The following is a 70,742-nucleotide window of genomic DNA, read 5'->3' as shown; positions in this document are numbered from 1 at the left end:
ATTCCTCTCTCTCTCCCCTCTCTCTGTCTCCCTCTCTCCCCCTCTCTCACCCCTCTCCATCCCCCTTCCCTCCCCTTTATCTCTCCCCGCTCTCTCTCCCGCCTCTCTCTCACTCCCTTTCTCTCCCACTTTCTCTCCCCCTCTCTCCCCCCTCTCTCTCCCTCTCTCTCTCATACCCCACTCTCCCCCTCTCTCATTCCCTTCCCCACCCCTCTCTTCCCACTCTCTCTGGCCTCTCTCACCCCTTTCTCTCCCCCTTTCTCTCCCCCTCTCTCTCCCCCTCTCTCCCCCCTCTTTCTCATCCCTCTCTCACCCCCCTCTCTCTCCCTCTCACTCCCCCTCTCCACTCTCTCCCCCTCTCCCCACTCTCTGCCCCACTCTCTCACCCAATCTCACTGCCCCACTCTCTCTCACCCCCTCTCTTCTTTCTCACCCGTGCTCTCTCCCACCCTGATCTCTCTCATCCCCCCTCTCGCTATCACCCTCTCACCCCTCACTCTCTTTCTACTCACTCTCTCTTACCTCCTCTCTGACGCCTCTCTCACCTTCTCTCTCACCCTGTCTCTCTCAGCCTGTCTCTCTCACACCCCTCTCTCTCTCTCACCTCTCTCTCTGTCATCATACTCTCTCTCTTTCCCCTCTCTCTCACGCCTTCTCTCAGACCCCTCTCACTCACCTCTTCTCTCTCAGTCCTCTCTCTCTCTCAGCCCCCCTCTCCTCAGTCTCTCCCACCCTGATCTCTCTCACCCTCTCTATCTCACCCCTCTCTCTCAGCGCTCTTTCACACCGCTTCTCTCTCTCTCACCCCTCTCTCACTCTCACCCCTCTCTCACTCACCCTCTCTCTCTCACCCCTCTCTCTCACATACCCCCCTCTCTCTCACCCCCCTCTCTCTCACCTCTCTCTCTCACACTTTCTCTCTCACCCCATCTCTCTCGCACCCTCACTCACCCCCTCTCTCAGGCCCTTGCTTTCAGTCCCTCTCTCTCTTACACTCTCTCTCACCCTTTCTCTCTCACCTACTCTCTCTCACACCCTCTCTCTCAGGCCCTCTCTCACTCACTCTCTCTCTCTCTCTCACACACACACCCTTCTCTCTCTCTCTCTCACCCTCTCTCTCTCCTATCCCATCTCTCTCGCACCCTCACTCACCCCGTCTCTCAGTCCCTCGCTTTCAGATCCTCTCTCTCTTTCACTCCTCTATCTGTCACCCCTTTCTCTCTCAACCTTCTCTCTCTCTAACCCGTCTCTTCTTCTCTCACAACTCTCTCTCTCTCAGCCTCTCTCTCTCACCCTCTCTTTGGCAGCCTTTCTCTCTATCAGCCCGTCTCTCTCCCCAGTCTCTCCCACCCTGATCTCTCTCACAGCCCCCCTCTCTCTCACCCCTCGCGCTCTCTCTCATCCCTCTCTCTCTGATCCCTCTCTCTCTCACCCCTCTCTCTCGCACACCTCTCTCTGATCCCTCTCTCTCACCACCCTCTCTCTCTCACCCCTCTCTCTCTCTCACCCCCTCTCTCTCACCGCTTCTCTCTCAACCCCTCTCTCTCTCTCAGCCCCCCTAGTAACTCCACAGTCTTTCCCACCCTGATCTCTCACACACACTCTCTCTCACCCTCCCTCTCTCACCCTTTCACTCTCTCAGCCTGTGTCTCTGTCACCCCTGTCTCTTTCTCACCCCTCTCTCTCCCACCACACTCTTTCCCTCATCCCCTCTCTCTCACCACTCTCTCTCTCAACCCTCTCTCTCTTACCTCTCTCTCTCTCACACCTGTCTCTCTCTCTCACCCTCTCTCTCTCTCACCCCTACTCTGTCATCCCCTCTCTCGCACCCCCTCTCTCTCAGGCCCTCTCTCTTTCACCCCCTCTTTCTGTTTCACCCCTCTCTCTCTCACCCCCTCTCTCTAAGCCTGTCTCTCTGTCACCCCCTGTCTCTTTCTCACCCGTTCTCTCTTCCACCCCTCTCTCTCTTTCACCCCTTTCTCTTTCACCCCTGTCTCTCGCACCCTCTCGCTCTTACCCGTCTCTTTCTCACACACACCTCTCTCTCTCTCACCCATTCTCTCTCACCCTCTATTTCGCTGCCCCCTTCTCTCTCTCAGCTCCTCTCTCTCATCCCTTTCTCTCTCATCCCGCTCTCTCTCACACCTCTCTCGCACCCTCTCTCTCTCATGCATTCTCTCTCTCACCAACCTCTCTCTCTCTTATCCCTCTCTTTCACACACCGCTTCTCTCTCTCTCTCACCCGTCTCTCACTCTCACCCCTTTGTCTGTCTTTCATCCCTCTCTCTCTCACCCTCTCTCTCTCACCCTCTCTCTCTCACCCGTTCTCTCTCACTCCCTCTCTCACCCCCTTGCTCTCTCAGACACCCCTCACTCTCACACACCTCTCTCTCAACCCCTGTCTCTCTCACACTTCTCTCTCTCTCACCCTCTCTCTGAACCCTCTATCTCAACCCCCCCGATCTCTCACACCCTTCTCTCTCTCTCACCTCTCTCTCACCCTCTCTCTCTCTCACCCATTCTCTCTCACCCCTCTCTCTCGTACGCCTATCTCTCTCACACACCTCTCTCTCACACCCTCTCTCTCACCCCCTCTCTCTCACACCCTTTCTCTCACAACCTCTCTCTCATACCTCTCTCTCTCACCACTTCTCTCTCACCCCTCTCTCTCACCCCTCTCTTTCAGCCCCTCTCACTCTCTCACCCCTCTCTCTCTCTCTCTCTCACCCCCCCTCTCTCTCTCTCACCCCCTCTCTCTCACCCATTCTCTCTTACCCTCTCTCTCAGGCCCTCCCTCTCTCACACATCTCTCTCACCCCCTCTCTCTCTTACACCCCCTCTCTCTCTCTTACAGCCCCTCTCTCCCTCACACCCTCTCTCTCTCACCCCGCTTTCTCTCATCCCTCTCTCTCTCACATCGCTCTCTCTCATCCCCTCTCTCACCGCCCCCTCTCTCACCCCTCTCTCTCTCACCCCCTCTCTGTCACACACTCCTCTCTTTCACCCATCTTTCTCACACCCCTCTCTCTTACCCCCTCACTCTCAACCCCCCTCTCTCTCACCCCTCTCTCACTCACCCCCTCTCTCCCTCACCCTGCTCTCTCTGTCATGCCCTCGCTAAGTCGTCTCTCTCACACCTTCTCTTTCTTAGCCCTGTCACTCTCTTACCCCCTCTCTCTCATCCCCTCTCTGTCACACCCCCCCCCTCTTTCACCCCTCTTTCTCACACATCCTCTCTCTCACCCCCCTCACTCTCACACCCCTCTCTCTCCCTCACCCCGCTCTATCTGTCATCCCCTCCCTCTCTCCCCTCTGTCTCACCCTCTCACTCTCTCACAGCCGCTCTTTCTTAGCCCTCTCACTCTCTTATCCACTCCCACTCTCACCACTCTCATTCTCTCCCACCCCTCTCTCTCTCGGCCCCCGTCTCTCATTCACCCTCACACCCTCTCTCTAACACCGCCTCTCTCTCACCCCCTTTCTCTCTTATTCCTCTCTCTCTTACCCCTCTCTCTCTTACCCCTCTCTCTCTTACCCCTCTCTCTTTCACCCGCTGTCTCTCTTACCCCTCTCTCTCTTACCCCTCTCTCTCCCCCCTCTCACACCCTCTCTCTCCCCCACTCTCTCCTCCTCTCTCTCCCCCACTCTCACTTACCCCCTTTCTCTTTCACACCCCAATCTTTCTCATCCTCGCTCTCTCTCTCACCCACTCACCCTTCTCTCTCATTCCCCTCTCTCTCTCTCTCACCCTCTCTCTCAACTTGTCTCTCACCCTCTCTTTCTCTGCCTGTCTCCCTCTCTCACCCCCTCTCTCTTTCTCACCCACTCTCTCTTCCACCCCGATCTCTCTCACACTCCCTTTCTCTCTCACCCCTCTCTCTCTCACCCCTTTCTCTCTCAACCCTCTCTCATTACCCTCTCTATCTCACACCTCTCTCTCACACCCTTATCTCTCTCTCACCCTCTCTATTTCTCCTACCCCTCTCTCTTACCCCTCCCTCTGTCTCGCACCTCTCTTTCACACACCTCTCTCTCTCTCACCCCTTCTCTCTCACCCTCTCTTTCACAGCTCCTCTCTATCTCTCAGCTCCTCTTTCTCTCATCCCTTTCTCTATCATCGCACTCTCTCTCACACCTCTCTCTCACCCCCTCTCTCGCAACCTCTCTCTCTCATGCATTCTCTCTTTCACCCCCCCCTCTCTTACCCCTCTCTTTCACACACCGCTTCTCTCTCTCGCCCGTCTCTCACTCTCACCCCTTTCTCTGTCTCTCATCTCCCCCTCTCTCACCCCCTCTCTCTCACCCTCTCTCTCTCTCACCCCTTCTCTCTCACCCGCTCTCTTACCCTCTTGCTCTCTCACACCCCCCTCTCTCACCCTCTCTCTCTCTCTCCCCACTCTCTCTCACACACTTCTCTCTCTCTCACCTCTCTCTCACCCTCTCTCTCTCTCACCCTTTCTCTCTCACCCCTCTCTCTCTTACCCCTATCTCTCACACACCTCTCTCTCACACACTCTCTCACCCCCTTCTCTCTCACACCCTGTCTCTCTCATACCTCTCTCTCTCTCTCACCCCTTCTCTCTCACCCCTCTCTTTCAGCCCCTCTCACTCTCTCACCCCACTCTCTCTCACCCATTTTCTCTCACCCTCTCTCTCAGGGCCTCTCTCTCTCTCACACCTCTCTCTCTTACACCCCCTCTCTCTTACACCCCCTCTCTCTCTTACACCTCCTCTCTCTCTCACACCCCCTCTCTCTCACCCCGCTCTCTGTCACCCCTCTCTCCTACATCTCTCTCTCTCATCCCTCTCTCTCTCATCCCTCTCTCTCTCATCCCCTCTCTCACTGCCCCCTCTCTCAACCCTCTCTCTCTCTCAACCCCTCTCTATCACACACCCCTCTCTTTCACCCCCTCACTCTCACACCCGTCTCTCTCTCACCCCTCTCTCTCTCTTACCCCTCTCTCTATCTCACCTCCTCTCTCTCAGGCCCTCTCTCTCTCACCCCCTCTCTCTCTTTCACCCCCTCTCTCTCTTACCTTTCAATCTCACCCCTACTCTCTCACCCCTCTCTCTCTTACCCATCTCTCTCTTTCAGCCCCTCTCTCTCTCACACACCCTCCAAAGGCCTCTCTCTCAACCCTCTTTCTCTCTCACACCCGTCTCTCTCTCACCCTCTTTCTCTCTCATCCCCCTCTCTTACCCTCTCTCTCTCACACACACCTCTCTCTCTCACCCCCCTCTCTCTCACATATTCTCTCTCTCATACCTCTCTCTCTCACCCCTTCTCTATCACTGCCTCTCTCATCCCCCCCTCTCTCAGGCCCTCTCTTCCAGCCCCTCTCACTCTCTCACCCCTCTCTTTCACTCACCCTCGCTCTCACCCATTCTCTATCACATAGTCTCTCTCAGGCCCTCTCTCTCTCTCACCCCTCTCTCTCTCACCTTCTCTCTATCACCCCCTCTCTCTCACCCCTCTTTCACCCCCTCTCTCTCATCCCCTCTCTGTCACAATCCCCCTCTCTTTCACCCCTCTTTCTCACACATCCTCTCTCTCACCCCCTCACTCTCAAACCCCTCTCTTTCTCACCCCTCTATCTCTCACCCCCTCTCTCCCTCACCCGCTCTATCTGTCATCCCCTTCCTCTCTCCCACTCTCTCACCCCCTCACTCTCTCTCACTCTCTCACACCCTCTCTTTCTTAGCCCTCTCACTCTCTTATCACCTCCCACTCTCACCACTCTCATTCTCTCTCACCCCTCTCTCTCTCAGTCCCCTGTCTCATTCACCTCACCCCCTCTCTCTAACACCCCTCTCTCTAACACCCCCTCTCTCGAACACCTCCTCTCTCTCACACCCCCTCTCTCTCTTACCCCTCTCTCTCTCACCCCTCTCGCTCTTACCCCTCTCTCTTTCACCCCCTTTCTCTCTTACCCCTCTCTCTCTTCCCCCTCTCTCTCACCCCCCTCTCACACCCTCTCTCTCCCCCACTCTCTCCTCCCTCTCTCTCCCCCACTCTCACTTACCCCCTTTCTCTTTCTCACCCGATCTTCTCATCCTCCCTCTCTCTCTCACCCTCTCACCCTTCTCTCTCTTTCCCCTCTCTCTTATCTCTCTCTCTCAATCCTCTCTCTCACCTTTCTCTCTCACCCACTCTTTCTCTGCCTGTCTCTCTTTCTCACCCGCTCTCTCTTCCACCCCGATCTTTCTCACACTTCCCTCTCTCTCACCCCACTCTCTCTCTCCCTCTCATCTTTTCTCTCTCACCCTCTCTCATTACCCTCTCTCTCTCACATACACACCTCTCTCTATCACCCTTACCTCTCTCTCACACTCTCTCTCTCTCCTACACTTCTCTCTTACCCCTATCTCTGTCTCGCACCTCACTCTCTCTCACCCCTTTTCTCTCACCCTCTCTCTCTGCCCTCTCTTTCAGCCACTTTCTCTCTCACACCCCCTCTCTCTCACACACCTCTCTCTCAACCCACTGTCTCTCTCACACCCCTCTCTCTCTCTCATCCCTCTCTCTCTCACCCCTCTCTCCCTTACCCTCTCTCTCGCACAACTCTCTCTCTCTAACCCTGTCTCTCACCTCCCTCTCTCTCACACCCTTCTCTCTCTCTCACCCTTTCTCTCTCAAACCCTCTCTCTCATTACCCTCTCTCTCACACAAACCTCTCTCTCTCTCACACCCTTCTCTCTCCTCTCACCCCCTTCTCTCACGCCTCTCTCTCACCTTCTCTCAATCTCCCTCTCTTTCTCAGCCTGTCTCTCTCTCACCCCTGTCTATTTCTCACCCGCTCTCTCTTCCACTCCGATCTCTCTCTCACACCCCCTCGCTCTCTAACCCCTCTCTCACCTCTCTCTCTCTCTCTCACCCCTCTCTCTCAGCCCTCTCTCTCTCAGCCGCCTCTCGCTCTCTCCTCAGTCTCTCCACCCTGATCTCTCACAGCCCCTCTCTCTCTTACCCCTCGTTCACATCTCTCATCCTCTCTCTTTTACCCTCTCTCTCACACCTCTCTCTCTCACCTCTCTCTCTCTCTCGCCCCGTCTCTCTCATCCTCTCTCTCTCACCCTCTCTCTCAGGCCCTCTCTCTCTCACCCCTCCTCCCTCACCCTCTCTATTCTGACACCCCTCTCTCTCTCACTTCGCCCTCTCTCTCTCGCCCTCTCTCTCTCCTACACCTCTCTCTATCTCTCACCTCTCTCTGTCACCCTCTCTCTCACCCCCTCTCTCTCAGGCCCTCTCTTTCAGCCCCTCGCTCTCTCACACCCGTCTCTCTCTCACCGTCTCTCTCTCACTCAACCCTCTCTCTCTCTCTCAACCACCTCTATCTTACCCTTCTCTCTTCTTACCCCTCTCTCTCTCACACACCTGTCCTCTCACTCTCTCTCTCTAACCCCCTCTCTCACACCGTCTCTCACCCTCTCTCTCCTACCCTCCATTTTTTTCCCCCTCTCTCTCACCTCTCTTTCTTTAACCCTCTGTCTCTCACCCTCTCTCTCTCTCCCTCTCTCTCTCACCCCTTCTCTCTCACCCCCTCTCTCACCCCCTCTCTCTCAGCTTCTCTCTCTCTCAGCCCGCCTCTCTCCCTCCCCAGTCTCTCCACCCTGATCTCTCTCCCACACCTTCTCTATCACGCCTCTCTCCCTCATCCTCTCTCTCACTTTCCCCTCTCTCACACACCTCTCCCTCTCACCGTTTCCCTCACCCTCTCTCTCCCTCACCCCTCTCTCTCCCTCACCCCCTCTATCTCACGCCTCTCTGTCTCTCACCCCCTCTCTCTCTCTCTCTTGCCCATCTCTCTCTCTCACCCCCTCTCTCTCAAGCCTGTCTCTCTGTCACGCCCTGTCTCTTCTCACCAGCTCTCTCTTCCACCCTGATCTCTCTCACACCCTCTCTCTCCCTCACCCCTCGCTATCTCTTACCCATCTCTCTCTCTCATGCTCTCTCTCTCACCCCCTCTCTCTCACCCCCTCTCTCTCACACCCTCTCTCTCACCCCAGTCTCTCTCTCAGCATGTCTCTCTCTCACCCCTGTCTCTTTACACCCACTCTCTCTTCCACCCCGATCTCTCTCACACCGCTCTCTAACTCACCCCGTCTCTCTCTCTCAACCCTCTCTCTCTTACCCATCTCTCTCTCTCACCCACCCTTCTCTCTCAACTACTCTCTCTCTCCCCCTTCTCTCTCACCTTCTCTTTCGCAGCCTCTCTCTCTCTCACCCCTCCCTCACTCTCTCATCCCGCTCTCTCTCATCCCTCCTCTCTCACTCCTCTCTCTCTTACCCCTCTCTTCTCTACACCGCTTCTCTCACTATCACGCCTCTCTCACTCTCACCCCCTCTCTCTCTCCCTCCCTCTCTCTCACCTCTCTTTCTCTTACCCCTCTTTCTCACCCCTTCTCTGTCACCCCCCTCTCTCACCCCCTCTCTCTGAGTCCCTCTCTTTCAGCCCCTCTCTCTCACACACCCCCCTCTCTCACACACCTCTCTCTCTCAACCCCGTCTCTTTCACACCCTTCTCTCCCTCATCCTCTCTTTCACTTTCCCCTCTCGCACACACCTCTCCCTCTCACCCTTTTTCACCCCCTCTCTCTCTCTCATCCCTCTCTCTCTTACCCTCTCTCTCACACCGCTTCTCCCTCTCACCCTCTCTCTCTCATCCCTCTCTCTCTTACCCCTCTCTCTCTCACACCGCTTCTCTCTCTCACCCTCTCTCTCTCTCGCCCATCTCTCTCTTACCCCTCTCTCTCACACACCTCTTTCTCACCCACCTCTATCTCACCCTCTCTCTCTCTCCCTCGCTCTCTCACCCCTTCTCTCTCACCCCCTCTCTCACCCCCTCTCTCTCAGCCCTCTCTCTCTCAGCCCCCTCTCTCTCACCCTGTCCTCTCACCCCCCTCTCTCTCACACCCTTCTCTCTCTCACACCCTCTCTAACCCTCTCTCTCTCATTACCCCCTCTCTCTCTCTCACAGACTTCTCTCTCTCTCACACCCTTCTCTCGCTCTCACCCCCTCTTTCACGCCTCTCTCTCACCTTCTCTCACTCTTCCTCTCTTTCTCAGCCTGTCTCTCTCTCACCTCCTCTCTATTTCTCACCCGCTCTCTCTTCACTCAGATCTCTCTCTGAGACCAACTCTCGCTCTCTCCTCAGTCTCTCCCACCCTGATCTCTCTCTCGCACACCTCTCTCACGCCTTTCTCTCACCCTCTCTCTCTTACCTCTCTCTCAACCCCTCTCTCTCACCCCCTCTCTCACCCCCCCTCTCTCAGCCTGTCTCTCTTCACCCCCTGTCTCTTTCTCACCCACTCTCTCTCCCTCACCCTTCTCACTCTTACCCGTCTATCTCTCTCACACCTATTTCTCTCAACTTCTCTCTCTCGCCCCTTCTCTCTCACCCTCTCTTTCGCAGCCCCCTCTCTCTCTCATATCCCCTGCTCTCCCAGTGTCTCCCACCCTGATCTCTCACAGCCCTCTCTCTCTCACCCCTCGCTCACTCTCTCATCCTCTCTCTTTTACCCTCTCTCTCACACCTCTCTCTCTCACACCTCTCTCTCCTCGCCCCATCTCTCTCATCCCTCTCTCTCACCCTCTCTCTCAGGCTCTCTCTCTCTCTCACCCCTCTCTCCCTCACCCTCTCTCTCTCTTACACCGCTTCTCTCTCTCTCACCCCTCTCTCTCACCCTCTCTCACCCTCTCTATTCTGACACCCCTCTCTCTCACTTCACTCTCTCTCTCTCGCCTTCTCTCTCTCCTACCCCTCTCTCTATCTCTCACCTCTCTCTGTCACCCTCTCCCACCCCCCCTCTCTCAGGCCTCTCTTTCAGCACTCACTCTCTCACACCCGTCTCTCTCTCACCCTCTCTCTCAACCCTCTCTCTGAACCCTCTCTATCTTACCCCCTCTCTCTCTTACCCCTCTCTCTCTCACACCTCTCTCTCACTCTCTCTCTCACACCCACTGTCCACACCCTCTCTCACCCTCTCTCTCTCCTAGCCCTCCATTTCTTACCCCCCCCCCTCACCTCTCTTTCTCTCACCGGCTCTCTCTCACCCCTTCTCTCTCATCCCCTCCCTCACCCCCTCTCTCTCTACCCTCTCTCTCTCAGCTCCCCTCTCTCTCCCCAGTCTCTCCCACCCTGATCTCTCTCACACACCTTCTCTATAACGCCTCTCTCCCTCATCCTCTCTCTCACTTTCCCCTCTCTCACACACCTCTCCCTCTCACCCTCTCCCTCACCCCTCTCTCTCCTCACCCCTCGCTCTCTCTTACCCGTCTCTCTCTCTCTCATCCTCTCTCTCTCCACCCTCTCTCTCTCTCACCGCCTCTCTCTCACCCCTTCTCTCTCACCCCCTCTCTTTCACCCTCTCTCCTCTCAGCCTGTCTCTCTCTCTCACCCCCTGTCTCTTTCACACCCACTCTCTCTTCCACCCCGATCTCTCTCACACACCTCTCTCCCTCATCCTCTCTCTCACTTTCCCCTCTCCGACACACCTCTCCCTCTCACCCTTTCTCTCACCTCCATCTCTCTCTCTCTCACCCCTTTCTCTCTTACCCTCTCTCACACCGCTTCTGTCTCTCACCCTCTCTCTCTCTCGCCCATCTCTCTTACCCTATCTCTCTCACACACCACTTTCTCACCCACCTCTCTCTCACCCTCTCTCTCTCTCCCTCTCTCTCTCACCCTTCTCCCTTACCACCTCTCTTTCACCCTCTCTCTCAGCCTGTCTCTCTCTCACCCCTGTCTCTTTCACACCCGCTCTCTCTTCCACCCCGATCTCTCTCACACGCGCTCTCTAACTCACCCCCCCTCTCTCTCTCAACCCTCTCTCCCACCTCTCTCTCTGTCTCACCCCTCTCTCTTTCCCATCTCTCTCTCACACACCCTTCTCTCTCAACCTCTCTCTCTCACCCCTTCTCTTTCACCTTCTCTTTCGCCAGCCCCTCTCTCTCTCTCTCAGATCCCTCCCTCACCCAAAGTCTCTCCACCCTAATCTCTCTCAGAGCCCCTCTCTCTCTCACCCCTCCCTCACTCTCTCATCCCTCTCTCTCTCATCCCTCTCTCTCTCACTCTTCTCTCTCTCTTACACCTCTCTTCTCTACACCGCTTCTCTCACTATCACGCCTCTCACACTCTCACCCCTCTCTCACTCTCTCACCCTCTCTTTCTCACCTCCTCTTCTCTCATCCTCTCTCTCATCACCCCTTCTCTGTCACCCCCTCTCTCACCTCCTCTCTCTGAGTCCCTCTCTTTCAGCCCCTCTCTCTGTCACACACCCCTCTCTCTCACACACCTCTCTCTCAACCCCGTCTCTCTCACACCCCTCTCCTCCCTCATCGTCTCTCTCACTTTCCCCTCTCACAACCTCTTCCTATCACCCTTTCTCTCAACCCATCTCTCTCACCCTTCTCTCACTTACCCCTCTCTCTCACCACAACCGCTTCTCTCTCTCACCCTCTCTCTCGCCCGTCTCCTCTTACCCCTCTCTCTCTCACACACCTCTTTCTCACCCACCACTCTCTCACCCTCTCTCTCTCCCTCTCTCTCACCCCTTCTCTCTCACCCTCTCTCTCTCACCCCCTCTCTCTCAGTCCTCTCTCTCTCTCTCACTCCTCTCTCTCTTACCCCTCTCTTTCTCTGACACCGCTTCTCTCACTATCACGCCTCTCTCACTCTCACCCCCCTCTCCTCTCACCCTCTCTCTCTCACCTCTCTTTCTCTCACCCTGATCTCTCTCACCCCTTCTCTGTCGCCCCCTCTCTCACCCTTCTCTCTCAGTCCTCTCCTCAGCCCCTCTCTCTGTCACACACCCCTCTCTCTCATACACCTCTCTCTCACCCCGTCTCTCTCATACCCCTCTCTCCCTCATCCTCTACTCACTTTCCCCTCTCTCACACACCTCTCCCTCTCACCCTTTCTCACACCCCCCCTCTCTACCCCTCTCTCTCATACTCTCTCTCTCACACCACTTCTCTCTCTCACCCTCTCTCTCTCGCCATCTCTCTTACCCCTCTCTCTCTCACACACCTCTTCTCACCCACCTCTCTCTCACCCTCTCTCTCCCTCTCTCTCTCACCCCTCTCTCTCTTAACCCTCTCTCTCTCACACCGCTTCTCTCTTTCACCCTCTCTCTCTCACCTCTCTCTCTTACCGCTCTCTCTCTCACACACACACCTCTCTCTCACCCACCTCTCTCTCACCCTCTCTCTCACCCCCCCTCTCTCTCACACCCTCTCTCTCTCACAGCTCTCTCTCTCAACCCCTTCTCTCTCACTGCCTCTCTCACACCCCCTCTCAGGCCCTATCTTTCCACACCTCGCACTCTCTCCCCCTCTCTCTCTCACAATCCTCTCTCTCTCACCCCCCCTCTCTCTCACCCCCTCTCGCTCACACCTCTCTCGCTCACCCTCTCTCTCTCAACCCTCTCTCTCACTTGCCCGTCTCTCTCTCTCTCTCACCCTCTCTCTTACCCCTCTCTCACCCCCCCTCTCTCAGCCTGTCTCTCTGTTACCCGCTGTCTCTTTCTCACCCTCTCTCTCTTCCACCTCCATCTCGCTCACACCCCTCTCTCCCTCACCCCTCTCTCTCCCTCACCCCTCGCGCTCTCTTACCCCGCCTCTATTTCTCACCCTCTCTCTCTTACCCCTCTCTCTCCTCCCCTCTCTTTCAACATCTCTTTCTCAGCCTGTCTCTCTCTCACCCAGAGGGATCACATTCTGATGTATTGAGAGAACAGTTTCTGAGCTACTGAGAGAGCTCTTTCTGAGGTACTGAGGGAGCACTTTCTGAGGTATAGAGGGAGCACTTTCTGAGGTATAGAGGGAGCACTTTCTGAGGTATTGAGGGAGCATTATCTGATGTACTGAGGAAGCACGATCTGAGGTACTGAGGGAGTACTTTCTGAGGTATTGAGCAAGCACTATCTGAGGTATTGAGCAAGCACTATCTGAGGATGAGAAATAGAGGTGGGTAAGAGAGCGCGAGGGGTTGAGGGAGAGAGAGGGGTGAGGGAGAGAGGGGTGTGAGCGAGATGGAGGTGGAAGAGAGAGAGGGTGAGAAAGAGACAGCAATATCTGAGGTAATGAGGACGGACTATCTGAGGTACTGAGGGAGCACTTTCTGAGGTATTGTGTGTGCACCATCTGAGAGACTGAGGAAGCACTCTGTGAGATATTGAGGGAGCACTTTCTGAAGTATTGAGGAAGCACTATCTGAGGTACTGAGGGAGTACTTTCTGAGGTATTGAGCAAGCACTATCGGAGGTATTGAGGGTGCACTATCGGAGGTATTGAAGGTGCACTATCGGAGGTATTGAGGGTGAACTATCTGAGGTATTGAGCAAGCACTATCTGAGGTACTGAGGGAGCACTATCTGAGGTATTGAGTGTGCACTATCTGAGGTATTGAAGGAGGACATTCTGAGGTAGTGAGGGAGAACTTTCTGAGGTACTGAGGGTGCACTATCTGAGGTATTGAGGGAGCATTTTCTGAGGTACAGAAGGTGCACAACCTGAGATATTGAGTGAGTAATTTCGGAGGTAATAAGGGAGCACTTTCTGAGGTATTGAGGAACACTGTCTGAGGTATTGAGGAAGCACTTTCTGAGGTATTGGGGAAGCACTTTCTAAGGTAGTGAGGCAGCACTTCCTGAGGTATTGGGAAAGCACTATGTGATGTATTGAGGGAGCAGTTTCTGAGGTACTGAAAGAGAACTTTCTGAGTTATTGAGGGAACACTTTCTGAGGTATAGAGGGAGCTCCTTATCAGGTATTGAGAGAGTACTTTCGGAGGTATTGAGGGTGCACTATCTGTAGTACTGAGGAAGCACTATCTGAGGTACTGAGGGAGCACTATCTGAGGTATTGAGGAAGCACTAACTGAGGTATTGAGGGAGCATTTTCTAAGGTAGTGAGAGACCGCTATCTGTGGCATTGAGTGACCACTTTCTGAGGTATTGAGGGAGTACTATCTGTGGAATTGAGGTACCACTTCATGTGGTATTGAGCGAGGTCTTTGTGTGGCATTGAGGAAGCACTTTCTGAGGTACTGAGGGAGCACTATCTGAGGTATTGAGGAAGCACTTCGTGAAGTATTGGGGAAGCACTATGTGAGGTATTGAGGGAGCACTGACTGACGTAGTGAGGCAGCACTTCCTGAGGTATCGGGGAAGTCCAATGTGAGGTATTGAGGGAGCAGTTTCTGAGGTACTGAGAGAGAACTTTCTGAGTTATTGAGGGAATACTTTCTGAGGTATTGAGGGAGCTCCTTATCAGGTGTTGAGAGAGTACTTTCTGAGGTATTGAGGGTGCACTATCTGTGGTACTGAGGAAGCACTATCTGAGGTACTGAGGGAGCACTATCTGAGGTACTGAGGAAGCACTATCTGAGGTACTGAGGAAGCACATTCAGAGGTTTTGAGCAAGCACTATCTGAGGCATTGAGGGAGTACTATCTCAGGCACAGAGGGAGCACTTTCTGACGTATTCAGGGCGCACTTTCTGAGGTATTGAGGATACACTATCTGAGGTATTGAGGAGCAGTTTCTGAGGTACTGAGAGAGCACCTTCTGAGATACTGAGGGAGCACTTTCTGAGGCATTGAGGTAGCAAATCTGAGGTACTGTGGAAGCACTATCTGAGGTATTGAGGAAACACTATCTGATGTACTGACGAAGCACTATCTGAGGTACTGAGGGAGCATTATCTGAGGTATTGAGGAAGCAATTTTCGAGTGTTGAGGAAGCATTATCTGAGGTATTGAAAGAGCACTTTCTGAGGAATTGAGGGTGCACTATCTGAGATTTTGAGGGAGCACTTTCTGAGTTACTGAGGGTGCACTATCTGAGGTATTGAGGGAGCTCTTTCTGAGGTATTGGGCAAGTAGTTTCTGAGGTACTGAGGGAGAACTTTCTGAGGTATTGAAGAAGCACTTCCTGAGGTATTGAGGAAGCACTATCTGAGGTATTGAGAAGCACTGTCTGAGGTACTGAGGAAGCACTATCTGGGGTATTGAGGGATTATGTCTGAGGTATTGAGGAAGCACTATCTGAGGTACCGAGGAAACACTATCTGATGTACTTAGGGAGCACTATGTGAGGTATGGGGGAGATCTATCTGCGGTATTGAAGAAGCACTACCTGAGGTCCTGAGGAAGCACTACCTGATGTATTGAGGGAGCACTTTCTGAGTTACTGAGGGACACTTTCTGAGGTATTGTGGTAGCATATGTGAGGTATTGAGGAAGCACTATTTGTGTTATTGTGGGTGCATTTTATGAGGTACTGAGAGCAATTTCTGAGGAATTCAGAGAGCACTTTCTGAGGTATTGAGGGAGCACATTCTCAGGTATTGAGGAAGCACTATCTGATGTACTGAGGAAGCACTTTCTGAGTTACTGAGGCAGCACATTCTGAAGTATTGAGGGAACACTTTTTGAGGTATTGAGGGAAGGATTATCTGAGGTATTGAGGGAGTAATTTCTGATTTATAGAGTGTGCACTTTCTAAGGTATTGAGGGAGCACTATCTGAGATATTGTGCGAGCATTATCTAAAGTATTGAGGGAGCCCTTTCTGAGGTATTGAGGGAGCACTTTTTGAGGTATTGAGGGAAGGACTATCTGAGGTATTGAGGGAGCACTTTCTGAGGTATAGAGGGTGCACAATCTGAGGTATTGAGGGAGCATTTTCTGAGGTCTCTCTTGTCGTCCCCGGTGTCTGTCGCCCCTGGTCTCTCCTCAAACCCGGTCTCTCTCACTTCCAGTTTCTCTTGCTCCCGGTCTCTCTCATCACCCCCAGTCTCTCGTCATCCCCAGTCTTTCTCGCCCCTAGTCTCTCAGGTGCCCCCAGTCTCTCTCGTCCCCTGGTCTCTCTCGCCCCCCCCACTGGGTCCCTCGTCACCCCTCAGTCTCTCTCGCCCCCAGTCTCTCACGTCACTCCCTCTCTCTCACCCCACAGTCTCTCTTGCGCCTGGTCTCTCTCGTCGCCCCCAGTTGCTCTCGCCCCCGGTCTCTCGCTCCCCCCCACCCCCAGTCTCTCTCACCCCCGGTCTCTCTTGTCATCCCCTCTCTCTTGACCCCGGTCTCTCTCGTCACCCCCGGTCTCTCTTGCCCCCGATCTCTCTCGCACCCGGTCTCTCTCTCTCCCGTGCTCTCTAGTCCCCGGTCTCTCGCCCCCCGGTCTCTCTCACCCGCAGTCTCTCTCTCGCAACCGGTCTCTCTCTCTCCCGTGCTCTATAGTGCCCGGTCTCTCGCCCCCCGGTCTCTCTTGCCCGCAGTCTCTCTCTCGCCCCCGTTCTCTCTCGCACCCAATCTCTCTCGTCACCCCCCTCTCTCTCACCCCCGGTCTCTATCACGCCCCGGTCTCTCTCTCTCTCTCTCTTGCCCTGGTCTCTCTCTCTCGTCCCCTGGCCTGTCTCTCGACCCCAGTCTCTATCACCCCGGTCTCTCTCTCTCACCACAGTCTCTCTCTTGCCCTCAGTCTGTCTCGACTCCCTAGTCTCTCTTGTCAACCCCTCTCTCTCACCCCCCCGGTCTCTCTCGCCCCCAGTCTCTCTCACCCACACCCCCCACCCCGTCTCTCTCGCCCCCAGTCTCTCGCACACCCCCCGTCTCTCACACCCAGTCTCTCTCGTCATCCCCTCTCTCTCGACCCCGGTCTCTCTCTCGCCCCCTTTCCCTCTCGCCCGCGGGCTCTCTTGACCCCGGTCTCTCTCGTCACCCCCGGTCTCTCTCGCCCACAGTCTCTCTCATTGCCCCCGGTCTCTCTCGCCCCCATTCTATCTCTCGCCCCCGGACTCTCTCTCGCCCCCAGTCTCTCTCTCGCCCCCAGACTCTCTCTCGCCCCCAGTCTCTCTCTCGCCCCCAGTTTCTCTCTCGCCCCCAGTCTCTCTCTCGCTCCCGTTCTCTCTCGCTCCAGTTCTCTCTCTCGCCCCCAGTTTCTCTCTTGACCCCAGTTTCTCTCTCGCTCCCGTTCTCTCTCTCTCGCCCCCCAGTCTCTCTCTCGCTCCCGTTCGCTCTCTTGCCCTCGGTTTCTCTCTCTCCCCCGGACTCTCTCTCGCCCCCGGTTTATCTCTCGCCCCCAGTTTCTCTCTCGCTCCCGGTCTCTCTCTCATCCCCTGGTTTCTCTCTCGCCCCCAGTCTCTCTCTCGCCCCCGTTCTCTCTCTTGCCCCTGGTTTCTCTCTCACCCCCGTTCTCTCTCTTGCCCCTGGTTTCTCTCTCGCCCCCAGTCTGTCTCTTGCCCCCAGTTTCTCTCTTGCCCCAGGTTTCTCTCTTTTCCCCAGTCTCTCTCTCTCTCTCTCTCTCTCGCCCCCGGTCTGTTTCATCACCCCGGTCTCTCTCTCTCTCGGCCCCAGTCTGTCTCATCACCCCAGTCTCTCTCTCTCTTGCCCCTGGTTTCTCTCTCACCCCCAGTCTCTCTCTCTCTCTCGCCCCCGGTCTGTTTCGTCACTCCTGGTCTATCATCACCCCCGGTCTCTCATCAACCCCGGTCTCCCTCGCTCCCGGTCTCCCTCGGCCTCAGTCTCTATCGTCCCTCGGTCTCTCTCTTCACCATTGGTAACACTCACCCCCGGTCTCTCTTATCGCCCCCGGTCTCTCTCGCCCCTGGTCACTCGTCAAACCCGGTCTCTCTTGCTCCCAGTTTCTCTTGCCCCTGGTCTCTTTCGCACCTGGTCTATCTCGACCCTGGTCTCTCTCTCGCTCCCGTTCTCCTTCTTGCCCCCGGTTTCTCTCTCGTCCCCCGTCTCTCTCTTGTCCCCGGTCTCCCTCGCTCCCATTCTCTCTCTCACCCCCGATCTCTCTCTCACTCCCGTTCTCTCTCTTGCCCCCGGTTTCTCTCTTGCCCCCGGTTTCTCTCTCGCACCCAGTCTCTCTCTCGCCCCTGGTTTCTCTCTCGCCCCAAGTCTCTGTCTCGCCCCCAGTCTCTCTCTCGCCCCCAGTCTCTCTCTCGCCCCGAGTCTCTCTCTCGCCCCCAGTTTCTCTCTCACCCCCAGTCTCTCTCTCGCCCCCACTCTCTCTCTCGCCCCCGGTCTCTCTCTCACTCCCGTACTCTGTCTTGCCCCCAGTCTCCCTCTCGCACTGGTTTCTTTCTCGCCCCTGGTTTCTCTCTCGCCCCCAGTCTCTCTCTTGCCCCCGGTTTCTCTCTCGCCCCCAGTCTCTCTCTCACCACTAGTCTCTCTCTCACCCCCGGTTTCTCTCTCGCCCCCAGTCTCTCTCTGTCATCCCCTGTCTCTCTCTCGCTCCCATTCTCTCTCTCGCTCCCATTCTCTCTCTTGCCCCCGGTCTCTCCCTCGCTCCCGTTCTCTCTCTTGCCCCCGGTTTCTCTCTCGCCCCCATTCTCTCTCTCGCTCCCGTTCTCTCTCTTGCCCCCAGTTTCTCTCTTGCCCCCGTTCTCTCTCTCACCCCCAGTCTCTCTCTCGCTCCCGTTCTCTCTCGCCCCCAGTTTCTCTCTCGCCCCCAGTCTCTCTCTCGTCCCCGTTCTCTCTCTCACCCCCAGTTTCTCTCTCGCCCCCAGTCTCTCTCTCACCCCCGTTCTCTCTCTCGCCCCCGGTTTCTCTCTCGCCCCCGGTTACCCTCTCTTGCCCCGTTCTCTCTCTCACCCCCAGTCTCTCTCTCGCCCCCAGTCTCTCTCTCGCCCCCAGTTTCTCTCTCACTCCCGTTCTCTCTCTAGTCCCCGGTTTCCCTCTCACTCCCGTTCTCTCTCTTGCCCCCAGTCTCTCTCTCGCCCCTGGTTTCTCTCCTGGCCCCAGTCTCTCTCTCGCCACTAGTCTCTCTCTCACCCCCGGTTTCTCTCTCGCCCCCAGTCTCTCTCTCGCCCCTGGTTTCTCTCTCGCCCCCAGTCTCTCTCTCACCCCCAGTTTCTCTCTCGCCCCCAGTCTCTCTCTCACCCCTGTTCTCTCTCTCGCCCGGAGTCTCTCTCTGTCATCCCCTGACTCTCTCTCTCGCTCCCGATCTCTCTCTCGCCCCCAGTCTCTCTCTCGCCCCCAGTCTCTCTCTCGTCCCTTGTCTCCCTCGCTCCCATTCTCTCTCTTGCCCCCGGTCTCTCCCTTGCTCCCGTTTCCTCTCTTGCCCCCGGTTTCTCTCTCGCCCCCGGTTTCCCTCTCTTGCCCCGTTCTCTCTCTCACCCCCAGTCTCTCTCTCGCCACTAGTCTCTCTCTCACCCCCGGTTTCTCTCTCACCCCCAGTCTCTCTCTCACCCCCGGTCTCTCTCTCACCCCCAGTTTCTCTCTCGCCCCCAGTCTATCTCTCACCCCCGTTCTCTCTCTCGCCCCCGGTTTCTCTCTCGCCCCCGGTTTTCCTCTCTTGCCCCCGTCCTCTCTCTCGCCCCCAGTCTCTCTCTCGCCCCTAGTCTCTTTCTCGCCCCCAGTTTCTCTCTCACTCCCGTTCTCTCGCTCGTCCCCGGTTTCCCTCTCACTCCCGTTCTCTCTCTCGCCCCCGTTCTCTCTCTCGCCCCCGGTCTCTCTCTCGCCCCCGGTTTCCCTCTCTTGGCCCAGTTCTCTCTCTCGCCCCCAGTCTCTCTCTCGCTCCCAGTTTCTCTCTCACTCCCGTTCTCTCTCTAGTCCCCGGTTTCCCTCTCACTCCCGTTCTCTCTCTCGCCCCCAGTCTCTCTCTCACCCCCGTTCTCTCTCTCGCCCCCGGTTTCTCTCTTGCCCCCGGTCTCTCTCTCGCCCCCGTTCCCTCTCTTGCCCCCAGTTTCTCTCTCGCCCCCAGTCTCTCTCACCCCCAGTCTCTCTCTCGCTCCCGTTCTCTCTCGCCCCCAGTTTCTCTCTCGCCCCCAGTCTCTCTCTCGTCCCCGTTCTCTCTCTCACCCCCAGTTTCTCTCTCGCCCCCAGTCTCTCTCTCACCCCCGTTCTCTCTCTCGCCCCCGGTTTCTCTCTCGCCCCCGGTTACCCTCTCTTGCCCCGTTCTCTCTCTCACCCCCAGTCTCTCTCTCGCCCCCAGTCTCTCTCTCGCCCCCAGTTTCTCTCTCACTCCCGTTCTCTCTCTAGTCCCCGGTTTCCCTCTCACTCCCGTTCTCTCTCTTGCCCCCAGTCTCTCTCTCGCCCCTGGTTTCTCTCCTGGCCCCAGTCTCTCTCTCGCCACTAGTCTCTCTCTCACCCCCGGTTTCTCTCTCGCCCCCAGTCTCTCTCTCGCCCCTGGTTTCTCTCTCGCCCCCAGTCTCTCTCTCACCCCCAGTTTCTCTCTCGCCCCCAGTCTCTCTCTCACCCCTGTTCTCTCTCTCGCCCGGAGTCTCTCTCTGTCATCCCCTGACTCTCTCTCTCGCTCCCGATCTCTCTCTCGCCCCCAGTCTCTCTCTCGCCCCCAGTCTCTCTCTCGTCCCTTGTCTCCCTCGCTCCCATTCTCTCTCTTGCCCCCGATCTCTCCCTTGCTCCCGTTTCCTCTCTTGCCCCCGGTTTCTCTCTCGCCCCCGGTTTCCCTCTCTTGCCCCGTTCTCTCTCTCACCCCCAGTCTCTCTCTCGCCACTAGTCTCTCTCTCACCCCCGGTTTCTCTCTCACCCCCAGTCTCTCTCTCACCCCCGGTCTCTCTCTCACCCCCAGTTTCTCTCTCGCCCCCAGTCTATCTCTCACCCCCGTTCTCTCTCTCGCCCCCGGTTTCTCTCTCGCCCCCGGTTTTCCTCTCTTGCCCCCGTCCTCTCTCTCGCCCCCAGTCTCTCTCTCGCCCCTAGTCTCTTTCTCGCCCCCAGTTTCTCTCTCACTCCCGTTCTCTCGCTCGTCCCCGGTTTCCCTCTCACTCCCGTTCTCTCTCTCGCCCCCGTTCTCTCTCTCGCCCCCGGTCTCTCTCTCGCCCCCGGTTTCCCTCTCTTGGCCCAGTTCTCTCTCTCGCCCCCAGTCTCTCTCTCGCTCCCAGTTTCTCTCTCACTCCCGTTCTCTCTCTAGTCCCCGGTTTCCCTCTCACTCCCGTTCTCTCTCTCGCCCCCAGTCTCTCTCTCACCCCCGTTCTCTCTCTCGCCCCCGGTTTCTCTCTTGCCCCCGGTCTCTCTCTCGCCCCCGTTCCCTCTCTTGCCCCCAGTTTCTCTCTCGCCCCCAGTCTCTCTCGCCCCCAGTTTCTCTCTCGCCCCCGGTCTCTCTCGCCCCTGGTTTCTCTCTCACTCCCATTCTCTCTCTCGCCCCCGTTCCCTCTCTTGCCCCCGGTCTCTATCTCGCCCCCGGTCTCTCTCTCGCCCCTGGTTTCTCTCTCGTCCCCAGTCTCTCTCTCGCCCCCAGTCTCTCTCTCACACCTGGTTTCTCTCTCACCCCCCGTTCTCTCTGTCGCCACCGCTCTCTCTCACCCCCAGTCTCTCTCTCGCCCCCAGTCTCTCTCTCACCCCCAGTCTCTCTCTCGTCCCCGGTCTCCCTCGCTCCCGTTCTCTCTCTCGCCCCCGTTCTCTCTCTCACTCCCGTTCTCTCTCTCGCTCCCGTTCTCGCTCTTGCCCCCGGTCTCTCTCTCGCCCCTGGTGTCTCTCTCGCCCCCATTCTCTCTCTCGCTCCCGTTCTCTCTCTTGCCCGCGGTTTCTCTCTTGCCCCCGTTCTCTCTCTCGGCCCCAGTCTCTCTCTCGCTCCCGTTCTCTCTCGCCCCTGGTTTCTCTCTTGCCCCCAGTCTCTCTCTCGCCACTAGTCTCTCTCTCACCCCCGGTTTCTCTCTCGCCCGGAGTCTCTCTCTGTCATCCCCTGACTCTCTCTCGCCCCCGATCTCTCTCTCGCCCCCAGTCTCTCTCTCGCCCCCAGTCTCTCTCTCGTCCCCGGTCTCCCTCGCTCCCATTCTCTCTCTTGCCCCCCGTCTCTCCCTTGCTCCCGTTTCCTCTCTTGCCCCCGGTTTCTCTCTCCCCCCCATTCTCTCTCTCTCACTCCCGTTCTCTCTATTGCCCCCGGTTTCTCTCTTGCCCCCGTTTTCTCTCTCGCCCCCAGTCTCTCTCTCGCCCCCAGTTTCTCTCTCGCCCCCGGTCACTCCCTCGCTCCCGTTCCCTCTCTTGCCCCCGGTTCTCTCTTGCCCCCATTCTCTCTCTCACTCCCGTTCTCTCTCTTGTCCCCGGTTTCTCTCTTGCCCCCGTTCTCTCTCTCGCCCCCAGTCTCTCTCTCACTCCCGTTCTCTCTCGCCCCCAGTTTCTCTCTCACCCCCAGTCTCGCTCTCACCCCCGGTCTCTCTCTCACCCCCAGTTTCTCTCTCGCCCCCAGTCTATCTCTCACCCTCGTTCTCTCTCTCGCCCCCGGTTTCTCTCTCGCCCCCGGTTTTCCTCTCTTGCCCCCGTCCTCTCTCTCGCCCCCAGTTTCTCTCTCGCCCCCGGTCTCTCTCTCACCCCCAGTTTCTCTCTCGCCCCCAGTCTCTCTCTTGCCCCTAGTCTCTCTCTCGCCCCCAGTTTCTCTCTCACTCCCGTTCTCTCTCTCGTCCCCGGTTTCCCTCTCACTCCCGTTCTCTCTCTCGCCCCCGTTCTCTCTCTCGCCCCCGGTCTCTCTCTCGCCCCCGGTTTCCCTCTCTTGCCCCCGTTCTCTCTCTCGCCCCCAGTCTCTCTCTCGCCCCCAGTCTCTCTCTCGCTCCCAGTTTCTCTCTCACTCCCGTTCTCTCTCTAGTCCCCGGTTTCCCTCTCACTCCCGTTCTCTCTCTCGCCCCCAGTCTCTGTCTCACCCCCGTTCTCTCTCTCGCCCCTGGTTTCTCTCTGGCCCCCGGTCTCTCTCTCGCTCCCGTTCCCTCTCTTGCCCCCGGTTTCTCTCTCGCCCCCAGTCTCTCTCACCCCCGGTTTCTCTCTCGCCCCCGGTCTCTCTCGCCCCTGGTTTCTCTCTCACCCCCATTCTCTCTCTCGCCCCCGTTCCCTCTCTTGCCCCCGGTCTCTCTCTAGCCCCCGGTCTCTCTCTCGCCCCTGGTTTCTATCTCACCCCCAGTCTCTCTCTCGCCCCCATTCTCTCTCTCGCTCCCGTTCTCTCTCTTGCCCCCGGTTTCTCTCTTGCCCCCGTTCTCTCTCTCGGCCCCAGTCTCTCTCTCGCTCCCGTTCTCTCTCGCCCCTGGTTTCTCTCTTGCCCCCGTTCTCTCTCTCGCCCGCAGTCTCTCTCTCGCTCCCGTTCTCTCTCGCCCCCAGTCTGTCTCTCGCCCCCAGTCTCTCTCTTGCCCCCAGTTTCTCTTTCGCCCCCGTTCTCTCTCTCGTCCCCGGTTTCTCTCTCACTCCCGTCCTCTCTCTCGCCCCCAGTTTCTCTCTCCCCCCAGTCTGTCTCTCGCCCCCAGTCTCTCTCTCTCGCCCCCGTTCTCTCTCTTGCCCCTGGTTTCTCTCTCGCCCCCAGTCTCTCTCTCGCCCCCGGTCTCTCTCTCACCTCCAGTCTCTCTCTCGCCCCCAATTTCTCTCTCGCCCCCAGTCTCTCTCTCACCCCCGCTCTCTCTCGCCCCCGGTTTCTCTCTCGCCCCCAGTCTCTCTCTCTCACCCCCAGTCTCTCTCTCGCCCCCGGTTTCTCTCTCGCCCCCAGTCTCTCTCTCACCCCTGGTTTCTCTCTCGCCCCCAGTCTCTCTCTCGCCCCCGGTCTCTCTCTCACCTCCAGTCTCTCTCTCGCCCCCAGTCTCTCTCTCTCACCCCCAGTCTCTCTCTCGCCCCCGGTTTCTCTCTCGCCCCCAGTCTCTCTCTCACCCCTGGTTTCTCTCTCGCCCCCAGTCTCTCTCTCGCCCCCAGTCTCTCTCTCTCTCTTGCCCCTGGTTTCTCTCTCGCCCCCAGTCTCTCTCTCTCTCTCGCCCCCGGTCTGTCTCATCACCCCGGTCTCTCTCTCTCTCGCCCCCAGTTTGTCTCATCACCCCGGTCTCTCTCTCTCTCTCGCCCCCGGTCTGTTTCGTCACTCCTGGTCTATCGTCACCCCCGATCTCTCATCAACCCCGGTCTCCCTTGCTCCCGATCTCCCTCGGCCTCAGTCTCTCTCGTCCTTCGGTCTCTCTCTTCACCATTGGTCTCAGTCACCCCCAGTCTCTCTCGCCCCCGGTCTCTCTCGCCCCTGGTCATTCGTCAAACCCGGTATCTCTCGCTTCCAGTTTCTCTCGCCTCCGGTCTCTCTCGTCACCCACAGTCTCTCGTCACCCCCTGTCTCTCTCGCCTCCGGTCTCTCTCGTTCCCGATCACTCAGGTACCCCCAGTCTCTCTCACCCCCCGGTCTCTCTCACCCCTGGTCCCTTGTCACCCCCCGGTCTCTCGCGTGACTTCCTCTCTCTCTCACCCCCAGTCTCCCTCATCTCTCCCGGTCTCTCTCACACCGTCCCTGGTCTCTCTCACCCCACCAGGTCCCTCTCAATCCCCGACTCTCTCGTCCCCAGCCTCTCTCACAGTCCCCGGTCTCTCTTGCCTCCAGTCTCTCTCGTCGCCCCCGGTCTTGCGTCCCTCCCCGGTCTCTCTCGCCCACCCCGGTCTCTCATCGCCCCGGTCTCTCGTCGCCCCCTGGTCTCTCTCGCCTCCTGTCTCTCTCATCGCCCCTGGTCTCTTCCCCCTTCCCACACCCCCGGTCTCTCTCTCACGCCCGGGCTCTCTCGCCCCCGGTCTCTCTCGCCCCCAGTCTCTCATCACCCCTGGTGTCTCGCGCCCGGTCTCTCTCGCCCACAGTCTCTCTCGCCCCCGGTCTGTCTCATTGCTCCCTGCCTCTCTCGCACCCAGCCTCTCTTGCTCCCGGTCTCTCTCGCTCCCAGTTTCTCTCTCTCGTCCCCAGTCACTCTCGGCACCGGTCTCTCTTGACCCCACTTTCTCTCTCGCCCCAATCTCTCTCGTCGCCCCTGGTGTGTCTCGTCTCCCCCTGTCACTCACCCCTGGTCTCTCTCACTGCAGGTCTCTTTTGCGTCCCGGTCACTCTCGCCCCTGGTCTCTCTTGCCCCACCGGTCTATCTCGCCGCGCCCCACCCCGGTCTCTCTCGTCCCCGGACTCTCTCTCTCACCCCCGGTCTCTCTCGTCCCCGGTCTCTCTCGCCCCTGGTCACTCTCACCCCCGGTCTCTCTCGTCACCCCGTCTCTCTTGCCCCCAGACTCTCTCTCGCCCCCAATCTCTATTGTCGCAATCGGTCTCTTGTCACCCCCGGTTGTCTCTCGTCCCCAGTCTCTCTCGCCCCCGGTCTCTCTCCTTTTCCCTGGTCTCTCGTCACCCCTGGGTCTCTCTCCATCCCAATCTCTCTTGCCCCCGGTGTCTTTAGCCCCCCCCGGTCTCTCTTGTTGCCCCCAGTCTCTCGTCACACCCAGTGTCTTGCCCCCGGTTTCTCGCCCACAGTCTCTCTTGTCCCTGGTCTGTCTTGTCGCTCACTGTCTCTCTCACACCCAGCCTGTCTCACTTCCCGGCCTCTCTCGTTCGCAGTCTCTCTCTCGCCCCCGGTCACTCTCACCCCCAGTCTCTCTCAACCCCACTTTCTCTCTCCCCCGGTCTCTCTCGTCACCCCGGTCTCTCTCGTCTCCTCCTGTCTCTCACCCCCGGTCTCTCTCACCCCAGGTCTCTTTTGCACCCCGGTCTCTCTTGCCCCACCTGTCTCTCTCACTCCCCACCCCGGTCTCTCTCGCACCCCGGTCTCTCTTCACCCCCTGTCTCTCTCTGTCTCTTGCCCCCGGTCTCTCTCATCACCCCCTCTATCTCTCACCCCCGGGCTCTTTCTTGCCCTCCGTCTTTCTCACCCCCGGTCTCTCTCCCCCCCTGTCTTTCTCACCCCCGGTCTCTCTCACTCCCGGTCTGTCTCGTTGCCCCCCGTCCCTCTAGCCCCCGGTCTCTCTCGCAAACCCCTCTCTCTCGCCCCCGGGCTCTCTTGCCCACAGTCTCTCTCACTCCCGGTCTGTCTCGTTGCCCCCCATCCCTCTAGCCCCCCCCGGTCTCTCTCGCAAACCCCTCTCTCTCACACCCCAGTCTCACTTCACCCCCGGGCTCTCTCTGTCTCGCCTCCGGTCTCTCTCATCCCCGGTCTCTCTTGTCACTCTGTCTCTCTTGCCCCCGGGCTCTCTCTCGCCCTCGGTCTTTCTCAACCCCGGTCTCTCTCGCCCCCGGTCTCTCTCGCCATCCATCTCTCTCTCGTCGTCCCCGGTCTCTCGTCACCCCTGGGTCTCTCTCCGCCTCGATCTCTCTTGCCCCCACTGTCTTTTGACCCCCCCCGGTGTCTCTCGCCTCCCCTGGTCTCTCTTGTCTCCCCCGGTCTCTCTTCGCCCCTGGTCTCTCTCTCTCACCCCCGGTTTCGCTCACCCCTGGTCTCTTGTCATCCCCGGGCCTCTCTTGCCCCCAGTCTCTCTCTCCCCCGGTCTCTCTTGCTTCCCCCGGTCTCGCTCGGCCCCCCAGTCTCTCTCACTCCCCGGTCTCTCGTCACCCACAGTGTCTTGCCCCCGGTCTCTCTCGCCTCCCCTGGTCTCTCTTGCCTGCCCCGGTCTCTCTCACCCCCAGTCTCTCTCGCCACCCGTCTCTCTCGTCGTCCGTGGTCTCTTGTCACCCCTGGGTCTCCCTCCACCCCAATCTCTCTTGCCCCCAGTGTCTTTCACCCCCCCCCGTTCCCTCTCGCCCCCGGTCTCTCTCGCCTCCCCTGGTCTCTCTTACCTGCCCCGGTCTCTCGCCCCTGGTCTCTCTCTCTCTCGCCTCCGGTCTTTCACCCCCGGTCTCTTGTCACCCCCGGGTCTCTCTCGCCCCCAGTCTCTCTCGCTTCCCCGGTCTCGCTCGGTCCCCTAGTCTCTCTCACCCCCTCGGTCGCTCTTGTCACCCCTGGTCTCTCGTCACCCACAGTGTCTTGCCCCCGGTCTCTCTCGCCCACAGTCTCTCTCGCCCCCAGTCTGTCTTGTCTCTCACTGTCTCTCTCACACCTGGCCTCTCTCCCTCCCCGGCCTCTCTCGCTCCCAGTCTCTCTCTAGCTCCTGGTCTCTCTCGACCCCACTTTCTCTTGCCCCCAGTCTCTCTTGACGCCCCCAATCTCTCTCACCCCAGGTCTCTTTTGCACGCCAGTCTCTCTCGCCCCGGTCTCTCTTGCCCCACGTGTCTTCTAGCTCCCCCCCTCCCTGGTCTCTCTCGCCCCCAACCCCCCCCAGTCTCTCTTCACCCCTGGTCTCTCTCTCTCTCTCGCCCCCGTTCTCTCTTCCCACCTCTCTTTCTCGCCCCCGGTCTCTCTTGCCCACAGTCTCTCTTGCCCCCGGTCTCTGCCCCCCTCACTCCCTTGCCCCCGGTCTCTAGTGTCGCCCCCAGTCTCTCGTCGCCCCTGATCGCTCGTCATCCCCGGTCTCTCACCCCGGTCACCATCTCGCCACGGTCTCACTCACGCTCCCAGTCTGTCACATCGCCCCAGTCTCTCTTGTCAACCCGTCTCTCTCACTCCCGGTCTCTCATCACCCCCGTTCTCTTGCGCCCCGGTTGCTCTCAGCCACCCCCTTGTCTCTCGTCACTCCTGGTCTTTCTCGCCTCCGGTCTCTCTCGCCCCCAGTCTCTCTCACCCCCGCTCTCTCGCCCCCCGGTCTCTCTCGCCCCAAGTCTCTCTCCTCCCCTCCCCCCCGTCTCTCGTCACCTCCGGTGTCTCATCACGCTTAGTCTCTCGCCGCTGGTCTCTCTCGCGTCAGGTATCTCTTGCCCCTGTTCTCTCTCGTTGCCCCTGATCTCTTGTCAACCCCGGTCTCTCACTCCTGAACTTTCTCGCGTCCAGTCTCTCTCGCCGCCCCCGGTCTCTCTCTCGACCCCTGTCTCTCTTTTGCGACGGTCTCTCTCTCGCCCCCGGTCTGTCTCATCGCCCCCCCGTCTCTCTCTTCACCCCCCCATGTCTCTCTCTTCACCCCATGTCTCTCTTGACCCCGGTCTCTCTTGCCCCCGGTATCTCTCTTGCCCCCAATCTCTCTTGCCCCCGGTCTCTCTCTCACCCCCGGTCTCTTGTCACTCCCTGTGTCTCACCTCCTGTCTCTCTCGCACCTGGCCTCTCTTGCTCCCAATTTTTCTCGTCGCCCCCAGTCTCTCTTGTCAACCCCTCTCTCTCTCACCCCCAGTCTCTCTCCCCCACCCCGGTCTCTATCATCCCAGTATCTCTCGTCATCCCCTTTCTCTTGCCCCCGGTCTCTCTTGTCACCCCTGGTCTCTTGTCACCCCCGGTGTCTCGCCCCCAGTCTCTCTCGCACCTGGTCTCTCTTGCCTCCAGTCTCCCTCACCCTCCCGGTCTCTGTCGTCACACCCAGCCACTCTCGTCACCACAGTCTTTCTCGTCCTCGGTCTCTCTCATTGCCGCCGGATTATTGTCACTCCCTCTCTCTCTCTCTCGCCCCAGTCTCTATCATCACCGCCGGTCTTTCCCATCGCCCCCAGTCTCTCTAGTCGCTCCCGGTCTCTCTCGCCCCCAGACTCTCTCAACCCGGTCTCTCATGTGGCCCCCGGTCTCTCTCTCGGCTCTGGTCTCTCTCGTCCCTCCTGTAGGTACCTCTCATTGCCCACGGTCTCTCATCACCCCTGGTCTCTCTTAACTCCCCCGGTCTCTCTCGCCCCGCCGTCTCTCATCCCCACCGGTCTCTAGTGCCCCCCGGTCTCTCTCACCCCCCGGTCTCTCATCACACCTTGTCTCTCTCGCCCCCGTTCTCTCGTCACCCCCCGGTCTCTCATCCCGGTCTCTCTTGATCCGGTCTATATCTCCCCCAGTCTCTCTCTCACCACCCCCAGTTTCGCTTTCACCTCCCGCTCTCTCTCGTGGCCCCCGGTCTCTTTCGCCCCCTGGTCTCTCTCGCCCCCGATCTCCCTCTCGCCACGGTTTCTCTCTCGCTCCCGGTCTCTCTTGTCAATCTCTCTCTCTCGTCCCTGGTCTTTCTCATCGCCCCAGGTGCCTCTCGTCGCCGGTCTCTCTCCCCCACCAGTCTCTCGTCAGCCCCGGTCTCTCGGCACCCCTGGTCACTCTCACTCACGGTGTCTCTCGTCACCGCCTTTCTCTCACCACCCCGGTCTCTCTTGTCCCCGGTCTCCCTCGCCGCCCCCGGTCTCTTTCACCCCCGGTCTCTCTCGTTGCCGATCTCTCTCCCCCACTGGTATCTTGTCTGCCCTGGTCTCTCGGCACCCCTGGTCTCTCTCACCCCCTGTGTCTCTCGTCACCCCATTTCTCTCGCCACCCCGGTCTGTCTCACCCCCGGTCTCTCTCGCCATCCTAGCCTCTCTCACCCCAAGTCTCTCTCGCCCCGGTCTCTCTCTTTGCCCCCCCGGTCTCTCTTGCCCCCGGTCTCTCTCTTTGCCCCCCCGGTCTCTCTCGCCCCCGGTCTCTCTCTTTGCCCCCCCAGTCTCTCTCACCCCCGGTCTCTCTCTTTGCCCCCCCGGTCTCTCTCGCCCCCGGTCTCTCTCTTTGCCCCCCCGGTCTCTCTCGCTCCCGGTCTCTCTCTTTGCCCCCCCCGGTCTCTCTCACCCCCGGTCTCTCTCTTTGCCCCCCCCGGTCCCTCTCGCCCCCAGTCTCTCTCTTTGCCACCCCGGTTTCTCTCGTCCCCGGGCTGACTCGCCCCAGGTCTCTCGCCCACCCCCGGTCTCTCTCTCTCTCTCCCACGGTCTCTTTCGCCCCTTGGTCTCTCTCGCCCCCGGTTTCTCTTGCCACCCCCTATCTCTCGTCACCCCCGGTGTCTCGCTCCCCCCTCAACCCCATCTCTCTTGGCCCAGATCTCTCTCTCACACCCCAGTCTGTCTCGCCCCGATCTCTCTTGCGTCACTCCCTCTCTCTCCCCCACGGTCACTCTCGCCCCCGGTCTCTCTCGTCGCCCCTGATCTCACGTCACACCCCAGTCTCTCTCGCCCTCGGTCTCGCTTGCCCCTATCTCTCTCGTCCCTGGTCCCTGTCTTGTCGCCTCCGGTCTCTCTCCTCGCCCCCGTCTCTCTTTCGCCACGGTCTCCCTCTCGACCCCGGTCTGTCTCGTCGCCCCCAGTTTCTCTTGTCAACCCCTCTCTCTCGCCCCAGGTCTCTCTTGCCCCCGGTCTCTCATCCCCGGTCTCTCTCACCCGCCCTGGTCTCTCTCATCCCTGGTGTCTCTCGTAATCCCCTTTCTCTCACCCCCGGTCTCTTTCACCCCACCCCGGTTCCACTCGCCACCCTGGTCTCTCTCACCCCCTGTCTCTCTTTGCCCCCTGTCTCTCTCTTGCCCCCGGTCTCACTCGTCAGACCCTCTCTCTCACCCCCGGTCTCTCTCGCCCCTGGTCTCTCATCACCCCCGGTGTCTCGACCCCCCCCCGTCTCTGTCACCCCCAGTCTCTCTCACCCCCAGGCTCTCTCGCCCGGTCTTTCGCGTCACTCCCTCTCTCTCATCCCAGTTTCTCTTGCCCCAGGTCTCTCTCTCACACCCCGGTCTGTCTCGCCCTGATCTCTCTCACACCCCCACTCTCTCTCCCCCACGGTCTCTCTCGCCCCCAGTCTCTCTCGTCGCCCCAGGTGTCTCTTGTACCCCCAGGTCTCTCTCGACTTGCGGTTTCTCTTGCCCCGGTCTCTCTCGTCACCCCTGGTCTCACGACACCCCCCCGTCTCTCTCATCCCCGGTCTGTCTTGTCACCCCCGGTCTCTCGTCGCCCCCGGTCTCTCCTCAATCCCGCTCTTTCGCTCACGGTTTCTCTTGACCCAGTCTTTCTAGCCCCCTGGTCTCTCTCGCAAACCCGTTTCTCTCGCCCCCCCGGTCTCTCTCGCTCCCCGGTCTCACTCTTGCCCCCAGTCTCTGTTGACAACCCCTCTCTCTCACCCTCGGTCTCTCTCGCCCCCGGTCTCTATCGCCCCCGGTCTCTCTCACCCTCGGTCTCTCTCGTCCCCGGTCTCTCTCGCCCCCGGTCTGTCTCATCGCTCCCTGTCTCTCTTGCACCCGGCCTCTCTCACTTCCCGGCCTCTCGCCCCTGGTCACTCACCCCCGGTCTCTCTCTCGCCCCCGGTCTCTCTCACCCTCGATCTCTCTCGTCCCCGGTCTCTCTCGCTCACAGTCTCTCTTGCCCCTGGTGTGTCTCAGCGCTCCCTGTCTCTTTAGCACCTGGCCTCTCTCACTTCCCGGCTTCTCTTGCTCCCGGTCTCTCTCTTGCCCCCGGTCTTTCTAGCCCCCTGGTCTCTCTCGCAAACCCGTTTCTCTCGCCCCCCCCCGGTCTCTCTTGCTCCCCGGTCTCTCTCTTGCCCCAGTCTCTCTCTCCCCCGGTCTCTCTCGCGCCCGGTCTGTCTTATCGATCCCCCGGTCTCTCTCTCCACCCCTGGTATGTTTCGTCGCTCTGGTCTCTCTTGTCAATCCCGCAGTCTCGCCCCTGGTCTCTCTTGCTCCCAGTTTCTTTTGCCCCCGGTCTCTCTCACCCCTGGTCTCTCTGACTCCAAGTCTCTATTGTTGCCCCCTGTCTCTCGTCACGTCCGGCCTCTCTCGCCCCCGTGCTTTCTCAACCCCCCCCCCCGCAGTCTCAAGCCCCCCAGTCTCTCTCGCCCCCTTTCTCTCTCGGTCCCCCGGTGTTTCTGGTCGCCGGTCTCTCTCCCCCACCGGTCTCTCGTTTGCCCCGGTCTCTCGGCACCCCTGGTCTCTCTCAACCCTGGTCTCTCTTTGCCCCCCCCCCGGTCTCTCACTCGCTCCCAGTCTCTCTCGTCGCCCCCGGTTTCTCTCGCCCCTGGTCTCTCTCGCCTCCTGTCTCTCTTTGCCCCCTGACTCTCTCTCTTGCCCCCAGTCTCTCTCACCCTCGGTCTCTTTCGGCCCCGGTCTGTCGCCACCCCCGGTCTCTCTCACACATAGTCTCTCTCGCCTCCGATCTGTCTCTTTGCTCCCTGTCTCTCTTGCACCCGGCCTGTCTCGTTTCCCGGTCTCTCAACCCCGGTCTCTCTCTCGCCCCTGGTCACTCACCCCCGGTCTCTCTCTCGCTCCTGGTCACTCACCCCCGTTCTTTCTTACCCCCGTTTCTCATCACCCCCGGTGTCTCACCCCTGGTCTCTTTCACCCACAGGTCTGTCTCATCACTCCCTGTCTCTCTTGCTCCCGGCCTCTCTTGCTTCCCGGCCTCTCGCCCCTGGTTACTCACGCCCGGTCTCTCTCTCGCCCCTGGTCACTCACCCCCGGTCTCTCTCTCGCTCCTGGTCACTCACCCCCGGTCTCTCTCTCGCTCCTGGTCACTCACCCCTGGTCTTTCTTAACCCTGTTTCTCATCACCCTCGGTGTCTCACCCCTGGTCTCTCCTGCCCATAGTCTCTCTTGCCCCTGGTCTGTCTCATCGCTCCCTGTCTCTTTAGCACCTGGCATCTCACTTCCCGGCCTCTCTTGCTCCCGGTCTCTCTCTTGCCTCCGGTCTTTCTAGCACCCCGGTTTCTATCGCAAACCCGTTTCTCTCGCCCCCCTGGTCTCTCTCTCAAACCCCCCACTCTCTCTCACCTCCCGGTCTCTCTCGCACCAGGTCTCTTTCGTTGCCCGCGGTCTCTCTCACCCCCCCCCGTCTCTCTTGCCATGGTCTCTCACCCCCGGTCTCTCTCGTCACCCCAATTCTATCGCCCCCACTCACCTCTCGCCCCTTGTCTCTAGCCACCACCCCCCAACCCCCGGTATCTCTCACCTCCCCAGTCTCTCTCACCCCCCAAGTCTCTCTCACCCCCGTTCCTCTCTAGCCCCCGACCTCTTATCCCCGGTGTCTCGCCCCCGGTGTCTCTCATCATCCCCTTTCTCTCGCCCCCAGTTTCTCTCACCCCAAGTCTCTCACCCCAGTCCCTCTCGCCCCCGGCCTCTCTCTTTCACCCCCAGTTTTTCTTGTTGCCGCCGGTCTCTCCCATTACCCCTGGTCTCTCTCGCCCTTGATCTCTCTCGTCCCCCCAGTCTCTCTCACCCCCGGTCTCTCTCGTCACCCCCTTTCTCTCGCCCCTAGTCTCTATTTCCCCCCCAGTGCCTCTCGCTCCGCCCCGGTCTGTCTCGCTCCTGGTCTCTCTCGCTCCCGGTCTCTCTCGCTCCCGGTCTCTCTCGCCCCCGGTCTCTCTCGCTCCCGCTCTCTCTCGCACCCAGTCTCTCTGGTCGCCCCCGGTCTCTCGCCACCCCTGGCGTCTCGCGCCCCGGTCTCTCTCGCCCACAGTTTCTTTCGACCCCTGTCTCTCTCGCACCCGTTCTCTCTCACTTCCCCCGGTCTCTGTCGTCACTCCCGGCCACTCTCGTTGCCCTCGGTCTCTCTCATGGCCCCCGGTCGATCTCATCACACCCTATCTCTCGCCCCCAGTCTCTCCGGTCACCCCTGGTCTCTCTCGCCCCCACCCCCCCACCGCCACCACGCCCCCCCACAACCCCAGTCTCTCTCACCCCAATCTCCCTCACCCTGGACTCTCTCCCAACCCTGGTCTCTCACATCACCCCATTCTCTTTCTCGTCGCCCCCCCATCTCTCTTATCTCCTCTGGTCTCTTGCCACCCCTGGTCTCTTGTTCCCGGTCTCTCTTGACCTGGTCTTTCTCGCCCCCAGTGACTCTTGCCGTCCCCTGGTGTCTCTCGCCCCCGTGCTCTCTCGCTCCCCCTCCCAGGTCTCAAGCCCCCCAGTCTCTCCCATCACCCCGTTTCTCTTGCCCCCAGTCTCTCCAATCCCCCCGGTCTCTCATTGCCCCCGGTCTCCCTTGTCCCCGGGTCTCACTCTCGTCTCCCGGTCTCTCTTGCACCAGATCTCTCTCTCATTGCCCCCAGTCTCTCTCATCCCCCGTCACCTCCCTGTCTCTCTCGACATGGTCTCTCACCCCCGGTGTCTCTTGTCACCCCTTTTCTCTCACCCCCAGTCTCTCTCGCCCCCGCCCTCTCGCCCCCGGTCTCTCACCCCCGGTATGACTCGTCACCGCCGGTCTCTTTTCACCCCTTTTCTCTCACCTCCAGTCTCTCTCGCCCCTGGCCTCTCGCCCCCGGTCTCTCACCCCCGGTCTATCTCGCCCATGCTCTCCTGTTGCCCCCTGCTACCTCTCATTGACCACAGTCTCTCTCGTCACTGCCGTTCTCTTGTCACCCCCTATCTCTCACCCCCAGTCTCTCTCGCCCTCGACCTCTTTCGCCAACCGGCCTCTCTTGCCCCTGGTCTCTTGCCCCCACTCCTCTCTCTCGACCCGCCCCCTCCCCGGTATCTCGCGACCCCGTTCTCTCTCATCCCTGGTCTCTCTCGTCACCCTGTTTCTCTTGCCCCTGCTCTCTCATGCACCCAGTCTCTCTCTCCCCCGGTCTTTCTCGCCCACAGTCTCTCTTGTAGCCCCTGGTCTCTCTCGTCACCCCGGTCTCTCTTGTTGCCCCCATTGTCTCGTCACCCCTGGTGTCTTGCCCCCGGTCTCTCTTCGCCCTCGGTCTCTCTCGCCCCCAGCCTCTCTCTCCCGTCCCCGGTCTCTCTCTCCCGTCCCCGGTCTCTCTCTCCCCGGGTCTCTCTCGTCCCCCGTCTCTCTTGTCACCCCCCTCTCTTGCCCCCGGTCTCTCTCGCACCCCCGGTCTCTCTCGCCCCCGGTCTCTCTCTCGCCCCCGCTCTCTCTCGTTAACCCCTCTCTCTCACCCCCACTCTCTCTCTCGCCCCCGGTCTGTCTTGCCCCCGGTCTCTCTTGCTGCCCAGGGACTCTCTCTCGTACCTCCAGACGCTCTCTGGCACCCCTGGTCTCTCTCGACCCCCGGTCTCTCTCGCCTCCGGTCTCTCTCGCCTCTGGTCTCTTTAGTCCCAGTCTCTCTCGCCCCCGGTCTCTCTCACTCCCGGTCTCTCTCGCCTCTGGTCTCTTTAGTCCTGGTCTCTCTTGACCCTGGTCTCTCTCTTCCCCGGACTCTCTCGACCCCGGTCTCTCTCTCGCCCCCGTGTCTTTTGCCCCCGGTCTCTATCGCACCCAGTCTCTCTCGTCAAGCCCTCTCTCTCACCCGCAGTCTCTCTCTCGCCCCCTGGTCTCTCTCGCCCCTGGTCTCTTTAGTCCTGGTCTGTCTTGACCCCGGTCTCTCTCGCCCCCTGGTCTCTCTCGCCCCCGGTCTCTTTAGTCCTGGTCTCTCTCGCCCCCGGTCTCTCTTGACCCCGGACTCTCTCATCCCCAGCCTCTCTCTTGCCCCCATTCTCTCTCGCCCCCGGTCTCTCTCGCCCCCAGTCTCTCTCGCCCCCGGTCTCTCTCTCGCCCCCGGTCTCTCTCGCCCCCGGTCTCTTTCGTCCCCGGTCTCTCTCGTCCCTGGTCTCTCTCTTGCCCCCGGTCTCTCTCACCCCCGGTCTCTCTCTTGCCCCCGGTCTCTCTCACCCCCCATTCTCTCTCGCCCCCTGTCTCTCTCGCCCCCAGTCTCTCTCGCCCCCGGTCTCTCTCTCGCCCCCGGTCTCTCTCGCCCCCAGTCTCTCTCGTCCCCGGTCTCTCTCGTCCCTGGTCTCTCTCTTGCCCCCGGTCTCTCTCACCCCCGGTCTCTGTCTTGCCCCCGGTCTCTCTCACCCCCCGGTCTCTCTCGCCCCCGGTCTCTCTCGTCCCTGGGCTGTCTCGCCCCTGGTCTCTCTCTTGCCCCCGTCTGCCTCGCCCCCGGTCTCTCTCGCCCCCGGTCTCTCTCGCCCCCGGTCTCTCTCTCGCCCCCGGTCTCTCTCTTGCCCCCGGTCTTTCTCGCCCCCGGTCTCTCTCGTCCCTGGTCTCTCTCGCCTCAAGTCTCTTTAGTCCTGGTCTGTATCGCCCCCCGGTCTCTCTCGCCCTCAGTCTGTCTCTCTCCCGGACTCTCTCTTGCCCCCGTCTCCCTCGCCCCCGGTGTCCCTCGTCCCCGGTCTCTCTCGCCCCCGGTCTCTCTCGTCCCTGGTCTGTCTCGCCTCCGGTCTCTCTCTTGCCCCCGTCTCCCTCACCCTCGGTCTCTCTCTTGCCCCCGTCTTCCTCGCCCCCGGTCTCCCTCACCCCCGGTCTCTCTCGCCCCCGGTTTCCCTCTTGCCCCCGGTCTCTCTCGCCCCCGGTCTCTCTCTTGCCCCCGGTCACTCTCTTGCCCCTGGTCTCTCTCGCCCCCGGTCTCTCTCGCCTCCGGTCTCTTTACTCCTGGTCTCTGTCGCCCCCCGGTCTCTCTCGACCCCGGTCTCTCTCGCACCCCCCCAGTCTGTCTTGCCACCAGTCTCTCGCCCCTGTTCTCTCTTGCCACCCGGTCTCACTCTCTCGCACTCAATGTCTCTCACCCCCAGTCTCTCGCCCCACGGCCTCTCGCCCCTCTGGTCTCTCTCCCCCCGGTCTCTCTCTCTCCCCCCCAATGTCTCTCACCCCCAGTCTCTCGCCCCACAGCCTCTCGCCCCTCTGGTCTCTCTCCCCCCAGGTCTCTGTCGTCGCCCCAGGTTCTCTCGTCGCCGGTCTCTCTCCCCCACTGGTCTCTCGTCGCCCCCGTTCTCTCTCGCCCCTGGTCTCTCATCACATCTGCTCTCTCGCGCCCCAGTCTCTCTTGGCACCCCCGGGTCTTTCATCACCCCTGGGCTCTCTCACCTCTGGTCTCTCTCGTCACTCGGTCTCTCTCGCCCCTGGTCCCTCTCGCTCCAGTCTCTCTCTCAGGCGCCGCCGGTTTCTCTCACCTCTAGTCGCTCTCCCCCCCCCCCCCCCCGGTCTCTAATCGGCCCCGGTCTCTCATCATCCCCAGTCTCTTGCTCTGGATCTCTCTCGCCTATGATATCTCTCGTCGCCCCCGGTCCCCCTCGTTGAGCCCGTCTCTCATTGCCCCCGGTCTCTCTCGACCCCGGTCTCTCTCACCCCCGGTCTCGCCCCCGGTCTCTCTCTCGCCCCCGGTCTCTCTCTCGCCCCCGGTCTCTCTCGCCCCCGGTCTCTCTCGTCCCTGGTCTCTCTCGCCCCCGGTCTCTCTCGCCTCCAGTCTCTTTAGTCTTGGTCTCTCATCATCCCCAGTCTCTTGCTCTGGATCTCTCTCGCCTATGGTATCTCTCGTCGCCCCCGGTCCCCCTCGTTGAGCCCGTCTCTCATTGCCCCCGGTCTCTCTCGACCCCGTTCTCTCTCGTTGCCCCCGATCTCTTGTCACCCCCGGTTTCTCTCGTCACTGGTCTTCCTCGTCGCCCCTGGTCTCTCTCGCCCCAGTTCTCTCTCTTTGCCTATGGTCTCTTGTCACTCCGGGTCTCTCTCACACCCCCATCCCCCTTTCTCGGTCCCTCTCACCCCCGGTCTCTCTCACTCCCGGTCTCTCTTGCCCCCGGTCTCTCTTTTTGCCCCCGGTCTCTTGTCATCCCCGATGTCTTGCCCCCTGTCTCCCTTCTCCCTTGGGCTCTCTCGTCCCCCGTCTCTCTTGTCACCCTCTCTCTCTCACTCCCGCTCTCTGTCGCCCTCAGTCTCTCTCACCGCCGGTCTCTCTCATCCTTGGTCTCTGTCACCTCTCACCCCCTGGTGTCTCATCCCCCTCAGTCTCTCATCGACCCGGTCTCTCGTCACACACAGTCTCTCAACCCAGTCTTTCTCGCCCCCAGTCTCTCTCGCCGCCCTTGGTCTTTCTCTAACCCCCGGTCTCTCTCTTGCCCCTCTGTCTCTCTCTCGCACCTCCCCCCGTCTCTCTCTCTCTCGCCCCCCCCGTCTCTCTCTCTCTCACCCCCCCTCTCCATCTCTCTCTCTCTCACCCCCGGTCTCTCTTGTCAACCCCTCTCTCTCACCCCCAGTCTCTCGCATCACCCCCTGTCTCTCGCATCACCCCCGGTCTCTCTAATCTCCCCCGGTCCCTCTCTTGCTGCCCCTCCCCTTCTCTCTCTCTCTCTCGCCCCCCCGTCTCTCTCTCTCTCTCCCCCCCCCCGTCTCTCTCTCTCACCCCACCTCTCCGTCTCTCTCTCTCTCACCCCCGGTCTCTCTTGTCAACCCCTCTCTCTCACCCCCAGTCTCTCGCATCACCCCCTGTGTCTCTTATCTCCCCCAGTCTCTCTCTCGCACCCCCCCCCACTGCCGGTCTATCTCTTGCCACTGGTCTCTATCGCCCCCCGGTCTCTCTCTCTCACCACGGTCTCTCCCTTGTTCCCTGTCTGTCTTGTTGCCCCAGTCTCTCTTGTGGACCCCTCTCTCTCGCCCCCGCTCTGTCTCACCCGCGGTCTCTCTCTCGCCCCCCGGTCTGTCTCGTCTCCGGTCTATCTTGCCCCGGTCTCTATCGCTGCCCCCGGTCTTTCTTTGCCCTGTCTCTGTCTCTCGCCCCCGGTCTCTCTCGTCAACCCCCCTCTCTCTCGCCCCCAGTCTATATCATCACCCCCGGATTCTCTTATCTCCCCCGGTCTCTCTCGCTGCCCCCGGTCTTTCTTTGCCCTGTCTCTGTCTCTCACCCCCGGTCTCTCTCGTCAACCCCCCTCTCTCTCGCCTCCCCGGTCTCTCTCTCCTGCACCCAGTCTGTCTCGTTACCGCAGTCTCTCTTGTGAACCCCTCTCTCTCACCCGCGGTCCCCTTTGCCCCCGGTTTCTCTCTCACCCTCAGTCTCTCTCTCGCCCCCGGTCTCTATCGCCCCCGGTCTATCTCGCACTCCCTGTTCTCTCTCTCATGCCCTTGGTCTCTCTCTCACCCTCCTGGTCTCTCTTTGTCCCCGGTCTCTCTTCGCCTCCAGTCTCCCTCATCAACCCCTCTCTCTCGACCCAGTCTCTCTCTTCATCCCTGGTCTCTCTTATCTCCCCCGGTCTCTCTCTCACCCTGATCTCTCTCACTCCCTGACTCTCATCGCCACCGGTCTCTCACCCCGTCTCTCATCGCTCCCGGTCTGTCATTGTACCCGTGCTCTGGTCACACCTGATCTCTCTCGCCCCCAGTTCCTCTTGCCCCCGGTCTCTCTCTTGCCACGGGTCTCTATCGCCCCCAGTCACTCTCTCTCTCGCCACGGTCTCTCTCTTGCCCCCGTTCTGTCTTGTTGCCCCAGTCTCACTCGTGAACCCCTCTCTCTCGCCCTTGGTCTCTTCCCCCACCCCACCCCAACCCCGGTCGCTCTCTCACCCCTGGTCTCTATCATTCCTGGTCTTTATTGCCTCGGTCTCTCTCTCTCTTGCCATAGTCTCTCTCTCGCCCCCAGTTTCTCTCTTCGCCCCGGTCTCTTTTGTGAACCCCTCTCTCGCCCCAGTCACTCTCACCCCCGGACTCTCTCTCTTGTGCCCCCTGTCTCTCTCTCACTGCCCCCCTCCCACCCACCGGTCTCGTTCTTGCCCCGGTCCCTCTCGCTCCCGGTCTCTCTTGATGCCCTGGGACTCTCTCTCTTGCACCCCTGGTCTCTCTCTCTCATCCCCCAGTCTCCCTCTCGCTCCCTGTCTCTCATCGCCCCCGCTCTCTCATTTCTCCCGGTCTCTCTTGCCCCCCGGTCTTTATTGTTGCCCCCGGTCTCTCAGCGCCCCAGTCTCTCTTGCCCCCGATCTCTCTCGTTGCCCCCGGTCTCTCGTTGCCCCCAATCTCTCTTCAACCCCAGTCTCTCTCCTACCCGGTCTGTCTTGTCACCCCCTCTCTCTCGCCCTCAGTCTCCCTCTCACCACAGTCTCACTCTCACTCTCTCTCCCGGTCTATCTTGTCACCAACAGTCTCTCTTGTCAACCCTTCTCTCATCCCCCCTGGTCTAACTCTTGTCCCCGGTCTCTCAGGCATCCAGGCTCTCGTCAACCCCGGTCTCTCGCCCCCGGTCTCTCTTGACCCGGTCTTTCTCTCTACCCCAGTTCGCCTCGCCCCCGGTCTGTCTCACCCCCGGTCTCTCTCATGACTCCTGGCCTCTCTCATCGCCCCCAGTCTGTCTCGTCATCCCCAGTCACTCTCACCCCCAGTCTCTCTCATCCCCCCTAAGCCGTTCTCTCATTGCCCCCGTCTCTCTCTAGCCCCCCCAGTCTCTCTCGCTGCCCCAGGACTCTCTCTCGTGCCCCGGTCTCTCTCTCTCTCGCATCCCCCCAGCCCCGCCCCGCCCACCTCCCCGGGGTCTCTCTCTCAACCCGGGTCTCTTTCACCCCCCAGTCTCTCTCGCCCCTGGTCTCTCTCGCCCCGGTCTCCCACTCACCATGGTCTCTCTCTCGCTCCCGGTCTGTCTTATCACCAACAGTCTCTTGTCAACCCCTCTCTCTCGCCTCCAGTCTCTTGTCTCACCCTGTCTCTCATGCACCCGGTCTCTCACGCCCCCGGTCTCTTTCCACCCCCGGTGTCTTGGCCCCGGTCTCACACACCCTCGGTCTCTTTTCCTCCCCGGTCTCTCGTCTCACCCTGTCTCTCACGCCCCCGGCCTCTCTTCCCCCCCAGTCTCTTTTCACCCCCGGTGTCTTGGCCCTGGTCTCTCACGCCCCCGGTCTCTCTCTTGCCCCATTCTCTCTCGCCCCCGATCTCTCTTGTTGCCCCTTGTGTCTCGTCACCCCTGGTGTCTCGCCCCCGGACTCTCTCACTCCCAGTCTCTCTTGCCCCCCGTTCTGTCTTGTCGCCCTCGGTCTCTCTCGCCCCCGGTCTCTCTCTCTCACCCCTGGTCTCTCATTGCCCCCAGTTTCTCTCTTGCCCCGGTCTCTCTCGTACCACCCCCCACCCCGTTCTGCCCGGTTTCTCGTTGCCCGAGGTCTCTCTCGTCCCCGGGCTCTCTCGCTTCTGGTCTGTCTCATCGGCCCCTGTCTCGCTCACCCCCATCTCTGTTGTCACCTCCAGTCTCTCGTTACCCCCTCCGTCTTGCCCCCGGTTGCTCTCACCCCCCTATACTCTCATGTTCCTGGTTTCTCTCGTCACCCCCCGGTCTCTCTCGCCCCCGGTCTCACACGTCCCCGGTTTGTCTCGTCGCCCCCAGTCTCTCTCTCATCCCCCTCTGTCTCGCACCCCCCACTCGGCCCCCTCTCTCTGTCGCACCCCCTCCCTCTCTTGTCCCCCTCTCTCTTGGACCCTTTTTTCTCGCACCCCCCCTTGCCCCCCTCTCTCTCTCACCGCCTCTCTCTCTCTCACCGCCTCTCTCTCTCTCGTCACCCCCTCTGTCTCGCCTCTGGTCTCTTTTGCGCCCCCCCGGTCTCTCACGGCCCTGGTTTCTCTCGTCACCCCGGTCTCTCTCTTGTCCCCAGTCTATTTCATCACCTCCAGTCACTCGTCGCCCCCTCTCTCTCTCACCCCTCTGTCTCTCTCGGCCCCCTCTCTCTCGCCCCCTCTCTCTCGCCCCCCCTCTCGAACCTCTGTCTCTCTTGCCTCCTCTCTCTCACCCCCCTCTCTCGGCCTCCCCTCTCCCGCCCCCCTCTCTCTCGCAGCCCCCGTTTCTCCCACCCCTTTTGTCCGCCCCCTCTCTCTCTCGCCTGCCTCTTCTCTCTCTCTTGCCCCTCTCTCACCCCCCTGTCTCTCGTTCCCCCACCCTGTCTCTCCCTGCTCTTTCACACTCTCTCGAATCACTGTCCCCTCACCTCCCTTTCTCTCCTCCCTCTCTCTCTCCTTCTCGCCCCTGTCTCTCTCTCTTTCTCTTGCTGCCATCTCCCTCTATCTCTTGACCCCTCTGTTTGCCCCTCTGTCATTCCCCCTCTCAACTCCATCCCTGTCTCCTCTCTCTCTCTCTCTCTCTCTCTCTCTCTCTCTCTCTCTCTCTCAGGGAGGGAGAGAGGGAAGAGTGGAGGCAGATGGAGAAACCGGGATTGGGGGTGTATGTGATCGAGACGGGGGAATGAGTGAGAGTGAAAAGGAGAGGTGTTGAGAAGGAAAGAGTATGCAGAGATAGAGAGGGACAGCAATGAGGAGAAAGGGTAGGGGAGAGGAAATGGGGAGTTCAGGTTGGAGTGGGGAGTCAGAGGGAGTTAAACCCAGCTCCTGAGCTCAGGGCGCGGTGCCCTCCCCTTCCCTGAGGACCAGGACTTGGGGCTGAGTCTGTCTCTCTCCAACTCAGCTTCTCCAACACAAAGACACACAACAACATCAGTCAATCTGCTGCTCGGCACGCAACATTTTTATTGTTTATAAATGGAAGTGATGGATACAGTCAGTGGGATGGTGCCTTTTCTCACTGGCCCCTGAGTTGTGAGAAACATTGAAATGTTTCCCTGTAACCCCTCTGTGGGATAAGGATGGACAAACCAGCGCTACCCTCAGTCCGTTACCATAGCGACATGCTACTCCATCGCTGAAACACTGAACTGAAATGTGAAAATCCCGGATGGTGTGTTTAATGAGGGAATTTGATGGATGGATGGATTTGGGTGAAGGGATATTTCAGCACATTCTTTAGCTGCTGCCTGAACTTAGTCTGGGTCACGGCATAAATCGCAGTGTTTGTGCAGCAACTGAGGAGCTGCAGCATGAAGCCCAATTCCATCACAAAGCGATGGAGAAACACAGGGGTATCCACAATCCAATAGATCCGTCTCCATATAGAATACAGCATTAACATTGACGATAACAGGATGAAATTGGCCGAGATCATAAACAGTAAAATGATGGATTTTTTTCGGTTTCTCATTTCAGTGTCAGACTGAGCGTCCCCGTTGGTGTGAGCGCGGAGTCTCCTGCGGGCTCTGCTGGTCACTAAAATGTGTCTGACGGTGAGAACATTGAGCAGCAGAATCAGGAAAAATGGGACACACGGAGTTACAATGTAGTGGAGGAGCTCGATTGTGATCCAGACACTGGAGTAATAAACAGCGACTGTTACCTCACAAAACCAGGGGACGTTCCTCATCCGATACCGAGCCGTGAGAATAAAATACCAGGAAATGTTCTTTAAACAGTTCAGCACAGTCACTGCTCCCAGAACCACAGCCGCCGTTTTCTCACTGCAATATTTACTTTTCAGCTTCTGGCAACAAATGGCCACAAACCGATCAAAGGTGAAAGTGACGGTGAACCAGACAGAGCAGTCAGTGGCTGCATAAAGCAGGACCCCGTGGATATTACACACGGGGACGGAGGACAGGAAATAAAACTGTTCCCGATAAACAATGGGAATGTGTCTCAGGATCAGGTCGAGGATAATGACCAGGAGATCCGCCGCTGCCATGGCCCCCAGGTAACGTCTGACACATGGAGACAATCCACAATCTTTATAAAGCAGGACGTAGATGGTCACTACGTTAACTGTGAGGAAGGAAAACAAACCCATTATCCATCAGCCTGGAGGCAAAGGGACCCGTTTGATCGGGGACCCAGTGAGATTTTCAAATGTGTCTCTGTATTCAGGGATTTATTAAAATAATTGGAGCTGGAATGACAAATGGGAAGGTGGGAATTACTGACAAAAATGTGACATAAATCACAAGAAACCCTCCCTCCCCAAACACACAGAGACACATCCATAAGGACAGATGGTTTCTAGAACATTCCCACACACTCAATCACTCGAGAGCAGACACAGGTCACTCCTTCCCAGTTCCTAATACGGAGGGTGGAAATGTTGCTGTCCTGAAGGATTCTCTCCCAGTTTCCTGAAGACAAACAGAGTTTGGGAATTCCTGTATTTTGGTCTAAATGGTGGTCGATCCTGTGTCGGGAAGAAATGTAAACGCAGGGAAAACGTATTCACCCCTTTAACTGCCTGAGGGGCCTTCAGAACAGTGTCTCCTTCTCCCTGGAACGGGATCTCTTCCCTCGGGATCTTATTGTTTGTTTGTGAACGGCCGGACGTCAGTGAATTGAATTGTCAGTTATAGAATGTTGGGCTCAGAACGTTCCAGGGAATGTCAGTTATAGAATGTCAGGGACAGAACGTTCCGGGGAATGTCAGTTATAGAATGTCGGGCTCAGAACGTTCCAGGGAATGTCAGTTATAGAATGTCAGGGACAGAACGTTCCGGGGAATGTCAGTTATAGAATGTCGGGCTCAGAACGTTCCAGGGAATGTCAGTTATAGAATGTCAGGGACAGAACGTTCCGGGGAATGTCAGTTATAGAATGTTGGGGACAGAACGTTCCGGGGAATGACAGTTATAAAATGTTGGGGACAGAACGTTCCGGGGAACTCCTTGACCTGTTCATCACCTTTCCCCCCTCACCCCCCCCTCCCCACCCCACCAACATGATGTACTGTTCCTGAACACACTGTAACATTAATGGGGTGAGAGACGGAGGGTCCAATCACAGGAATGGGAACTAAAAGCATTGCCAGATCAGATGAAATGGTTAGATATACCACATTCTCAATCTACCTCACAGAACCAGCCCAGACACCATACACCCAGAGGAGATGTCTGTTCACTGTGGAACACTGTGTAGACCAGGCCAGTGTCCTGCTCAGTACAACCCAGCAATCTGTCCAGATTGATCCATTACACTGGTCAATACAACCCAGCAATCTGGCCAGAGTGGAACACTGCACCGATCAGATCAGAACTTTGATCTATAAACCCAGACCATATATATTTGTCCAGCACTGGGAGCTGTGCAGACCACAGCAGGGCACTAATGTGTAAATTGAAACAAATATCCATCCAGCATGGGGAGCTACACAAACCACATCATTGCATTATCTATAAACCACAAGCAGATAGTCTTACCAGCACAGCGACCAGTGCAGTGATCACCCGTGAATTAATCTGTAAACCAGGAGCAGTTACACTCCCCACATGTAGGACTGTGTACCCCACCCCAGTGCATTGATCTGTAACACAGGAGCAGTTACCCTCCCAGCATGTAGGACTGTGTACACCACCCCAGTACATTGATCTGTAAACCAGGGGCAGTTACCCTCCCCGCTGTGTACCCCACCCAATGCATTGATCTGTAAACTTGGAGCAGTTATCCTCCCAGCATGTAGGACTGTGCACCCCACCCCAGGGCATTGCTCAGTAACACTGTGTTAGACCCCTGCCCAGTGTGGGGAAACTAGCAGCCCATGCTGGACGTGACAGGATGTGCAGCTCCCACCCATTTTCAGCTCCATATCTCCATTGTTGCCCTGACAAGGGGCTGCTGTGGGTGTGAACATCACTGCCAGAGAGAGATGGCTGGGGATTTAAATTAAATATCACCACGTGGGAGGGGTTTGGGGTACAGACAGAGAGGGGCAGACTGAGAGACAGTGTCATGGAAGGATGTGTTCCCAGGTTTCAGAATGCTGAAATGTGGACACTTCGATAACATCCTGTAACATGAGCCTGTCTTCCCAGGAAAGATGGGAAAAAGGGATATTGGTGTGAAGTCAGATGATCATTTGTTGTGCATCTTTGTAACTGCAATTAGTTTCAACAGAATCGACACCTCATTTGGGCAGATTCTAACAATAATTTATCTTTGTTTGATTTTCCTTGAGCGTGACAGAGGGATTGTCCTCACGAGGCTGAGCTCGTTTCCTGGTGCTATCGAACTCACCTCATTAACTACCCACCCCACCCCATGGTGTCCCTCTCATTCAATACCAGCCTGATTCTTCCACCCATCATGACTGGAGGTACTCACTATTGACCGGGTGCCCCTGGATATTCCGTGATCCCTGGCACTGGGGCCATCTTTAAAAGGCCAAGGGGCACACGGTTGAGCTTTCTCAGTTTGGAGCTGCCCTGCCCAGTTTACCCCGAGCATGGCAGATAAGGGGCAATTACACCACGGTTTGTCGACAGGGGCACGGAGGTCTTGGTGGATGGGCTAGTACAGAGGAGACCATTCACTTCCTAGAGGGGGCGACACCACCAGACCCACCGAGCATGGTCTGAGCTTCCCACCCAGCTCAGTGCCGTATCTGCAGTCTGAAGAAATGTCCAGCAACACAGGACAAGCATCAATAACCTTCCCTGCTCTGTCAGGGTAAGGGACACTGTATTCACTCTGCTCCCTCACACTCACTGTATTTCTGTTATAGCACCGACCCCCGACCAAGGCTCATGGTCCACCACTCTCACTACTGCATGCAGCATCTTCTCTCTTGTCTCTGTCTCTCTCTCTCTCTGTCACTCTCTCTCTCCCCCTCTCTCCCCCCCCCTCCTCCACTTCACCCCCACACTAATAACACTACATGGATACAACACTGTGGACTGACTCCCTCCGGACACCTCACCATGACCCCCTCCCTGCCTACACTAATACTAACAGCAGGGCCACCCACTCCCACCCTCCTCTCTCCCTCCCTTTCTCCCATTCCAAGAGAAACAGCCTGGAATAGGACAGAAAGAGCCAAGCCGGGTGGTGGAGTGCCCGATATCCGTTCCCTCACCCCCTTCCCCCCGCCATGTGGGGAGGATCCTGGTACGAGCTGGAGGGGGCCGGGACGTCTCGTGTGGAGATTCTGATACATCTGCGTCCCACCGACCGAGTCAGGAGCAATGTTCATTGAAGGGCAATTGTCACTTTAAACCCACTGGCAGCTCCGTTTCCCCCCGGCACAACTTAGAAGCTGTGGCCCTGATGCCATCTCCCTTTTGTGTCGAGCTGGTACAAATGGAATCCCCACGGTCTCGGTGGGCAGGAGGGTGGGCTCACAACACATCGTCACCACCACCTCCCAGGAAGGGAGCAATGAGACTCCCTTCTACACCTCCCCCTGTAAACAGCTCAGATACTGAAACTAATCTGTGATAGTTAATGCTCTCCCCACTTGTCCTGATATCTTCAACAATCTGTGCTCATATACACCCAGCGCCCTCTGCTCATGCACCCCCTTTATAATGGCACAGCCTGTTTTAAACTGTCTTTCATTGTCTTTCCGACCAAAGTGTATCACCTCACACAGCTCTGCATTGATCCCCATCTGCCATAAACCTGAACACTACACCAACGTGTGATTGTCCTGTTAGAGTTCCACACTCTCCTCCATAGACTTCAGAGTTCTTCCAGGTTCGGTGCCACCTACAAACATTTAGATTGTTATAGTGTCACAGTCCCCATGAAACAACTGAAATCCTGCCCCACATTCACGAGTGTGAGCAATTGAAATACTGATATATTCCCACGGACGGAGTTGAATATAGACATACTGTCAATGTAGCAACAAAAATCCTGACACATACGAGACAGAGTAGATGAAATATTGACAAACCACAGAGCAAGAAAAATCGGATAGGATCGACTTATCGATATTCATCAGGGTATAATGTGATGAAGTTGAAAGTGTGTATTGTACCTTTAAGAGAGGGTGAATGCTGTTCTGAACTGAGAGCTTACAATCACCTGAGATATTAGAAGATGGCAGACCCAGAAACAGTATATTGCTGTAAAACTGGAGTCGGGTAATAAGCAATTAAGAGAAAGGGGGTCCCAGAGTTGTGAATAGTTGATGTAAAATGTTCACTTTCAGAGTCAAAAAATAAATTGATATTTTTATTTAAACAGTGGAATTTGGCAGATCTGTCCCTCATACTTTAATAGTTTATGAGGCGACTTGAGCATTTCTTTATGTTTCATTTAAGTTACCAGATGAGCTTCACGCCATGCCCTAACCATTCCCGTGTGTGTTTCTGTGTGTCTCAGTGTGGGGCGGGTCTGGCAGTCTCTGTGGCGATTAAAGTGATGCAATGCCACCCTCTGCTGGCCCCCACACGCCACTGCACAGGCATTGGCAGAGGGTGAAAACCATGCATTCAGAGAGGGGGAGAGAGAGGGCAGCAGTTTACAGCACCATCCAAACTGATGTCTTATCCCTGGACTGATCTAAATGTCCTTTAAACGTTGTAACTGTCTCTGCTTTCACTACTTCCTCTGGAAGTTCATTCCACACACAAACCAGATTAAAATATTTACTTCTCATGACTTTTGTAAAACTTTTTCCTCGCAGTTAAAATATCCCTCAGTTTTGAATCCACAATTCTAGGGAAAAGACATTAGTCCTTTAGCTTATCTGTACCCCTCATTATTTTATAAACCTCTGCAAAGTTACCCCTTAATCTCATATTCTCCAGTGAAAAAAGTCCCAGCATACCCAGCCTCTCCTTATCGCTCACTCCCTCCATTCCCTGCAATATCCAGGTTAATCTCTTCTGAACCCTTTCCAGCTTAATAATATCAAGATCAGTAATATCTGGGTGAATAGTCAAGGTATTCTCTAAGGGTACGGGGAGTCCAAAACTAGAGGACATAGTCTTAAGGTGAGAGGGGAAACATTTAAAAGTGACCGAAGGGGCAGCTTTTCCACCCAGAGGGAGGTGTGCCTATGGAATAAGCGGGCAGGATGACCAGACTGGACACAGTATTCCAGAAGAGGTTCCACCAATATCCTGCACAACCACTACATGACGTCCCAAATCCGATACTCAAAGTTCTGACTATTGCAGACAAATGTGTTAAACACCTTCTTAACCGCACTATCTATATGAAATGCAAATTTTAAAGGACTATACCTGACGGCCTAGGTCTCTGTTCTACAACACTGCCAAAGACCCTACTTTTAATTGTATAGGTCCTGCTGTTGTTTGATTTACCAAATCCAATACCTCGCATTAATCCAAACTAAACTCCATCAGCTACCCCTCAGCCCAGTGTGTGATATTACTGCCACCTCCCCCTCCCCCTTCAATTTTAAAATTCCCTCCCCATCTCCAGGAAGCCTGCACACTCCGGCCTTGATTTTCACAAAGACCCTGAGCTTGGTTTGCCTTGTGTGTTTAGGGGGAGGAGGGACAGATTGCAGACACAGTCAGTGGGGAGGAGAGGCTGGACAGTAATCAGCGGCTTGGTTACATTTCATTGTTTTAGGAAGAGGGCAGTTGCACGTTAGAGGTGGGTAATAGTTTTGGGACCAGAAATTAAGCTCTTCCTTCTTCTCTAGTGTTCAGTAATAAATATCCATTTGAGACCCTTCATTGTGCAGAGTGTGTCTGCAAGATTTCTTTCTCAAATCTTGCAGACTACAGACAATAGTGATTAAAGATGCTCATAGTTAATTTCGATAGCACAGCTCGTACACACAATATCCTACAGTTGAGACAAATATCTTGCATTTGTTTAACAATACAAAGTGTTTTGTGTATTTCAGTAATGGTAACTTGATTATAATAAATCCACACCGAGCTGAAAGTGGGCACTAAAATTTGACCCAAAATCTGGGTGTGGTTGTGTAATGGGTAGTGTCCCAGTCTCTGAGCCAGAGCTCTGAATTTGATTCCAATTCCTGAACTTGTTTGGTAGTTTTCCGAGCTCTGGACTAGAAGGCCTGGATTCAAGTCCTGGCTGTTGCAGAGGTATGTCCCAGCATGTCAGAACAGTCTGATGAACAAACACACAGGAGAATACTCTTACAGCTTTATGGGTATTGCTGAGTGATGCTAGTGTCCCTACCTCTGGGCACAAAGGTGTAGGTGTAAAGCCCACAGAAGTGTCTCATGATACCTCTGAAAAAACTGATTAAAATGGATTTAGAATTGTGACTTGATGGACAATGAAGAGGTGTCAGTATTGAATTTCAGAATTTAGGCCCGGGATGACTGAAAGTCCAGCTATTCATGTTGATTGGAGTCACATTTCGCAGCAGTAAAGGTTTATAAAATCAGAACGGTAATGGATAGGTGAATAGTCAGGGTTTTTCCCCAGGTTAGGAGCATCCAAACCCAGAGGGCCATTGGTTGAAAGTGAGAGGGGAAAGATTTTGAGGAGACCTAAAGTGCACCTTTTCACGCAGAGGGTGGTGTGTGTATGGAATGTGCTGCCAGAGGAAGGGGTGCAAGATGGTGGAACTACAGCATGTAAAAGGCATCTGGATGCTGACAGACCTGACGAGCTGTTCCAGCAATTACTGTATTCTTTAAAAAATGCATTCATTTTAACAAAGGTATTCTGAATATAGTAAACATTTTATTTTTTAATGACTCAGGGACATGTAAACATATTTAAAATCGAACGAGAACATTTTCTGCGAAGGGTATGGCTCTGCATTTGACAACAGCAATAATGCACCTACATGGAACAGGGAATGTGATGGAGACATAGTTGGACAATGCACAAGGAGACCTCACGTGACCCAGTTTGGGAGAGGATGACATTACTGTGTGATTCAGCTCAGAGAGGGAGAAAATGTAACCTGCCTGAGAAGGAATTGCCTATCACGCACTCTCTCCTTCATTGTTCCTCATCACTGCAATCTGTGCGAGCTAAAAAAAACCTCTACAGTCATCGTTACCATTCTTATAGAAATCCCTACAGTGTTGAAACAGGAATTCGGCCCAACAAATCAATACCAACCTTCCCAAACCATTCACCTATATATACAACTGGCTAATGCTCCTAACCTAGAAATCCCTGAACACTACAGACAATTTAGCACGACCAATCCACCGAACCTACACAGTTCGAGCTGTGGTAGGAAACTGGATCACCCATTTGAAGCTCACACAGGAAAGTGGAGAATGTGTAAACTCCACACAGACAGTCACCCAAGGCTGGAATCGAACCCAAGTACCTGGTGCTGTGAGGCAGCAGTGCTAACCACCGTTATACCCTTTGGATGATCCCTAACCAGAATTCATTGGAATCTCCTCACTGCCTAAAGCAAAGGGAATTCAGCCAAATCCAACTCTCCCAGGATTAAATCCCATTGCTCGCAACTGTGTGAGTACAATATCCTCAGAAGCAGAATAACGTATTGGACAATCACTCAATTTTTCGTTTTGTCATGGGTTCCAATAATATCTGGACTGAAATATTAATTATATATTTGCAATATCCAAACAGTTTGCCATTCATCTTTCCATCATTGTTTGAGTAACATTGTTCTGGATCATAAACGTGCTATTTGAGCAGATGAAAGAAACTAGCCTGACTTGTTCCTAAAACTGACCCTGACCCAATCTGAGACAAATATCATGGGCCATATCACCGACCTGGTTACATTTAACATTTGTTGTGAGCAGTGGAGGAGTGGGACTAGAAAAGGAAACAGTGACCCAAAAAGCTGGAGAACTATAGACCGGTGAGCCTCATGTCAGTGGTGGGTAAGTTGTTGGAGGGGATTCGGAGGAATAGCATTTACATACATTTGGGAAGGCAAGGACTGATCGGGGTAGACAACGTGGCTTTCTGCATGGGAAATCATGTCTCATTAATTTGGCTAAGTTTTTTGAAGAGGTGACAAAGAAGATTGATGAAGGCAATTTGGTAAACATTGTCTATATGGACTTCAGCAAGGTGATCATTTAAAGAACAAAGACCAAAGAAAATTGACAGCCCAGGAACAGGCCCTTCGCCCTCCAAGCCTGAGCCGATCCAAATGTACTGTCTAGATCAGTCGCCCAATTCCTAAACATCTGTCTTCCTCTGCTCCCCACCTCCTCATGCATCTGTCCAGACGCATCTTAAATGAATCTACCGTGCCTGCCTCTACCACCTCTGCTGGCAAAGCGTTCCAAACGCTCACCACCCTGTGTGTGAAGTACTTACAGCGTATATCCCCATTAAACATCCCACCTCTCACTTTGGAAGCATGACCTCTCGTTTTTGAACCCTTCACCCTGGGAAAATGCTTGTCTCTATCCACCCTGTCTATACCCTTCATGATTTTGCAAACCTCAATCAGGTCCCCCTCAATCTCCTTTTTTTCAGGTGAAAATAAACCTAACATACTCAGCCTGTCTTCATAGCGAGTGTTTCATTTTGATTGGGAGACAGATTAGTAAGTTTCAGTCACATAAGATACAGAAGGAGCTTGTCACAAATGGCTTGAAGGAAGAGGGATATTTTTCAGCCTGGAGGCTTGTGAGCAGCAGTGTGCTGTAAGAATCAGGACTGAGTTCACTGTATTTTATCATTTATGTATAGGATTTAGATGTGAATATTGGGGCAATAGTTAGTAAGTTTACAGATGACATCAGAAAGGTGGTGTAGTAGATTATCTCAGAGTATAACGAGACCGTAATTAGATGGGACAAAGGGGCAAAGAGTAACACATGAAGTTTAATTTAGGGAAATATGAAGCTTTGCATTTTGGGAAGGCAAATCAGGGCAGACATTACATACGCCATGGTCAGGTCCTGGGGCATGTTGTGAAACAAAGGGGCATAGGGCTACAGGTACATTGTTCCTTGAAAGTGGAGTCGCAGATAGACAGTGTGGTGCAGAACACATTTGGCTCATTTGCCTTAATCAGTCAGAGCATTGAGTACAGGAGTTGTGGTGGTATGTTGTATCTGTACAGGATGTTGGTGAGACCACTTTAAGAATACTGCATACAACTCGGTTTTCTGCAGAAATGACTTACACGGATGTACCAGGACTGGAGGTTTGAGCTTTAGGGAGAGGTTGATTAGGTTGAGGTGTTTCCCCCTGGAGTGTCAGAGGCTGAGGGGTGACATTATAGAGGTTTATAAAACCATCAGAGGCATGGATATTCTGAACAGCCACGTTCTGCTCTCCAGGATAGGGGAGTCCAGAACAAGAGGGCATTGGTTGAAGGTGAGGAGGATTGACTTAGAAAGGACCTGAAGGTAAATGTTTCACACAGTGAGTGGTGTGTGTACAGAAAGTGCTGTCAGAGGAAGTAGTGAAGGTGGTTACAATCGCACATTTAAAAAGTATCTGAAAGAAGAGGGATATTGGCCAAATGCTGGCAAATGGGACTAGATCAGATTTGATATCTGATCGGAGTGAAAAGATCGGACTCATGGGTCTGCTTCAGTTCTGCATGACTCTCTGATTCTATAAGAGGGATGATGAAAAATTCTGTAAGGTCCTTTGAAATCGGAATTCTCTTCTCTGGAAGTTTATCGTGCCTCTATGTTCACATTGATTGAAAGCTGCATGAGTTAAATATTTGACAAAGAAGTGAGTCACAGATAATGGGATACAGACACGAAAGTGGGGCTGAGACCCCAACCTGATCAGCCACAATCTTAGTGTCTGGTGGAGAAGGCTCATAGAGGAAGTGCTGAAGACGGTTACAATCGCACATTTAAAAAGTATCTGAAAAAGGAATGATATTTGCCAAATACTGGCAAATGGGACTAAATCAGATTTGATATCTGATCGGAGTGAACAGAATGGATTAATGGGTCTGTTTCCATTCTGCCTGACTCTCTGATTCTATAAGAGGGATGACGAATAATTCTGAAAGGACCTTTCCAGTCGGAATTCTCTTCAGTGGAAGGTGATCGTTTCTCTATGTTCACATTGATTGAAAGCTGCGTTAGTGAAATATTTGACAGAGAAGTGAGTCATGCACAATGGGACGCAGACAGGAAAGTGGGGCTGAGACCACAACCTGATCAGCCACAATCTTAATGCCTGGTGGAGAAGGCTCAAAGTATCTAATGACCCACTCCTGCTCCTCAGTCCCATGTTTCTGTGTTCCATTCAGCCCCTCAAACCTGCTAGAAAGGAGCAGTTGGAGGCCACTTACTCCTATAACGTGTTGCACAGAAACAGAGGAGACCATTCAGTCCCTCAAGACTGTCCCACATGCTTTGAGGTGATTTGGGAAATGTAATTGGAAAATCCAGGTTGGGTATGAAAGAGGCCCCTCATCTCTCTTTAGAAAGCTTCCCCTATCTGCAGCTTGTGCTCCATTTGTTGGTCATGTTGTAGACCCAGATTCACTGTGAATATCGCCCACGTACGTCACCCAGAGATGGTTCAAAAAAATCATCTGGTCTCACTGACTGCAATATGCAATACCAGATCATTCATAAAAATAACACTCACTAACTTTCCAATAACAGATTGGGAGAATATCAGAAACAGGGGCATGTCGTTCACTCCCCAAACCTGCCTTGCCCTTCACTAAGATCGTGGCTGATCTGCTCCTGGCCGCAAATCCTCTTTCATACCCAATTCTTCATCGCCCTCAACTCTCTGACAGGTCAATATCCATCTATTTCCTCTTCAAATACTTTCAGTCATCTCGCTCCCCGAACACTCTTGAGAAGAGTAATCCTGACATTCAATCCCACCTGTTTGAAGAAAACACTTGCTGCTCCTATATCATGGTTTATTGATATGAACAAAAGAGGTCGAGACAAGGGTTCAGGTAAAAATGACTGGCCCCAATATCAAGGCAGTGTTTGACTTCTGTTGATATCAAGGAGCTTAACAAAACTGAACTTAATGGGAATCAGAGTAAAGTCTCCAGTATTTGGGCTCAGACATGGCATAAAGGAAGATTTTCATCATCTCAGTCCTGGGTCACCTCTGTGGGAGATCCTCAGGGTAGCTTCATCTTCACAAATATCTTCAGCTGCTTCATCAATGTCTCCCCACCCTGACCCTCCTCACCATAAGATCAGAAGTGGGGATGGTCACTGAAGATTCAACAATGTTCAGAGCGTTTTGTCCCCCGTCAGCTCCTGAACTGGTCTGTGTCCATGTGCAACAAGACCCAGGCTCCATTCAGGCTTGTGCTGTTAAAGTATCAGTAACAATCATGTAACAGCACTGTCTGACACTGCACATTCCCACAGTAAAATAAGAAATCATTCATCACCGAACACTGGTTTCACAGGAATATGAGGAAGCCATTCAGGCCATTGACACTATTGGAGATGAACAGGGACAGCCCATTCAGTGCCTCCAGCCTATTACTCAGGAAGAGAAGGAGTCTAGTGTGATGGACCACACCAGAGTCCCGCGAAAATATTTGACGGCAATAGCCTGGATTCTAATGTTTTCTTATTTTAAAGGAAACGTAAAGTGTCTGTTCCAGATGCAATGTGACTGTTCAGACTACTCGGTGTGAAGCAAAACACCATCTACTTAAATACGAAAGAAGAAATAAAACCACAGAAAGAGGAATTTAGAATAACATAATTCTATTGGATAGCTTAACAGAATAATAGATCTAGGAACTATTACTAATGAACTGTTCCAATATAGGGAAATTCCATAAAAACAGCCCTTGGCAAAAAGGAATATTCAGACACAGAATGTCACAAATATTTCTCCAATCCAGGAATTAAAAACAGCATCAAGAGAACTTTCAGAGAGGGTAGCAACCAGGAAACATTCACTGAAGTTTCCAACTCTGTGGCGACCCCAATAGTTTCTGATGTCACTGAGAAACCAAAACCCAGAGATCCTAATCTGTGAGAGCTGGCCACACCCTTTCAGGCTGCATTAAAATAAACACAAGGCCTCCCTCGCTGTTTCCTCAAGTGGTCTTAACTACCTAGCTTGGTAATGATCGTTCAATCTGTCTCATAAAAGAAACCCCGACCAAATAACCTCTTAAAGCTGCAGTATTGTCATACTAGTAAGTACAATGAGCTGTCAAACAGGAACCAGCGGTAACCCAGTCAGGCCCTTGGCCCTGTCCAATTGGATGAGGAAGAAGCCAGTCAGTCCCTTGAGTCACTTACACAGGAACAGTAGGAGGCCATTCCCACCTCAATGCACTTACACAGGGGCAGAATGAAGTAATTGATTCTGATTTCTGATGAATGTCTTATGCCCAATACGTCGATTCATCTGCTTCTCGGATGCTGCCTGACCTGCTGTGCTTTTCCAGCAATCGACTCTCTACTCTGATCTCCAGCATCGGCAGTCCTCACTGTCTCTTAATTGTTGCACTAACATGATGCAGAAGCTGCACAGACAGACTGTTCCACGTTGTTCCTCGTGGCTCCGTTGCTCATGATACACATGTGGGACTTTAACGTGGTTTTCTAGTGGTGATCAGGGAAGCCATATGTCTTGTGTGAAGTCTCAAGAAGCCATCTTTCATCTCTGAGATGACAGCCTGGTGTTCTCTATGTAGTGCAGAAACTGGTGTGAATGGCTACCTGTTTCAGACAGAACGTGTTGTGGCTGCTGTTGGGGATTATGAATAACCTGATGTTCAGTACAGGGTTCACACGCCGACTGCACAATAACGTGGGGAGAGTTAGTAAAGGCATATAAACTATTAGGAAAGTCACGTTAGACTGATGAATGGATGCTCTCAGTTCAAATAATGCTGATCTTGTTCATGTTGATCTTGTCTAGTGCAAAAAGTCCTGTTCAGTGTAACCTGTGTTCCTTACTCTGTCCAAGTCTATTTCCACCCTATGATCCGTCTGGCCATGCTTACTATGATCTGTCTCCACTGCTCATAAATAAAGTGTTTCCCTGTACTGAGGTACACGTGACAATAAATCAAACCAATCAATCCTGGGTAAAGTATGGAATTTCTCACCCTATCAATGTGTCTTTTGGAAATAAGAGATCGCTGCCACTCCTCGTGTTTCAGCATCACCATTTCTTCATCTTTCACAGCTCCACAGATTAAACACTCAGCTTATTCACTCTATCCTCATGTTACCATCACTGGTGTCTGTGGTAAGGAGATCATTCCTTGCAAAGGAGATCAAATCCGTACAGAGTGCCCCAAATGCTCTCTCAGGAAGGCTCTCCAACAGCAGGAAGATGGCTTTACTTATGTACTCGGATCATCTTACAATGAAGCACAGCATAACATTGTCTGCACCCATTACTTACACAGGGTTTGATTCAGAGCAGTCAGCATAGACTTGTGATTGGGAGATCATGCTTCCCAAATTTCTTAAAGTCCTCTGGTGAAGTGACCAAGAATGCTGAGGAGGGCAGTGCAGTAAATGTAGTCTCTATGGATTTCAGTAAGGCCTTTGATAAGGTTTCACATGGCAGGCTGCTCTGGAAGGTTCCATCACGTAGAATATTGGGGGAACTGGCCAATTGGATACACAGTTGGCTTGTTGATGGGAAGCAGAGGGTTTAGTGAAAGGATGCTTGTCACACTGGAGGTTGGGTCCATAGATTTTGTTATGTATGATTTGGTTGAGAATGTACAAGCCATGATTAGTAAGTTTGCAGATGACACTAAAATAATTGGGAGCATGATCAGTGAGGAAGTTTATCAGAAATTGCAGCAGGAGCTTAATCAGGTGGGCAAATGTGCTGAGAAATGGCAAATGGAATTTAATATAGAAGTGTGAGGTCTTGCAGCTTGGAATCTCAAATCAAGGCAGGAGTTTCACGTTGAATGGGAGGGCCTTATGGGGTGTAGTGGGCAGAAAGACCTTGGAATTCAGGTGCAAGGTTCCCTCAGAGTGGAGTCATAGGTCGACAGGGCAGTGAAGAAGGATTTTGGCACACTGGCCTTCATCAGGCAGGACATTGAGTATAGAAGTTGGGAATTTATGTTACAGTTACACAGGACTTTGGTAAGGCCGCACTTGGAGTATTGTGTTCAGTTTTGTCAACTTGTTATAGGGAGGATATAATGAAATTAGAAAGAGTGTAGAAGCAATTTACAAAGACGTTGCCGGGACCCAATGGTCTGAGTTATAGGGAGAGGTTGGACAAGCTAGGAACTTTTCTTTAGAGTGTAGGAGACTGAGGGGGGACCTTATAGAGCTGTATAAGATCATGAGGGACATGGATAGGGTGAATGCTCTCAGTCTTTCTCCAAAGTTTAGAGAATCGAGGGGAGATCAGTTTAAGGTTAAAGGTGAAGGAATAAAAGGGCACCTGAGGGGCCACTTCTTTACACAGAGGGCTGGTACGTGGATGAGCTGCCAGCAGATGTGGCTGGGGGGGGGGGGTGTATTAACAACATTTCGAAAGCATAGAACATAGAACATAGAAAAATACAGCGCAGTACAGGCCCTTCGGCCCTCGATGTTGCGCCGACCGAAGCCGACCTATCCTACACTAGCCCAATAACCTCCATATGCTTGTCCAATGCCCGCTTAAATGACCATAAAGAGGGAGAGTCCACCACTGCTACTTGCAGGGCATTCCATGAACTCACAACCCGCTGAGTAAAAAATCTACCCCTAACATCTGTCCTATACCTACCACCCCTTAATTTAAAGCTGTACCCCCGAGTAACAGCTGACTTCATTAACGGAAAAAGGTTCTCACTATCTAAACCCCTAATCATCTTGTACACCTCTATCAAATCACCCCTAAACCTTCTTTTCTCCAATGAGGACAGCCCCAAGTGCCTCAGCCTTTTCTCATACGATCTTCCTACCATACCAGGCAACATCCTGGTAAACCTCCTCTGCTCTCGTTCCAATGCATCCACATCCTTCCTATAGTATGGCGACGAAAACTGCACACAATACTCCAGATGAGGCCGCACCAGAGTCTTATACAACTGCAACATGACCTCAGGACTCCGGAAATCAATTCCTCTACCAATAAAGCCCAGTACACCATATGCCTTCTTCACAGCACTATTTACCTGGGTGGCAACTTTCAGATATCTGTGTACATGGACACCAAGATCCCTCTGCTCATCCACACTACCAAGTAGTCTACCATTAGCCCAGTAATCCATCTTCTTATTACTCCTACCAAAGTGAATGACTTCACACTTAGCTACATTGAATTCCATTTGCCACCTTACAGCTCAGCTCTGCAACTTATCTATATCCCGCTGTAACCTGCCACATCCTTCTTCGCTGTCCACCACTCCACCGACTTTCATATCATCCGCAAACTTTCTCACCCAGCCTTCAAGCCCCTCCTCCAGGTCATTTATAAAAATGACAAACAGCAATGGTCCCAAAACAGATCCTTGTGGAACACCGCTAGTAACTGCACTCCAAGATGAACCTATACCATCAACTACTACCCTCTGTCTCCTTCCAGCCAGCCAATTCCTAATCCAAACCTCTAATGCACGCTCAATGCCATACCTCCGTAGTTTTTGCATTAGCCTGCCATGGGGTACCTTATCGAACGCCATGCTAAAATCCATATACACCACATCTACTGCTTTCCCCTCGTCCACCTCCTTAGTCACCTTCTCGAAGCATTCAATAAAGTTTGTGAGGCACGACCTGCCCTTCACAAATCCATGCTGACTATCCTTGATCACATTATTCCTCTCCAAATGTTAATAAATCCTATCCCTTACAATTCTCTCTAAGACTTTCCCCACAACAGAAGTGAGACTCACTGGCCCATAGTTACTCGGGCTATCCATGCTCCCCTTCTTGAACAAGGGTACCACATTCGCTATCCTCCAGTCTTCTGGCACTATTCCTGTGTGACAACGCCGACATAAAAATCAAGGTCAATGGCTCCGCTATCTCCTCTCTAGCTTCCCAGAGGATCCGAGGATAAACGCCATCAGGCCCAGGGGTCTTATCTATTTTCATCCTTTCCAGTATTCCCCAGACCTCTTCCATTCGTACCTCAAGGCCATCCCTTCAAATCACTTGTGACTCAATATTCACATCAGCAACAGTATCCTTTGGATAAATATGCGGATAGGAAAGGACTTGAAGGATATGGGCCAACTGCAGGGAAATGGGGTTAGTGTGAATGGATATTTACAAGGTGAAGATGAACCCCTCTGTTAATTAAAACCAAACACTCAGAAAAGCTCGCCTCACATCGTAATCTTTTAAAATATAAGTGACACAGATCTCCTACATTCCACTATTTAAACAAAAATTAGCAAGTTAGTTTCTTAACTTTAATAGTGAACACTAAACAAAAACTATTCGCAAATACAAGCCCCTCTTTTCTTAACTACTTACTACCTGACTCCAACTCTGTAAAAAAAATACTGTTCTAACAACCTACATATTAAACGTTACAATCTCAAGACCACACAGTCTCTATCTTCCCCGCTGTGTTCACTCTTTCAGCTGCTGGTGTCCCTGGGTCATGTTTTATTTTTAATGCAAGTATGTTTTACATGAACATGTGTCTTTGATAGAGAGTGTTTGAGATGGTCAGTTAGCATTCCTGCTCTACAGCAGTTGCTCTATGTTGGATGGCAGCGGCTCTCCCTCTATTTTCAAAATGCTGGGTTTATTTACTTCCCATGATACAATAATTCTCATAATTTGATTGATTTCCAGGTGTACGAACAATAATATTCAAATTCCATTGGCTTCTGATATTATGAGCATTATTTAAAGTCTTTGATTGCAGTTGAATTGCTGTCAAAACAGCAACCAAATCTCAGGCTTCCATTTCCCAATTAATTGTTACATTTGGAACAGTCTGACCATTAGCTGGCATCTGTGGCTGTACTTTCGATTCAGCAAAATCCGTCCTATCTTAAAGTGAACAGACATTGATTAGATTCCAGGCAGTAACACACCCCGGGCTATCTGTTATTCTGTATACTAACCTCCTTGAACACCTCGATTTGATTCCAGGCCGTAACTCACTCTGAGCTATCTGTTATTCTGTATATAACCCACCCTGAAGACCTCAATTCGATTCCAGGCTGTAGATCACTCAGGGGTATCCGTTATTCTGTTTATAAACCACTCTGAACCCCTCAATTAGATTCCAGGCTGTAACTCAGTCGGAAGTATCTGTTATTCTGCATATAAACCACCCTGAACCCCTCAATTAGATTCCAGGATGTAACTCAGTCCGGGGTATCTGTTATTCTGCATATAAACGACCCTGAACCCCTCAATTCGATTCCAGGCTGTAACTCACTCTGGGCTACCTGTTGTTCTGTATATAAACCACCCTGAATACCTCGATTCGATTCCAGGCTGTAACTCATTGCGGGCTGTCTGTTATTCTGTATATAAACCACTCTGAACCCCTTGATTCGATTCCAGGCAGTACCTTCCTCTCAGGGTTGAAAGGGAAGGCTGGTAGTTATAGGGAATGCTGGCTGACTAAAGAAATTGAGGGTTTGGTTCAGACAAAGAAGGAAGCATATGTCAGGCATAGACAGGATAGATCCTAACCCATGTCGATGGATTCCAGGCTGTTACTCACTCCAGGCTATCTGTTATTCTGAATATAAACCACCCTCAACCCCTTGATTAGATTCCAGATTGTAACTCACTCCGGGGTATCTGGTATTCTGTATATTAACCACCCGAAACCCTCGATTCGATTCCAGCCTGGAACTCACTCCGGGCTATCTGTTATTTTGTATATAACCCACCCTGAACGAACTGATTTGATTTCACTTCCTGACATGTGAAGCTCATGTTTCTAACACAATCTAATCTCAATAATGATCAATGTATCACTGGTCCTCCTATCTGCTGGCACTACCATCATGTTAACTTTCTGATGTTTACGTACATGATTACCTGTAGCAGTGAGTCGCAGGTAGACAGAGTGGTGCTGAACACATTTGGCACATTTGCCTTAATCAGTCAGAGCATTGAGTATAGGAGTTGTGGTGGTATGTTGCATCTGTACAGGACGTTGGTGAGGCCACTTTAAGAATACTGCGTACAACTCGGTTTTCTGAAGAAATGACTTACACGGATGTTCCAGGACTGGAGGCTTGAGCTATTGGGAGAGGCTGATTACGCTGAGGTGTTTCCCCCTGGAGTGTCAGAGGCTGAGAGGCAACATTATACAGGTTTATAAAGTCATCAGGGGCATGGATTTGCTGAACAAGACAGCAGAGGTTTAAGGGGAGAGGGCGAATGATTTAGAAGGGACCTGAAGGTATGTATTTCAAACAGAGAGTGGTGTGTGTACAGAAAGTGCAGTCAGAGGAAGTGGTCAAGGCGGATACAATCACAGGAGGATTATTGGCCAAATGCTGGCAAATTGGTCTAAATCAGATTTGATATCTGATCGGAGTGAACAGAATTGATTAATGGGTCTGTTTCCATTCTGCCTGACTCTCTGATTCTATAAGATGGATGACAAATAATTCTGAAAGGACTTTTCCAGTCAGAATTCTCTTCAGTGGAAGGTTATCGTTTCTCTATGTTCACATTGATTGAAAGCTGCGTTAGTGAAATATTTGACAGAGAAGTGAGTCATGCACAATGGGACGCAGACAGGAAAGTGGGGCTGAGACCACAACCTGATCAGCCACGAACTTAGTGCCTGGTGGAGAAGGCTCAAAGTATCTAATGACCCACTCCTGCTCCTCAGTCCCATGTTTCTGTGTTCCATTCAGCCCCTCAAACCAGCTAGACAGGAGCAGTTGGAGGTTACTTACTCCTATAAGATGTTGCACAGAAACACAGGAGACCATTCAGCCCCTCAGTACTGTCCCACACGGTTTGAAGTGAGTTGGGAAATGTAATTGGAAAGCCCAGGCTGCGTACGAAAGAGGCCCCTCATCTCTCTTCACAGAGCTTCCCCTATCTGCAACTTGTGCTTCATTTGTTGGTCATGTTGTACACTCAGATTCAGTGTGACTACAGCCCCCATACCTCACTCAGGGATGGCTCACAATATCCTCTGTTCTCCCTGTCTGCAACATTCAATAACACAACATTCATGAAAATAACACTCACCAACTTTCCAATAACAGACTGGGAGAACATCAGAAACAGGGGCAGGTTGTTCACTCCCCAAACCTGCCTTGCCCTTCTTTAATATCGTGACTGATCTGCTCTTGGTCTCAAATTTTCTTTCATATCCAATTCTTCATAGCCCTCAACTCTCTGACAGGTTAATGTCCATATACCTCCTCTTCAAATACGTTTAGTCATCTAGCTTCCCGAACACCCTTGAAGAGAGAAATCCTGACATTCAATCCCACCTGTTTGAAGAAAACACTTGCTGCTCCTATATCATGGCCTATTGATGTGAACAAAAGAGATTGAGACAAGGGTTCAGGTAAAAATGACAGGCCCCGATATCAAGGCAGTGGTTGACTTCTGTTGACATTAACGAGCTTAACAAATCTGAACTTAATGGGAATCAGAGTGAAGTCTCCAGTGTTTGGGGTCAAACATGGCACAAAGGAAGATGTTCATCATCTCAGTCCTGGGGCACCTCTGTGGGAGATCCTCAGGGGAGCTTCCTCTTCACAAACAGCTTCAGCTGCTCCATCAATGTCTCCCCGCCCCCACCTTCCCCACCATAAGATCAGAACTGGGGATGGCCGCTGAAGATTCCACAATGTTCAGAACATTTTGTCCCCCGTCAACTCCTGTACAAGATGATTAGGGGGTTAGATAGGGTTGACAGTGAGAACCTTTTTCCACGTATGGAGTCAGCTATTACAAGGGGGCATAGCTTTAAATTAAGGGGGGTAGATATAGGACTGATGTTAGGGGTAGGTTCTTCACTCAGCGAGTCGTAAATTCATGGAATGCCCTGCCAGTAGCAGTAGTGGACTCTCCCTCTTTATGGATATTTAAGCGGGCATTGGATAGGTATATGGAGGAGAGTGGGTTAGTGTAGGTTAGGTGTGCTTTGATCGGCGCAACATCGAGGGCCGAAGGGCCTGTACTGCGCTGTAATGTTCTATGTTCTATGTTCTATGTTCTATTTTAAAGGAAATGCAAAGTGCCTGTTCCAGATGCAATGTGACTGGTCAAACTACTCTGTGAAGCAAAACACCATCTACTTAAACACGAAAGAGAAAATGAAACCAAAGAAAGAGGAATTTAGCATAACGTAATTCTATTGGATAGCTTAACAGTATAATAGATCTAGAACTATTACTAATGAACTGTTCCAATACAGGGAAATCCCATAAACACAGCCCTTGGCAAAAAGGAATATTCAGACACAGATTGTCACAAACATTTCTCCAATCCAGGAATTAAAAACAGCATCAAGAGAAATTTCAGAGAGGGTAGCAACCAGGAAACATTCACTGAAGCTTCCAAATCTGTGGAGACCCCAATAGTTTCTGATGTCACTGATGGCATTGAGGGTGAGTTGGAGGTTTGGATTAGGAATTGGCTCTCTGGAAGAAGACAGAGGGTAGTAGTTGATGGCAAAGATTCATCTTGGAGTGCCGTCACTAGTGGTGTTCCGCAAGGATCTGTTTTGGGACCATTGCTGTTTGTCATTTTTATAAATGACCTGGAGGAAGGGTTAGAAGGTTGGGTGAGCAAGTTTGCGGATGATACGAAAGTCGGAGGAGTTGTAGACAGTGAGGAAGGATATGGCAGGTTACAGCGGGATATAGAGAAGCTGCAGAGCTGGGCAGAAAGGTGGCAAATGGAGTTCAATGTAGCTAAGTGTGAAGTGATTCACTTTGGTAAGAGTAATAAAAAGATGGATTACTGGGCTAATGGTAGACTACTTGGTAGTGTGGAAGAGCAGAGGGATCTTGGTGTCCATGTACACAGATCTCTGAAAGTTGCCACCCAGGTAAATAGTGCAGTGAAGAAGGCATATGGCGTACTGGCTTTTATTGGTAGAGGAATTGAGTTCCGGAGTCCTGAGGTCATGCTGCAGTTGTATAAGACTCTGGTGCGGCCGCTTCTGGAATATTGTGTGCAGTTTTGGTCGCCATACTATAGGAAGGATGTGGAGGCACTGGAACGGGTGCAGAGGAGGTTTACCAGGATGTTGCCTGGTATGGTAGGAAGATCCTATGAGGAAAGGCTGAGGCACTTGGGGTTGTTTTCTTTGGAGAAAAGAAGGTTTAGGGGTGATTTGATAGAGGTGTACAAGATGATTAGGGGGTTAGATAGGGTTGACAGTGAGAACCTTTTTCCGCGTATGGAGTCAGCTATTACAAGGGGGCATAGCTTTAAATTAAGGGGGGGTAGATATAGGACTGATGTTAGGGGTAGGTTCTTCACTCAGCGAGTCGTAAGATCATGGAATGCCCTGCCAGTAGCAGTAGTGGACTCTCCCTCTTTATGGGTATTTAAGCGGGCATTGGATAGGTATATGGAGGATAGTGGGTTAGTGTAGGTTAGGTGGGCTTTGATCGGCGCAACATCGAGGGCCGAAGGGCCTGTACTGCGCTGTATTGTTCTATGTTCTATGTTCTATGTTCTAAACCAAAACCCAGAGATCCTAATCTGTGAGAGCTGGCCACACCCATTCAGGCTGCATTAAAATAAACACAAGGCCTCCCTAGCTGTTACTCAAGTGGTCTTAACTACCCAGCTTGGTAACGATCGTTCAATCTCTCTCTTAAAAGAAACACGGACAAAATAACCTCTTAAAGCTGCAGTATTGTCATACTAGTCAGTACAATGAGCTGTCAAACAGGAACCAGGTTTAACCAGTCAGTCCCTTGGCCCTGTCCAATCGGACGAGGTTGAAGCCAATCACTCCCTTGAGTCCCTTATACAGGAACAGTAGGAGGCCATTCCCACCTCAATGCACTTACACGGGGGCAGAATGAGGTAAATGTTGCTGATTCCTGATGCTGCCTGAGCCGCTGTGCTTTTCCAGCAATTGATGCTCTACTCTGATCTCCAGCATCGGCAGTCTTATGTGTCTCCTAATTGATGCTCTAACATGATGAACAAGTGGGGCAGAGGCTGCACAAACAGACTGTTCCACGTTATTCCTCGTGGCTCTGTTGCTTAAGATACACATGTTGGACTTTAACGTGGTTTTCTAGTGGTGAAGAGGGGAGCCATATGTCTTGTGTGAAGTCTCAAGAAGGCATCTTCCATCTCCGAGAAGCCAGCCTGGTGTTTTCTATATAGGGCAGAAGTTATTGGGAAAGGATACCTGTTTTAGACGGAGGTATTCTGGCTGCTGTTGGAGATTGTAAATAAACTGACGTTCAGTACAGGGTTCACTCACCGGCTGCACAGTGACGTGGGGAGAGTTAATTAAGACATGTAAACTGTTAGGAAAGTCACGTTAGACTGATAATTGGACTCTCTAAGTTCAAATAATGCTGATCTTGTTCATGTTGATCTTGTCTAGTGCACGTCCTGTTCAGTGTAACCTGTGTGCCTTACTCTGTCCAAGTCTATTTCCACCCTATGATCAGTCTGGCCATGCTTACTATGATCTGCCTCCACTGCTCATAAATAAAGTGTTTCCCTGTACTGAGGTACACGTGACAATAAATCAAACCAATCAATCCTGGGTAAAGTATGCAACTACTCTCCTTGTCCATGTGTCTTTTGGAAATAAGTGATCGCTGCCACTCCTTGTGTTTCAGCATCACCATTTCTTCATCTCTCACAGCTCTACAGATTAAACACTCAGCTTATTCACTCTATCCTCATATTACCATCACCCGTGTCTGTGGTAAGGAGATCATTCCTTACAAAGGACATCAAATCTGTAGAGAGTGCACCAAATGTTCTCTCAGCAAGGCTCTACAACAGCAGGAAGATGGCTTTATTTATGTACTCGAATCATCTTACAATGAAGGACAGCATAACATTGTCTGCACCCATTACTTACACAGGGTTTGATTCAGAGCAGTCAGCATAGACTTGTGAGTGGGAGATCATGCTTCCCAAATTTCTTAGAGTCCTTTGATGAAGTTACCAGGATGTCTGATGATGCCAGAATGGTAGATGTAGTCTCTATGGATTTCAGTAAGGCCTTTGATAAGGTTCCACATGGCAGGCTGCTCAGGAATGTAACATCTCGTAGAATGCGGGGGGAACTGGCCAATTGGATACACAGTTGGCTTGATGATAGGAAGCAAAGGGTTGATTGGAAGGATGCTTGTCAGACTGGAGGCTTGGTCCATTGCTGTTTGTTATCTATGATTTGGTTGAGAATGTACAAATTATGATTAATAAGTTTGCAGATGACACTAAAGTAAGTGGGAGCATGGTCAGTGAGGACGTTTATCAGAAATTGCAGCAGGACCTTAATCAGGTGGGGAAGTGGGCCGAGAAATGGCAAATGGAATTTAATATCGATGCGTGATGTCTTACATTTTGGGAACTCAAATCAAGGTAGGAGTCTCATGGTGAATGGAAGGATCTTCAAGGGTGTAGTGGGCAGAGAGACCTTGGAGTTCAGGTGCACGGTACTCTGAGAGTGGAGTCACAGGTAGGCAGGGCAGTGAAGAAGGCTTTTGGCACATTGGCCTTCATCAGGTAGGACATTGAGTATAGAAGTTGGGAATTTATGTTGCAGTTACACAGGACTTTGGTAAGTCCGCACTTGAAGTATTTTGTTCAGTTTTGTCACGTTGTTATAGGGAGGATGCTATTAAATTAGAAAGAGTGTAGAAGAAACTTACAAAGACGTTGCCAGGACCCAATGGTCTGAGTTATAGGGAGAGGTTGGACAAGCTAGGACCTTTTCTTTAGCATGTAGGAAACTGAGGGAGTCCTTATAGAGCTGAATCAGATCATGATGGTGGGGTTAATGCTCTCAGTCTTTTTCCAAGGTTTAGAGAATCGAGGACGAGAGAGGATCAGTTTAAGGTTAAAGGGGAAGGAATAAAAGGGAACTTGAGGGGCCAGTTCTTCACACAGAGGCTGGTATGTGGATAAGGTGTGATTGAAGGAGATACATTAACAACATTTCAAAAGCATTTGGATAAATATGTTGATAGGAAAGGACTGGAAGGATATGGGCCAACTGCAGGGAATTGGGGTTAGCGTGGATGGACATTTACAAGGTAGAGTCGAAACCCCTCTGTTAATTAAACCCAAACACCCAGAAAAGCTCGCTCCACCTTGTAATCTGTTAAAATATGAGTGATACAGATCTCCTACATTCCACAATTTAAACAAAAAATAGCAAGTTAGTTTCGTAACTTTAATAGTGAACACTAAACAAAAACTATTCGCAAATACAAGCCCCTCTTTTCTTTGCTACTTACTATCTGACTCCAACTCTGTAAAAATATGCTGTTCTAACAACCCACATATTAAACGTTACAATCTCAAAACCACACAATCTCTATCTTCCCCGCTGTGTTCACTCTTTTAGCTGCTGATCTCACGTGGTCATATTTTATTAAAATGCAAGTATGTTTGACATGAACATGTGTCTTTGATAGACAGTGTTTGAGATGGCCAGTTAGCATTCCTGCTCTACAGCAGTTACTCTGCTGTTGGATGGCATGTGGCTGTCCCTCCAGTGTTCAAAATGCTGGGTTTATATTCGCCCCATGATATAATAATTCTCATAATTTGATTGATTTCTAGGTGTACGAACAATAATATTCAAATTCTATTGGCTTCAGATATTCTGAGCATTATTTAAAGTCTTTGATTGCTTTTGAACTGCTGTCAAAACAGCAACCAAAAACTCAGGCTTCCATTTCCCAGCTAATTGTTACATTTGGAACAGTCTGACCTTTAGCTGGCATCTGTGGCTGTACATTTGATTCAGCAAAACCCGTCCTATCTTAAAGTGAACAGACATTGATTAGATTCCAGGCAGTAACACACCCCGGCTCTCTGTTATTCTGTATACTAACATTCTTGACCCCTCGATTAAATTCCAGGCCGTAACTCATTCTGGGCTATCCGTTATTCTGTATATAACCCACCCTGAACCACTCGATTAGATTGCAGGCTGTAACTCACTCTGGGCTCTCTGTTATTCTGTATATAACCCACATTGAACCCCTCGATTACATTCCAGGCTGTAACTCAGTCCGGGGTATCTGTTATTCTGCAGATAAACCACCCTGAACCACTCAATTAGATTCCAGGCTGTAACACACCCCAGAATATCTGTTATTCTGGATATAAACCACCCTGAAACCCGCGATTAGATAGCAGGCTGTAATTCACACCGGGATGTCTGCTGTTCTGTATATAAACAACCCTGAACCCCATGATTAGATTCCAGGCTGTAACTCACTTCAGGTTGTCTGTTATTCTGTATATAACCCACCCTGAATACCTCGAATCGGATCCAGGCTGTAACTCACTCCGGGCTGTCTGTTATTCTGTATATAACCCACCCTGAACACCTCGAATCGATTCCAGGCTGTAACCCACTCCGGGCTATCTGTTATTCTGGTTATAAACCACCCTGAACCCCACGATTAGATTCCAGGCTGTAACATCCTGTCAGGTTTGAAAGGGAAGGCTGGTAGTTATTGGGAATGCTGGCTGACTAAAAAAATTGAGGGTTTGGTTCAGAAAAAGGAGGAAGCATATGTCAGGTATTGACAGGATAGATCGAGTGAATCCTTAGAAGAGTATAAAGGAAGTTGGAGTATACTTAAGAGGGAAATCAGGAAGACAAAACGTGGACATGAGATAGCTTTGGAAAACAGAATTAAGGAGATTCCAAAGTGTTTTTACAAATATATTAAGGACAATGGGTAACTAGGAAGAGAATAGGGCCCCTCAAAGATCAGCAAGGCGGCCTTTGTGTGGAGCCACAGAAAATGGGGGAGATATTAAATGAATATTTTGCATCAGTATTTACTGTGGAAAAGGATATGGAAGATGTAGACTGTAGGGAAATCGATGGTGACATCTTGCAAAATGTTGCAGATATGCAGAGGAGGAAGTGCTGGATGTCTTGAAATGGTTCAAGGTGGATAAATCCCCAGGTCCTGATTAGGTGTACCTGAGAACTCTGTGGGAAGCTAGAGAATTGTTTGCTGGGCCTCTTGCTGAGATATTTGTGTCATCGATAGTCACAGGGGAGGTGCCAGAAGACTGGAGGTTGGCAAACGTGGTGCCACTGTTTAAGAAGGGTGGTAAAGAGAAGCCAGGGAGCTATAGACCGGTCAGCCTGACCTCGGCGGTGGGCAAGTTGTTAGAGGGAATCCTGAGGGACAGGATGTACATGAATTTGGAAAGGCAAGGACTGATTCGGGATAGTCAACATGGATTTGTGCGTGGGAAATCATGTCTCACAAACTTGATTGAGTTTTTTGAAGAAGTAACAAAGAAGATTGATGAGGGCAGAGCAGTAGATGTGATCTATATGAACTTCAGTAAGGCGTTCAACAAGGTTCCCCATGGGAGACTGATTAGCAGGTTAGATCTCTTGGAATACAGGGAGAAATAGCCATTTAGATACAGAACTGGCTCAAAGATAGAAGACAGAGGGTGGTGGTGGAGAGTTGTTTTTCAGTCTGGAGGCCTGTGACCAGTGGAGTTTCACAAGGATCAGAGTTGGGCCCTCTACTTTTTGTCATTTATATAAATGATTTGGATGCGAGCATAAGAGGTACAGTTAGTAAGTTTGCAGATGACCCCAAAATTGCAGGTGTAGTGGACAGCGAAGAGGGTTTCCTCAGATTACAACAGGATATGGATCAGATGGGCCAATAGGCTGAGAAGTGACAGATGGAGTTTAATTCAGATAAATGCGAGGTGCTGCATTTTGGGAAAGCAAATCTTAGCAGGACTTCTACATTTAATGGTGAGGTCCTAGGGTGTGTTGCTGAACAAAGAGAACTTGGAGCGCAGGTTCATAGTTCCTTGCCAGTGGAGTGGTGGGGAGATAGGATAGTGAAGAAGGCATTTTGTATCCTTTCCTTTATTGGTCAGAGTACCGATTACAGGAGTTGGGAGGTCATGTTGCGGATAAACAGGACATTGGTTAGGTCACTCTTGGAATATTGCGTGCAATTCTGGTCTCCTTCCTATCGGAAAGATGTTGTGAAACTTGAAAGGGTTCAGAAAAGATTTACAAGGATGTTGCCAGGGTTGGAGGATTTGAGCTACAGGGAAAGGCTGAACAGTTTGGGGCTGTTTTCCCTGGAGTGTCAGAGGCTCAGGGGTGAACTTATCGAGGTTTACCCTGGTGTAAGGGAGTCCAGAACTAGAGGGCATAGGTTTAGTTTGAGAGGGGAAAGATATGAAAGAGACCTAAGGGACAACTTTTTCACGCGGAAAGTGGTACGTTTATGGAGTGAGCTGCTAGAGGAAGTGGTGGAGGCTGGTACAATTGCAACATTTAAGAGGAATTTGGATGAGTATATAAATCGGAAGGGTTTGGAGGGACATGGGCCAGGTGCTGCCAGGTGGAACTAGATTGGGTTGGGATATCTGATCGGCATTGACAGGCTGGACCGAAGGATCTGTTTCCATACTGTACATCTAGATGATTCTATGACTCTATAACTCACTCCGGGCTACCTGTTATTCTGCATATAAATCACCCTGAAACGCTTCATTAGATTCCAGTCTGTAACTCACTCTGGGGTATCTGTTATTGTACACATAATCGTCCTGAATCCCCTTGATAAAATTCCAATCTGTAACTGACTTCCAATTTTAAGGGACTCTGTACATTAGCCACTTCAATCGTTTGATTAGATTCCAGTCTGTATCACACTCCTGGGTATCTGTTATTCTGTATATTAACCATTCAATCCAAAGCTGTTAAAATTGTCCACAGTGTTCAGGGATGTGTATGTGAGGTGTATTAGTCAGGGGTAAATGTGGGGAAATTGATCAGGATGGGTTATTCTTCTGAGGGTCAGTGTGGTCTTGTTGGGCTGAAGGACTTGTTTCCCCATGGTCGGGATTATATGAATCACCCGGAACCCTCTCGATTAGATTCCAACGTGTAACTCACTTCCATCTATGTGTGACTGGTATGTTTCAAAAACACCCCAAAACCTTCAATTCTATTCCACTTCGATAAACACGAGGAGCTGC

Source organism: Chiloscyllium punctatum, chromosome 6 (assembly GCF_047496795.1).
Source record: "Chiloscyllium punctatum isolate Juve2018m chromosome 6, sChiPun1.3, whole genome shotgun sequence".
NCBI classification, from domain to species: domain Eukaryota; kingdom Metazoa; phylum Chordata; class Chondrichthyes; order Orectolobiformes; family Hemiscylliidae; genus Chiloscyllium; species Chiloscyllium punctatum.
Note: the sequence above shows the minus strand (reverse complement) of the source record.